Consider the following 66407-nt stretch of genomic DNA (forward strand, 5'->3'; position numbering starts at 1 on the left):
CAAAAATTTTTAAATCTGTCAAAAAATAAATTGACCTGCAGTCATTTTACAGTTATATCTCACGAGTTGAAGTTGTTATCACCTACAGTACAAAAGAACTGATGATATTTTATCTAGACCATCCACTTGTAAGGGAGGATTACATGCTTGGCTAAAATGGAGAACCTTCCAATTTTTCCTGGTTCCTTCTCACCTTGTTCATAGTGTGAAGCATAATCAAGAAACTAGGTTTGAAAATTAATTGAGTTAACAGCTTTAAAATTTAAATGAAAAAAAAATCACAGCACCCAATGTTTACCTACTCAAGTATGAACAGGTCTAAAAATACCTTTCTTTTTACATTTATGGAACAAAGTAATGCTCAGATGACATGGAATCACATAATACACAATTATAGTAGGATTAAATCTGGAAGTCGTTTATTAACATCAAAATTCAACTAAATCTGAATACAATTTCAAGTCACAAAAAAATCTTCAAATATAGATAATTGCAACTCATCAATTAAATACAAGATCAATCCATAGGCAGCCAGACAGCTTTCATCTTAACATTTTGATCCCCCAATCATTGGAACGGGTTTGCAAAAAAAAAATCCACGACCAACACTGGAACAGTCTGTCCAAACAGGCTGCTGGATGGAGTACTACTTGGGTGTTGAGCAGTCTATGTTTAAGGAGGAGTTAAAGACAAGCAAGATTATTAAGACCTCCAAAAGCAAGCTCTATCCATCTCGTCATGTAATGTTATTGAAAGCTGTGAAGAATTGTGAAGTGGAAATGTGACCAAGACTAAGTGGAAAAATTGGAAAATCTTGATCACCCAAATTAAGTGGAAAAAGGTAACCCAATTGGCAAATGGCTTCCATCAGCACAGCAGCAGGATTTACAAAGTAAATGTTCACTGGCTCAACGGCAAAGGTGCTGCCTTTGTAGGAACTTTAACGTGTCACTACAAAGCTATAAAAATAAACAACTGCATGACTATCTTCCCCCTCAAAAAGGCACCAGTAAAATGTAAGTTAACAGGGCATGAGGGTCCCTCTCTTTATCCCCACCCACACCCCCAACCTTCCTTTTGCAATGCAGTGATAGATTTTACTTTACAAGTAGAAAGTGTGCTTTAGACAAAAATGCAAGTGGCCAAAATAATGTGGTTTTATCAGGAGAAAGTTACCTGACCAAATGCAATATTAAAACAAGTGAAAAACATAGAAACACTGAAGCATCTTGCTTTTAAAAAGTAAATAATTCATATGGCTTTCCCTTGCTGACCCTGGTTAGACAGAGAACATGAAGGAATATAACCATATATTTTTGTTAACCAGATTTGACCAAATAAGTCTCATTTAAGTTGCATTTTTATTTGATAGAAAATTGATTTTTCCAATGGACAGGGATATAGAAGGGGGAAAGATATATGCACCCCAACCTCAAAATCCTCATGCCCTAATAATGCAGTACAGATGTATACCGAATGAAAATAATATCCTAATCCTCAATTTCCAATCCTGGCTGTTCAGATATAAGCACCGAGAATTGTTTTAACCTACTCTTCTTTTCAGAAAGAAATCCAATTACATTTTCTGCACGCAACCCCCCCCTCCCCTGCCCCCAGGTCAAACATATAGATAACTAATTGTTTCACAGGCCTATACATTTTACAGTTTAGCAATTTAAAAAGCAATCCAGTCAAGAAAAATGTCTTTGTAAATAATTTTCCTCTGAAAATCCACTAATGCTAAAAAGCACACTGCATACTTCTAAAGACAGTCTTACTTCACCACTCTAACATAAATACATATATAAAGGCTGGGCACATCTTCCTGGTCTTTTAGAACTTAAGCTTTTTAAAAAAAAAATCTTTAAACATCTGCCTCATACATCTGCAAAAGTCAATTCTAACATTTGTATTGAACATTATAAAGTTGAAATAGAAATTTTCTTAAACCATTAAATTCTACATTAAATAAGATTGCCACTTGTAACAGTGACATTAGCAAGTAAAAAGGAACTAGTATCTGGCTTAAGGAACCACTGTAGGACATTTAAATAGTGACTATTTAGAACTGCCAATGTAACAAGGTTTAGAGCATAAAATTTCAACATCTATCTGGTGCATTCAAGCACTCAACCAGCTCAAGCCACGAGTTTGAATTAGTCTCAAATGGTTGCTTAATAGTTCATTACTTAATTTTGAACAAACCATAAAATCTCCCACACTGTTCACTTCCAGTAAGGTTCCTATACTATTTGCAGACTGCCTACAAAGTCATTATTACTAGTTCATCCTATTTTGATTTGAAGCCCTAGTCAATTCTAAAGAAATCTCATTGTGGGCATCAGTACTATATTTTGTCAACCAAAAAAGTGCAATATCAACAAATAGGAGATCTACTCAGTTAACCACTTTCAAGTAGTCGTCTTCACAGTAATTGTTTAACGCTGTGATCTTCATTTTGTTCAAGAATTTTCATAGTTTCTTCATTGCGTCTTGCTAAACATTTAGAAAGATATATACATATAGGGTTAATGTCAACTACAACTAGGACCTACAAAACATAATACTGTTAACAGCTAAACCAAAAAATTAGTTTAAGGTAATCATTTAACTTTGAGGAAGCAATAGATTTTTACATAGTACATAATAACAAAAACATAAAATTAAATCAGAATTCAAAGGATTTAACATATTCATGCACCTTTGAATGTTAAGATTTATCATGCTTTAAATATAGTTCAATCTCCACATAAAAATGAATAGGTCATTATCAAAACAGAGAACCCATCAGGTTATTGCCCCTTTAATGATTTATAGTCTTCTAATAGCTATCAAGCCATACGTTTCATCTTCTGCACCCATACTACACATACTCCTTGTTCCAGAACTGCACATTTCAGTTCTTTTAAAGGAAACAGCAACAGTGATCAAACTGATGCATTGAGGCAACTACACAGATTCCAGAGGGTCTCTAACTTGAAATCTATTCCTTCTCCCGAGGCTTCACTAGTGCATGAAGGATCAAGCAATTCTTTCTTTTTTTTTCCCCCACCAGCATTCACAATTAGCCTTAGAGTTTGGAGGAGGCTGTACATTTTAGAAAGTTGTGGCATTTGGAGAGAACGTCGGCATTAATCATGGATATTGGTAACTGGAAAAAACAAGCAGCAGGACCTGTAAATTTGCACTCAAACCATTGGCATCAACAGGCAACACCATAGGAACATAGAACACCAATATTAGACAAATCAATCACAGAAGGTTCTAAAGGGAAGAGAGGAAAAGCAAGGACACTAGTTGGAGGCCTGGGATGACTGAAGCCAGAGGTTAAAAAAAAAAAATTCAGAAATCAGGAATTTGTCTATTGATAGTGAAAAATCAGTAGAGGAAACAATGCTAAAAGTTAAGTATGCAGTAGCCATGGAATGAACAGTCTACTGGCACCAAGAACTTTCCTAGTGTATAGCAAGAGCACAAAGCCACTAACAAGAAGGGAATGAGGTGCCGTTCCAGAACAAGGCCTATATACAACATTGGCTAAGAGAAAGCAATGGCTCTCATCTACCCCAGTATTTATACCTATACATTGCAAGTGAAGGGAGATTTCATTTTGTGCTCAAAATTTTAAAAAGTTAAATTAGATACCTTTTATGTCATTCACAAGTGCTGCCTCTTTGTCAGCCTCAAACTCTGCAACATTTCCCTCATCTCCATTGTAATCTGCTGGTTGTTTCTGTTTCAAGACATCCAGGAGCTCGAGATTATTTTGGTCTTCGCCACCTACAGTTTTTGAGAAGGAGGAGAAAATATAAGATGAGGTTTCAGCAGCTTATAGTTACCAGGAAGACAAAACATTAAAATAAAATATTCCTGACATAATACATGAACTGCAGTGATTACAGCTCTACAGCACAGTAGAATTGGATTTGGTATGTGCAGAACAGAGGCCCCATTTATACACTGATAAATAATATGCATCCAAGTGTAACTTTAGTCTGAATAGGTTATGAATATACCAGGTCAGAGACTTAAATTAAATCTCAATAGGTCAGTAATTGAAATTATCTCCCATTAGGAGGTTCTCTATTCATTACATAGGAACATGAGCAAAACAGATTCACACTCAGTAAAAGTTTCCATAGCTAAGCATTAAATAGTTCATAAATTTATTTATTTCAGCATGTAATGTTTACTTTAGGAATCCAGTCTTAGCAAGAAAGGAATCCTTAGTTACTCTTTGCAAAAGGAAAACTTCCTTCTCAGAATGGCAGGTGTGAAACAGAAAGAACCTTACACAAAGGAATTTGTCATGTTCCCAAATCAACTACTAGGTGGTCAGCAATTGGACAAATTACTAGTCACTCAGCTCTATCTGGATTTCTTTACAGGATAGACATACCCCACTTACAAATGATAAAACATGCAACAGATAACATACTAATATATTTGGTTAGGAAAACAGATATGACATTTTCACAATTAGTCCAGGAGTTCTCCCAAAAAATGACAAAATTACAGCCTAGTCTCCACAGCAAATGTAGGAAAGGAAGGAACAAAGGACAGATCTTCCATTTACATAGTGTCTTTCACATCTGCAGGATATTCCAAAATGCTTTACAACTAATGGATTACTTTTGCAGTGCAGTTATGGTTATGTAGGTAAACTCAGCAACCAATTTACACACAGCAAGGTTCCACAAATAGTAACTGAATGATCAGATAATGTGTTCTTGGTGGTGATGGCTGAGGGAGGAATGTTGGCCAGGACACCAAGAGAACTCTCTGCTCCTCTTCAAATAGTGTCACAGGATCTTTTATATCCACCTGAGCAAGCAGACAGAACCTCACTTTAGCATCTCACCTGAAGGATGACGCTGACAATTCAGCACTCCCTCAGTTTCGTACTGAAGTGGCAGCCTAGATTATGTGCTCAAATTCACTATGGGACTTGAACCCACAACCTTCTGAATTGGAGGCAACAGTGCTACCAAGTAAGCCAAGCTGATACTAGGAAAGAGTAGTACATCTGATTGAAATTGGACCTGACCATTATGGAAAGCATCATCATGCCCCTTAAGTAGCTCACAGATTTGAGAATATGAGTAACTTAATATAGTTTCAGTAAAAGCTGGTCATTTCCTCTTCATTGTAATTCTACCCTGGGAGTTATGTAAAATACTGCAACATTATATACAATTATACTAAACCTGCATTTCTCCTGGCCTCCTCCTCCTCCTCTTCATCAACCCTTGTTCCATTCCCATCTTCAAGGGCATCTGCAAAACAGCCTCACATCAACTCAATTATTGATGTTTATTGACAAATGTAAATTTAGCATCAGCTGAGGGCTGACCAAGGTGAGGTGAAATCAAGAGATCCATGTGGTAGGTGTCAAATCTTTCAAAACAGTGACAAACATTTAAAGGATATTTTAATACTTGATGCTTTGCTGGCATTGAAGTTCCACCCCTAAGTGGGTCTATTGACACAGACAGACATCAAAACTGTTCACATACCACTGTAATAATAGAAAAGAGCTAAAAGCATCAATGAAAGGCATAAAGGAATTGCATCTGCTGCCATAATATGGCTTCATATTTTTTTTGCATTGTTATAAACTGAGCAGCACAAAATTATTAAATTGATCAAATATTTAGAGACTGAAGGTCAGGATAGATACATTGAATTCATCACTCATTTTCATCTCAAAACCAGAAAAATTGTTGAGCTGGCATTTTAAAAACCCATTTAAAACCAATGAAAATCAGCTTTGAACATCTATTAAAAGAAAACCTATGCATATAGATTTTCAACATTAAAACAGGGCAACAGTATGTTTGAACTGTGTTTTAGAATTCATACCTGTATCTAGCAGCTTGTTATTTTCAAGTTCTTCTGCAAGTTTTGTAGACATTGTACTTTCTTCCAATTCATTTCTTTTCTTAACTTCTAAATGGTCTGTGTGGTCATTGTTTTTCCCTGGAGGCTGCTGCTCTTTAGCTGATGGTTTAGCAGTGTCTTGTTTTTCTGTTGATTTGTGCTCAGTCTGCTTAACAGTAATCAAATTAGAGATTTATTTAGATATTTATGGAATCATTCAGCAGCAGCTTTCACAGCCATCACATTCTACCTGGTTTAAAGTCTTTTTGCGGAGCGGGGAGGGGCAAGAGGAGAAAGTTGAGTTTGTGATGCTTGGATTTAAAAGTTAATTCTACTTTCCTTATGAACCAAAGTTTCGTCATTGCAACCATCTACTCTAACCTGAATATGGGTATCTCCATAGTTTATTTTTAAAACTTAAAGAAAATAGTTCTTAGCAATACTATGTAATGAAGGTAAATCCACTCCACAAATCACAGACCAATACTAACAGTAACAAATGTTTTGGCATGCATATGCACTTATGTAGAAATAATGGAGAAGTGTGAAGTGGTACATTTTGGTAGGAAGAATGAGAGACAATATAAACTAAACTGGTACAATTTTAAAGGGGGTGCAGGAACAGACAGAGCTGGGGTTCACATACACAAATCTTTGAAGATGGCAGGACAAGTTGATACAGTTGTTAAAATGCAAATGAGATCCTTGGCTTTATTAATAGAGGCACTGAGTACAAAAGCCATGCTAAACCATTATAAATCACTGATTAAGCCTCAGCTGGAGCATTGAGTCCAATTCTGAGCACCACACTTTAGGAAGGAGGTCAACGCCTCGAAGAGGGTGCAGAGGAGATTTACTAGAATGGTGCCAGGGATGAGGGACTTCAGTTTATGGAGAGACTGGAGTTGTCCTCCTTAGAGCAGAGAAGGTTATGGGAGATTTAATAAAAGTGTTCAAAATTATGAAGGGTTTTGATAAGAGTAGATTGGGAGAAACTGTTCCCATTGGCTTAAAGGTCGATAACCAGAGAACACAGATTTAAGATAATTAGCAAAAGAACCGGGGGAGATTAGGAGAATTTTTTTTTTTTTTAAACGCAGCAAGCAGTTTTGATCTGGAATGCATTGCCAGAAAGGGTAGTAGAAGCAGATTCAATAGCAACTCAAAAGGGAATTGCACATACACTTGAAAAGGGAGTGGGACTAATTGGATAGCTCGCTCAAAGAGCCGGCACAGGCACAATGGGCTGGATGGCCTCCTTCTGTGCTGTAAGATTCTGTGATTCTATAAATAGTATCTCTAATCCTGGTAGTGTGATTTGACATTTACCAAGCATGGGTAATAGCTACTGCTAATTAGACTGACTCACCGTGGTCAAAAACCAAGTTGGAATAGCATTGGTTGCAAAAATACAAGGTAAATAACTAGAATAGCCAATCCTACTCAGATCATAGCACATAATCTTCCTCATAGCCTGTCTATTCTGTAACGAAAGTCCCTCTTGCACTTATGTCTGACTTTATTACTGCTGCAATTATGTAATAGGTCTCTCAAAGCCTAAAATGGTCATTTTTCAGCTAGTACAACAGTTTTGATGTATTCCCTTCTTTAATGGATTTATTTTTCATCCCATTCCTCAGCTGTTCTTATCCACCATGCTCCTTGACAAAGATGAAACTGCTTCAAGTCTTGGAGATTTCATTGGAATATACCAAGAGTTACAACTATTTGGATTAACATTCTTTAATTCCAAGTAACTAAGCAGAATGGGATGTAACTAACCTTTCAGCAGGGTTATTAACTAACTTTGTCGAGGGCCACAAGCCCATACAAACGCTCCAACTTGCTGCACCCGCGGATGTGCATCATAGTTTACCACATGGTGAGCTGCTTATTTCAAATATGCTAGCCTGGACAATTATCAAGTACTTCAACAAAAGGAAACAAAGAATACTTAAGAGCCAGTAAGTCTACTGAAATTATAAGAAGTTCAAAGCGAGTGATTCACCTCCTGACTCCCCAAAGCCTTTCCACCATCTACAAGGCACAAGTCAGGAGTGTGATGGAATACACTCCACTTGCCTGGATGAGTGCAGCTCCAACAACACTCAAGAATACTTGCAATAAAGTCTAACATACAATTTGCCTTCCTAATTGCTTGCTGTACCTGCATATTAAACTTTTTGTGATTCATGTAAAAGGACACCCAAATCCTTGACTACCAACCTTTTTTAAGTCTCTCACCTTTTAAAAAAAATTCTGCTTTTCTATTCTTCCTACCAACCAAAGTGGATAATTCCCCATATTATACTCCATTTGCCACCTTCTCGCCCACTCACTTAACCTGTCTATAGCCCTTTGCACCCTCCTCACAGCTTACTTTTCCACCTAGCTTTGTATTGTCAGCAAACCTGGATACATTACACTATGTCCCCTCATCTGAGTCATTGATATAGATTGTAAAGAGCTGAGGCCCATGCAATGATCCTTGCAACACCCCACTAGTTACAACCAGCCAACCTGAAAATAACCTGTTTATTCCCACTCTATTAACCAATCTTCGATCCATGCTAATATATTAACCCCAATCTTGTGTAACAACCTCTTATATGGCACCTTATCGAATGCCTTTTGAAAATCCAAATATACTACATCCACTGGTTTCCCCCTTATCTACCCTACAGGTTACACCCTCAAAAAACTTTAATAGGTACTGTACTTTTATTGTTGGCATCTTAGTTTCCTTTCTTCTAAACTCAAATCCTCTTTGCTGTGCACATTCAAGCATTAGAATGCAAGACTTTTCACTTTGCCACATTCTGACACGTCGTTTAACATCAGACATCACATGCCACTGTTGCGTTACACAATCAGCAATACAAGGCAGTACAACTGGAGAGGCAGACAGAGTAAATAAACGGTGCTTTTACCAGTAATTTGTTCTGTTTAGTTGCTTCAGTATTTCTGTTTCCAGGTTGGAACTTTGTGGCCTCAGCAAGCCTCTTGTATAGCTCCTTAATCTGCTCTTCATACAGCTCTTTCTGATCATTTATTTGGTTACTGCACTGAGTACTAAATAGTCAAATAAAAAAAACACATCTGTTCATAAATTTTGCTAGAAGTTATTGCTGAATTTTCTATTTATGTGGCTATTGTGTCTTGGGAATAAACAAGGTCTAACTTTTTGGGCTGTACATCATAATTCCTAGATACTATAAACAACTGATGGCATAAGCTGAATAGTAGTATATTGAAGTGAGAACTAAGGAAAGTCCCTCAGACTGCCCCTGTAAAGTTTTCATCAATTATTAGTGTTCTCCAAGGAGAAGGGAAGGGTCTCAGTCACAGAAAATGGATTATTAAATAATGGATACTGGATATAATTGACTTTCATTTTAGGACCATGACCAGTTCATCAAAAATACTCCAATTCTCAAGATCAAATTCCTTGAAAACACAATTTATTAAAAGTTACTTCATATTTTGCAGCAGAGCATCATAATTAGGCTTTTTGGTTTTTAATTCCCAAACAGAATTTTGAAGTCAGTTAATGTTGAAACACCAACAATTAAGGAAAAGCAAAATATTCTCACCAAAATCTTTCCACAGGTCACTGATTTAAAGAAAAGCTCCACCTGCATGAGTGAGCCAGAAAAGTCACAACCGAAAGGTCGATCATATTTCCTTTTTCTGATGAACTGTATCTATTACACTCAGGTACTGATGCCACAACACCAGTCATTAAAGTTCCAAATTCCTGTACAGAGATGCTGCACAGATTCAAAAACTCCTGAAGATTTTGCCGAGATGATCTTCATTTCATCGTTGAGGGTGAGTTTTTACAATTTTGATGTAAACACTGCTGTAAAACCTAAACACTGCACTCATACAGTGGACACATGCAATCACAGACACATGCTAGATTTAAAAATTCACTACTTGGGATGGTCCCAGACAGACATCATTTGCTGAGACAAAAAGGAAACAAGAGGATGAAAAATGTTGCTCAGAAATTCAAATGTGCTATGGTGCAGTTAGTATAAATTAGATTGATGACCTCATTAATTATCTCGAAGAGTACCTCAAAAAAGATTTCAAAAAGATACTGTGATTTCAAAGAGAGAACAGAGCTCCTGTTATGGGAAAAAATGAAAAGGCTAGAATGTGAATACATACATCTATGAAGATACTTAATGTAGTTGGGATTAATGCCATAATTCTATAGCAGTAAGATGGGGGAAGAGTTTTCTTAGTTTGTGCCTATTACATGTGCACTATTAGCCTGCTTGACGCAACAAACTGCAAACAGTAAGATCATGAAATCTGTAATCGACAAGACCTATTGAAGCTTTGCATGAATTTTCCAAATGCCGTCTGTGAAGCTTCTTGGGAGGTTTTTTTTTCCACATTAAAAGGGGCAATGTAAATGGAAGCTGTTCTTATTGCTGCTGCATCACAATAAACAGTATCACTTTTTTTTTAACATTAGTATTCTTGGAATAAACAAACTGAGTGAAGAACAGGCTGTGGCTTTGTATGTTTTTGTAGTGCTACTGACAATCATTACCTGTTTATGACATGGGTAAAAGCAGGCCCTAACCAAACCTGATCTTGGTTTCCCCACACCATAGTGCTATACTGTATAATTTTTACTTTACTGTTTTTTTAAAAAAAAGTTTGCAAAGTATTTAGTATTTTACAAAAAAATACTGAGGGTTTACATACTTACATGTCATAGGTTAATTTTTTCTGCAGCTCCTGCAGTTTTTGATTTAAAAGGCCATACCCCATTTGCAACTCTCGAAATTGCTCTGGAGTAAAGAAGGAAAACATCCATCAAAAATGCAGCCAACAAGGAAGCCACATCACTAATTCAGTTGATTATTTATCAGTAATATAAATGAAACTACATATTGGCAAGCACAGATTTTAACTAAATAATTTTTCCCCCAACCACTCAATGGTCAATTTTTCCACAGGAGAAGTATTCAATTGACTACAAGCCTGTTAAAATTACTTAAAAGGGGTGCCAGGGCACAAGACAAGCAGAGGTCATGCTTTTACCCTACAACTGTTCTTTCCTTTGCCTGTCCATAGATTTTAAAACTCACATGAACAAGAGATGGCGAGTCCAAATACTAAAGAGCTTGTTCCAATTTTGATAATGATGTAGGATGTCTGGTGGGCTAAGGACTTCAACCAAAGCAAATACAAGTGGCCATAAAGCAATTCAATATTCCTAGATGGGACTGTCCTTATAGGAAAGGGTTAATTATTAAATTCATTTACAAAGCCAGATTCCTCCTCTAGCCTAAAGTGACAAACTTTACCAAAAAATTAAAAAGGGAAAACCATAAATTTTAACTTGCTTTTTGATTCTATTCTGTTTCACAGTATTTAGAGTATTAATTGGAGACCTAATCAACCAATGTGGCTTAGATATGCAATTTATTCTGATGTGTGTCACTATTAAAAAGAAAAAAAATTTAAAAGGGGTTACAATTTGCCCAACAGCTCACAGGAGGTGCAAAATATCACTCTTGGCAAACCAGGAGCCCTAGTTATTTTTAAAAGCCAAAAAAGATACAATTTTACTAAAAACTGTGTTAAGGAACAACTGCCTATTTGTTGATTTTAATTAATTAGGGCATATTGCTCATTTAGAAAGGACCACTGTGAAATACACTACCTGCAGTGTGTTCTGGTGTTTGCCCATTTTCAATACACCCCTTTAATTAGCTAGTGCTGCAATTTAAGGAGTCTTTTTGGCACACCCCACACAAAAATGTCACTGTATATGTTTTTAAATAAAAAAAGATAATCAAAATGTAAGCACATTGCATACATAAACTCCTGACTACCACTACTAATCAAATGGCTGACAGTATTCATTTGTCAACTTCAACCACGCTACTGGACTTTTGCCAAGTAACAATTCCTCTTAGATTATGAAAAAAAATCAGGAATAATCTCATTCAGAACACTACATGCTGTGTACAAAGAAGGTCCTTACCTTGCAGCGTTTGTATAATCCTTGTGCTACTGGTAATGTTCTTATTCTTAGCCTCCTTAAAAAAAAAGGAAACATTCTTATAAAAATTAGGAATTTGAAAACGCTGCTTGTTCCTTAATAAGAGTTAATACATTTACAAAATCTGTTCATTTTGATTTTGGCTTGCAATCAAGTTGACATTCAAACAACAAACTGCAACCCAAATATAAACAGGGACGAAGTTAATTTCCTAGCATTCACTGTGCATCCCCAAAATTGAGTGGATTTTCCAATACTCAGTAACTATACAATATAATTAAAGCAGCAATATTAGTACCTGCTCAATTTTTGTTTGCTAAAAGCAATTTTACCTCAATTTTGGATCTCCAAATCAATCTACATGTTCACTTTCCCATATTTACAGTGAAATGGAGCTGGCCTCCATGTAACTCAAATCTTAAACAAAAACCCACTTCTCTGTACATATGCAGGTGCTGAGCTTTTGAATGTAGTACATCTGCAACAAGTAGGCTTACGCTGAGCCAATCTCATGTCAGTCGGCATGCCAGTGTCAGGATACAAAAAAAAGTGCACGCAACATGTTTACAAGGCTAACTACAGAACACAGAACAGCAGATTAGGAGACCCAAAACTGAGTCTTCATTGCTATAGAATGAACGCAGATTGGACTTTCAGTAATGGTATCAATGATACCACTAATATCAAAGTGCCTAAAGAGTACCATGAAATTGTAGCACATTGCATGTGAAACTCATTTTACACCATATATCTAGATTAGCACTACTTTTAGATTTTAAAAAATTACACTGTCGAAGCAAATCAGTTATCCTCTCTCACTTCCCATCCCACAGTAATTTTTTGGCATTTCCAACAACCTATTCATAAGAACAACCCTAGCTTCTTTACCACACACGCCATTCATGTTCCTTTATACTACACTGTTACCACCAATGCAAGGGAGCAACCCTATAGTCCAAACAACAGTCACTAGAACCCTCCTTGGAAAGGCAGGAAAAAGCTGGGTGCTGCCAATAAATTAAGCCACTCCCACCAGTCGCACTTGTGTCAGGCCCCTCAATAGAATTCAATACATCATTTTGATATAGGTTTGTAGAAAAGGTTACAATAAAGTTGGCCTTACATGGGGTTAATCGCTTCACAAAGTTTGGAGATAAGGCTGATGATAGGTTAAAGTATCATTTAACCAGCCTGTTGACCGGAAAACATCTTCCTCAGCTGGCATCACGAGCCATGAAGCGGCCAAGCGAAAACATAAGAGAAAAAAAAATCCTAGGATTCTTTTTCTAAAATGTGAAACCAGCTAATTTTTTCTTTTTAAAAAGCAAAACCTTGAATCAGATAAGAACCCTTAATCTGCTGCAAACACAATAGGTTAGGCAGTTGACGTTTCAAGTCTAAGATCATGGGTCTCAAACATACGCCCCATGGATCGGAGCCAGCCCATGGGACCAGCTGCCTTCGGTCCGCAGAATTCCCTTGAATCGTCATTTCTTTATTTAGTTTGTTGGGGCGGCATCCCTGGCCAAACCTGCCAGGTGAGTTTTCTGACAAGTTGAAATTACTTACACAATACCCCCCCACCCGCCATCTAATAGCAGTCACTGTCAAGAAATGACAACTGTATCTGCCACTGTTTGCCTGACCTAGTTTTTCAACATCTCGTAACATTGATCCCCAATTTAAGTTCTTTAGTGACAAGCAGCCCGCATGTCTTTATCCAAGACGAGAAAGGGAGATCAAGGGTGTCGTGCGTTTTAAGTGAAAAGGAGAATCTTTATGCGCATGAATGGAAAGCCCAAGTTTGATTTGTAAGCAACATATAGCTATGGTAAAAAAAAAACATTCAAAGGCACTATGAAGCAAACCATGGTGAGAAATATGATAAGTACATAGGAAGGTTAGGTGAAGATAAATTTTCTGAATTAGCAGTCATTGGAAAAGCAGCAATGTTTACCAATACTTGCCATGCAAGTGATGCTGCTGTTAAGGCAAGCTATGTTATTGCCCATTAAACTGCTGTGTCTTTGAAACCATTTCATAAGGGAGAATTTTTGAGGAACTGCAGGCTAAAAGCTGCCCGTCCAGATAAGCGACAAGCTTTTGCAAATATCAGGCGCAAGAAATACAATGATTTGGCTCCGGGGACAAAGCAGTATCTTTTGCTGCTTTTTCCAATCGTAAATAATGTAACTACCATGGCTCAGCTGGCAGTATTCATTCGTGGAATTTATTAGAACATGTGAATTTACAAAAACAAAAACATTTGCATCACATTAGCAAATCATCTGACCTCCATTTCCATTGCAAATTACTGCAGGCAAGATGTGATTCACAAGGTGGATGGACAGACTCACTTTAAGCATAATGTAGACATTATGTAGTTCACAAAAATATTGCTTAGCTGACAGAGCAAATTGGGCAAACTCTTGAAATTTAATAATGGGATAATTTAATATCAACACCCATCCACAAGAACTCATGCTTTTCCAAACTGGGCCTGCGGCAGATGGCAAGAAAACCAACACGTGGGAAAAACCTACTTGACCTCATCCTCACCAATCTACTTGTCACAGATGCATCTGTCCATGACAGTATTGGCAGAAGTGACCACCGCACAGTCCTTGTGGAGACAAAGTCCCATCTTCACACTGAGGACACCATCCATCATGTTGTGTGGCTCTACCACCATGCTAAATGGGTTAGATTCAGAACAGATCTAGCAGCTCAAAACTGGGCATCTATGAGGTGCTGTGGGCCATCAGCAGCAGCAAAATTGTATTCCACCACAATCTGTAACCTCATGGCCCAGCATATCCCTCACTGTACCATTACCATCAAGCCAGGGGATCAATTGTGGTTCATGTGGAGTGTAGAAGAGCATGCCAGGAGCAGCACCAGGCATACCTAAAAATGAGGTGACAACCTGGTGAAGCTACGTGCATGAGAAAGGGCCAAAGCCGCATGCTATAGACAGAGCTAGGTGATCCCAAAACCAACGGATCAGATCAAAGCTCTGCAATCCTGCCACGTCATGAATGGTGGTGGACAATTAAACAACTAAACGGGAGGAGGAGACTCCATGAACATCCCCATCCTCAATGATGGCAGAGTCCAGCACGTGAATGCAAAAGACAAGGCTATCATCTTCAGCCAAAAGAGTTGAGTGGATGATCCATCTCAGCCTCTTCCTGAGATCCCCAACATCACAGAAGCCAGCCTTCAGCCAATTCGATTCAATCCATGTGATATCAAGAAGCGGCTGAGTGCACTGGATACAGCGAAGGCTATGGGCTCCAACAACATACCGGCTGCGGTGCCAAAGACTAGTGCTCCAGATCTAGCTGCGCCTCTAGCCAAGCTCTTCTAGTACAGCTACAACACTGGCATCTACCCAACAAAGTGGAAAATTGCCCAGGTATGTTCTGTCCACAAAAAGGTCAAATCCAATCCAGCCAATTACCGCTATACTCTCAATCATCATCAAAATGATGGAAGGGGTCATCGACAGTGCTATCAAACGGCACTTACTTACTCACCGATGCTCAGTTTGGGTTCCACTTGGCTCCTGACCTCATTACAACCTTGGTCCAAACATGGACAAAAGAGCTGAATTCCAGAGATGAGAGTGACTTTCCTTGGGAATCAGGGGGAAAACTCTCCAGTGGCTGGAGTCATACCTAGCACAAAAGAAAGATGGTAGTGGTTGTTGGAGGCCAATCATCTCAGCCCCAGGACATTTCTTGCAGGAGTTCCTCAGGGCAGTGTTCTAGGCCCAACCATCTTCAGTTACTTCATCAATGACCTTCCCTCCATCATAAGGTCAGAAGTGGGGATATTCGCTGATGATTGCACAGTGTTCAGTTCCATTCGCGACCCTTCAGATAATGCAGCAGTCTGTGCCCATACCCAACAAGATGTGGACAACATACAGGCTTGGGCTCATAAGTGGCAAGTAACATACGCGCCAGACAAATGCCAGGCAATGACCATCTCCAACAAGAGTCTAGCCAACTCCCCTTGACATTCAACGGCATTACCATTGCCGAACCCCCCCCCCCCCCCACCATCAATATCCTGGGGGTCACCATGGACCAGCCACATAAATACTGTGGCTACAAGAGGTCAGAGGCTGGGTATTCTGCAGTGAGTGACTTGCCGCCTGACTCCCAAAGCCTTTCCACCATCTACAAGGCACAAGTCAGGAGTGCGATGGAATTCTCTTCACTTGTCTGGACGAGTGCAGGTCCAACAACACAAGAAGCTCGACACTATCCAGGGCAAAGCAGCCTGCTTGATCAGCACCCCATCTGCCACTTCAAACAAACATTCACTCCCTCCACCACCAGCGCACTGTGGCTGCAGTGTGTACCATCTACAAAATGCAATGTAGAATCTCGCCAAGGCTTTTTCAACAGCACCTCTCAAATCTCTACCACCTTGAAGAACAAGGGTAGCAGGCACATGGGAACACCACCGCCTGCAACTCCCCTTCCAAGTCACACACCATCTTGACTTGGAAATATATCGCTGTTCCTTCATCGTCGCTGGGTCAAAATCCTGGAACTCCCTACCTAACAGCGCTGTGGGAGTACCTTCACCACACAGACTGGAGAGATTAAAAGGCGGAGGCTCATGACCACCTTCTCAGGCAATTAAGGATGTGCAATAAATGCTGGCCTTGCCAACAACGCCCACACCTCAATGAATAAAAAAAAGGAAAGATCCAGTTTCAATTCCTGGTGTATGCTGAGTTAGTTCATCTCAGCCATGGGGCCACCAAGTTTGCTACAACTGGCCTCAACAACACTAGGATAGGTGAAGGAGGAAAACAGTGTCAGATAGGATTCCCATTTCCAATTGCTACCAAGTAATCCCTGCTGCAAATTGCATTTCTAGACACTGAGCAAAGACAAGATCAGGATTAATTGTTAGTGAATAGGAACTGCAATACCACACCAGGCTGGTACGGAGGAAAGGTCATTCATTTATCACAACCCAGTTTCTGCAATCTTGAAGGTTTGTGAGCCTCATTTTTTTAAAAATTCAAAAAACAAGTACACTTATGAGAGCCAATTATAGACCAGATCAGCAGCCCAAAATGTAAAAAAAAAACTTAAGGACCGTACCCTACAGTGGTAAAATATGGTGCTCCAATTTAAGCGGCAAGTACCATTTTGCAGACAACTGGGGGGCGGGCCGAAGGGAAATCAAAATCAGTACTACACGCAAAAGGTCTGATGTTCCGATACAGATATACATACGCAATATGTAATGACTTTAATGGTACATTTCTGATGGGAGAGCAGCAATCAGAGTAGCAATCCTTGGTCTCACCAAGCTACATGTCTCATTGGAACAAGCCATACGCACACAAGATCACCAATTAACAGAGACATATTGTTCTATTTTGTTACTAATCACAGTAGCTAAATACCACAAAATTCCAGCCCCAGCAGGAGCTAGAGAAACCACAGCCAGATTTCAAAGGATCTACAGTGCTAATTAGTAGCAATATTTTATGGTGTACAGCTTTTCATTTTGCTAGCTGAGGCTGTTCTTCTAGCCAACTGAAAACTCAAATTATTTCTAAACATTTTCTATAGCTCCACATTGTCCACATGCCAGATACTAGATTCCCTAAACAACTGCTCTACTCCGAGCTCTGCAACGGCAGGCGATCACTAGGAGGGCAGAGGAAACCCTCTAAGGACACTCTCAAAGCCTCCCTAAAAAAATGCAACTTCCCCACCAACACGTGGGAATCGCTTGTCCTAGAACGCCCAAACTGGAGAAGAAGCATCCGCGAAGGCGCCAATCACCTCGAGCGTCACCACGTGGAGGCCCAGCGTAAGCAGCGGAAAGAGTGCATAGAATCCAGAGCGTCTCACCCACCCATTTTATTAAACACTACCTGCCCCACCTGTGGCAGAATCTACGGCTCCAGGATTGGACTATTCAACCACCACGGAACCCACCCTCCCAGAGTGGAAGCAAGTCATCCTCGACCCTGAGGGACTGCCAAAGAAGAGAACAGCTCCATACCAGCCAGCAACCTCACTTACCGTGAACTCCTCCCTCAGCAATCCCTGTATACTGTGCAACCCCAGCTGCAACCACCGACTGACTTCTTTAATCCAATGCATCGCTGGGAAAAAAAAAACTATGGGGCAGAAATTGCTTCTGAAATAACACTGAGCCATAGCGCTCAGCTTCAAATTAAAGGTACATCGCCCACAGCAATCAGGGATATCACTGAAAAAGTGCAAACTTGCTCATCTGCCCAGCTGGAAAGTAACTAATATCGTCACAAAACAGATACGCTTAAATATACCAGTTCTAAGATTAAGATTTAACACGCTGTTAAATCTTAATGACTGCCAAACAACTAAAAATTAATGTTTAAAAATGTGGCATCTCATTACTCCTTATTTTAATAGTTTTCAGTCACTAAATTTTTTTTTAATTAAAAGATTACATTTTTTTTAAACTTTCCCCTTGTCACTTTAATTCAATTACTTCTTACCCTCTTTTTTTCGTTGTCTATAACTGTTTTTACCATTATTTTAATGTCGTACCTTTCACTTCCTGGTTTTCACATTGGAAGCCAGCAGAGACAGTTAACGCAGCTTGTCAAATATGCTTTAATCTGATTGGTCGAGGGGAGCAATCAATCCTCTCACTTCTCCCACAGGTCCTTCGCTTGAATGAATGCTGGGCTCTTCTCCGCTTCTTATTCAAGGAAGGGCCTGAAGTAAGTTAGTAAGCGGAGAGGCGAGCACTGTTGGTTTGCTGCTCTGAGTAATTTCTGCCCCTATGATACCCACCTGACATCAAGCTGCAAAAGTTCCCAGTATCTTTCTTATTTCCCTGCTCCTTTACCAACTCTGGATATGTCTTCTAGACTGTATGCTTTCACTTTTACCCTTATGTTATAGAGAACCAATAGCTCTTATTTCCAAAAAAAATCTGAAAAAGTTTATAGATATTGAGTGGCCTCAAGAGGAAAAAAAATAAAAGGGCATAAAAGCAGAAATAAAAATCATGCCGCAACGGCAGTGAAATTTATGGCACAGTTGGTAAATGCCCTGCCAGGAAAGTCCCGGTTTCTTTCTTAGTTTGAGATGAGTTACCTGATCTCAATTACGGTGGTGATAGGGCTGCTGTATTTAACTTCAGTAATCCAGGGTTCCCATGTCCAACCACTATTCAGTTATCTTTGCTGGAATATATAGTAACTGGCCCCAGCTGCGACATCTCCCATTATTCAACAACCTACAAACACTCAACTGACTGAGCTCACACATGGCCACTTGGTCAAAGTACCAAAGGACCTGCAAAGCCATATACTATCATGAGTCACTGCCTTGAGGAAAAGAAAAATGAACAGGGTGGGGAAAAAACAAACACTAAAGTTTCATTATAAAAATGCACTCCCCACCAGTGTTCTATACAAGGCGAAAACATAAAAGCCTTTTCAACCCCTCAATGTTTTACTACCTTGTAACACATTGCAGAAAATTTTCTATATACCTTATCTGTTACTTCCTTTTATTCATTGAGCAATACTGTCCAATTACCTTCTGAATTACTCCCATTATTGGCAAACATGTACACCAAAAATGTTACTAAACTCCTATATTCCTACAACTCGGGTAGCCAACTTGTGTTTCTAGGATCACATGCGATTCTCCTCTCCCTTCTCCCACCCTCACTCCACTTGCCCTGGCATAAGGAAAAAAAACCCCAGCTTGTTATGGTGATCTGGAATGCACTGCCTGAAAGGGTGGTGGAAGCAGATTCAATAGTAACTTTCAAAAGAGAATTGGATAAATACTTGAAGGGGAAAATTTTGCAGGGCTATGAGGAAAGACCGGGGATTAGGACTAATTGGATAGCTCTTTCAAAGAGCCAGCATGGGCACAATGGCCTCCTTCTGTGCTGTATTACTTTACGATTCTATGAAATACTACCCCAAGTAAGTAGATAAAAATACCTTCTTCCTACACATTCACACCCTCCATTCAAATCTCCCAGCACCATACATCATTCTATAATAAAAACAGAAAATGCTGGAAATACTCAGCAAGTCAGGCAGCATCTATGGAGAAAGAAACAGTTAACGTTTCAGGTTGAAGACCTTTTATCAGAACTGAAAGAGTTAACAGTTTTTAAGTGCAGAGCTGGGGGGGGGGGGGGGGCGGTGGGAAGGAAAGAACAGAAGGAACAGTCTCTGATAGGGCAAGAGTGATTAAATGACAATGGGGATAGTGGTGCAAGGCAAAGAGGGTGGTAATGGGACAAGTTAAGCAACAAAAGATGGGTCTAGAGGAGCTGTAAATGGCAACAGTAGAACCATTACCAGCAGCTGCTGTGCCACAAAAAAAATGGGATCGGTGGTTATGGTCTGAAGTTATTAAAAATCAATGTTGAGTCCGGAAGGTTGTAGAGTGCCTCTGAAAGATGAGATGCTGTACCTTGAGCTTCCGTTGAGCTTCATTGGAACAGTGTAGAAGACCAAGGATAGAGAGGTCAGAGTGGGAGTGGAATGGAGAATTAAAATGGCAAGCGACTGGAAGCTCAGGGTCACACATGCAGACTGAGCAGAGGTGTTCAAGCAAAACGATCACCCAATCTGCGTTTGGTCTCCCCAATGCAGAGAAGACTGCATCGTGAGCAGCGAATATAGTATACTAAATTGAAAGGAGTACAAGTAAATTGCTGTTGTGCTTGGGAGCGTTTGGGGCCCTGGACGGTGGGAAGGTAAGAGGTGAAAGGCTAGGTGTTGTATCTACTGCACTCACACGGGAAGGTGCCATGGGAAGGAGAGCGGGAGTTGGGGGGTGATGGAAGAGTGGACCAGGGTGTCGCGGAGGGAACAGTCCTTGCGGAATGCTGAAAGGGGAGGGGGGGGATGTGTTTGGTGGTGGCATTGTGTTGAAGGTGGCAGAAATGGCGGAGGATGATACGTTGAATGTGGAGGCTGGTGAGGTGGAAGGTGAGGACAAGGAAGACCCTCTCTTGGTTCTGGGAAGGAGGAGAAGGGGCGTGGGCAGAGGCGCGAGAAATGGGACGGACAGGGTCAAGGTCCCTGTCAACTACATTGAAGGAGAATCCTCGGTTGAGGAAAAAGGAAGACATTTCGGAAGCACTGATATGGAAGATGGCATCGTCAGAACAGAGGCAACAGAGACTTAGAAACTGGGAGAATGCAATGGAGCCCTTGCAGGAAGCGGGGAAGTGTAATCAAGGCAGCTGTGGGAGTCGGTGGGCTTATAGTAGATATTGGTGAACAGCCTATCCCAGAAATAGAGATTGAGAAGTCGAGGAAGGAAAGAGTCAGAGATGGGCCACGTGAAGCCGAGGGATGGGTGGAAATTGGAAACAAAGTCGATGAAATTTTCCAGTTCGGGGACAGAGCAGGAAACAGCACCGATGTTGTCAGGTGATAGGTGTAGAGGAACAAAGGCACCTTGGAGTGCATGTTTTTTTTTAAGTTCGTTCATGGGATGTGGGCATCGCTGGCAAGGTCAGCATTTATTGCCCATCCCTAATTGCCCTTGAGAAGGTGGTGGTGAGCTACCTTCTTGAACCGCTGCAGTCCATGTGGTGAAGGTTCTCTCCCACAGTGCTGTTAGGAAGGGAGTTCCAGGATTTTGACCCAGTGATGGTGAAGGAACGGCGATATATTTCCAAGTCGGGACGGTGTGTGACTTGGAGGGGAACATGCAGGTGGTGTTGTTCCCATGTGCCTGCTGTTCCCATGTGCCTGCTGTTCCCATGTGCCTGCTGCTTGTCCTTCTAGGTGGCAGAGGTCGTGGGTTTGGGAGGTGCTGTCGAAGAAGCCTTGGCAAGTTGCTGCAGTGCATCTTGTGGATGGTACACACTGCAGCCACTGTGCACCGGTGAAGGGAGTAAATGTTTAGGGTGGTGGATGGGGTGCAATCAAGCGGGCTGCTTTGTCCTGGGTGGTGTCGAGCTTCTTGAGTAGTGTTAGAGCTGCACTCATCCAAGCAAGTGGAGAGCATTCCATCACACTCCTGACTTGTGCCTTGCAGATGGTGGAAAGGCTTTGGGGAGTCAGGAGGTGAGTCACTCGCCACAGAATACCCAGCCTCTGACCAGCTCTTGTAGCCACAGTATTTATATGGCTGGTCCAGTTAAGTTTCTGGTTAATGGTGACCCCCAGGATGTTGATGGTGGGGGATTCGGCGATGGTAATGCCGTTGAATGTCATGGGGAAGTGGTTAGACTCTCTCTTGTTGGAGATGCCGGTGATGGACTGGGGTGGACAAATGTAAGGAATCTTACAACACCAGGTTATAATCCAACAGTTTTATTTGAAAATCACAAGCTTTCGGAGATTATCTCCTTCGTCAGGTGAGTGAGTGAGTGAGTGAACGAGAGGTTCTCAAATCGCATATCTTATATTAGGTTGGGACACCATCACACCAATCAAAAGGTGTCGTTGGTGTTCAGACAGGTTAGCCACGGAAAACAGTAGGTGGCCGTATACTGAATACACAATGGGTCAAATTACACAGTCACACAGAATGTCCAGTTGTATTAAAAACAGATTAACTTTTTTTTTCTGCTGGTGGTGTTACGTGTAACGTGACATGAACCCAAGATCCCGTCCTCATAGGTGTGGAACTTGGCTATCAATTTCTGCTCGACAATTTTGCGTTGTCGTGTGTCTCGAAGGCCGCCTTGGAGAACGCTTACCCGAAGATTGGTGGCTGAATGTCCTTGGCTGCTAAAGTGTTCCCCGACTGGGAGGGAACCCTCCTGTCTGTCAATTGTTGTGCGGTGTCCGTTCATCCGTTGTCGCAGTGTCTGCATGGTCTCGCCAATGTACCATGCTCACAGAACAGCCACGGGGACCAAATTCGCACCCCAATACGCCAACATTTTCATGCACAAGTTCGAGCACAACTTCTTCACTGCACAGGACCTCCAACCAACGCTATACACCAGATACATCGATGACATTTTCTTCCTATGGACCCACGGCGAAGAATCACTGACGAGACTACACGATAACATCAAGTTCCATCCCACCATCAAGCTCACCATGGACTACTCCTCAGAATCGGTTTCTTTCTTGGACACACAAATCTCCAACAAAGACGGGCACCTCAGCACCTCACACTACCGCAAGCCCACGGACAACCACACAATGCTCCACTTTTCCAGCTTCCACCCTAACCACGTCAAAGAGGCCATCCCCTGTGGACAGGCCCTGCGAATACACAGGATCTGCTCAGACCAGGAGGAACGCGATGGACACCTACAGACGTTGAAAGGCGCCCTCGTAAGAACGGGATATGACGCTCGACTTGTCGATCGGCAGTTCTGACGGGCCATAGCGAAGAATCGCATAGACCTCCTCAGAAGACTAACACGGGACACAACCAACAGAGTACCCTTCGTCGTCCAGTAGTGCCCCGGAGCGGAGAAACTACGCCATGTTCTCCGCAGCCTTCAACGTGTCATCGATGACGACGAACACCTCGCTAAGGCCATCCCTATGCCTCCACTACTCGCCTTCAAACAGCCACCCAACCTCAAACAGACCATCGCTCGCAGCAAATTACCCAGCTTTCAGGAGAACAGCGTCCACGACACCACACAACCCTGCCACGGCAACCTCTGCAAGACATGCCAGATCATCGACACAGATGCCACCATCACACGAGAGGACACCACCCACCAGGTACGTGGTTCATACTCCTGTGACTCGGCCAACGTTGTCTACCTCATACGTTGCAGGAAAGGATGCCCCGGAGCATGGTACATTGGCGTGACCATGCAGACACTGCGACAACGGATGAACGGACACCGCGCAACAATCGCCAGACAGGAGGGTTCCCTCCCAGTCGGGGAACACTTTAGCAGTCAAGGACATTCAGCCACCGATCTTCGGGTAAGCGTTCTCCAAGGCGGCCTTCGAGACACACGACAACGCAAAATCGTCGAGCAGAAATTGATAGCCAAGTTCCGCACCCATGAGGACGGCCTCAACCGGGATCTTGGGTTCATGTCAAGCTACGCGTAACCCCACCAGCAGAAAAAAAAAGTTATCTGTTTTTAATACAACTAGTGTGTGTGCGCGCGCGCGTACGTGCGTGTAATTTGACCCATTGTGTATTCAGTATACTGGGACCTACTATTTTCCATGGCTAACCTGTCTGAACAGCAACGACACCTTTGATTGGTGTGATGGTGTCCCAGCCTAATATAAGATATGCGATTTGAGAACCTCTCATTCACTCACTCATCTGACGAAGGAGATAATCTCCGAAAGCTTGTGATTTTCAAATAAAACTGCTGGACTATAACCTGGTGTTGTAAGATTCCTTACATTTGTTGGAGATGGTCATTGCCTGGCACTTGTCTGGCGCGAATGTTACTTGCCACTTATAAGCCCAAGCTTGGATGTTGTCCAGGTCTTGTTGCATTCGGGCTCGGACTGCTTCATTTTCTGAGGGTTTGCGAATGGAACTGAACACTCTGCAATCATCAGCAAACATGCCCATTTCTGACCTTACGATGGAGGGGAGGTCATTGATGAAGCAGCTGAAGATGGTTGGGCCAAGGACACTGCCCTGAGGAACTCCTGCAGCAATGCCCTGGGGCTGAGATGATTGGCCTCCAACAACCACTATCATCTTCCTGTGTGCTAGGTATGACTCCAGCCACTGGAGAGTTTTCCCCCGATTCCCATTCACTTCAATTTTACTAGAGCTCCTTAGTGCCACACTCTGTCAAATGCTGCTTTGATGTCAAGGGCAGTCACTCATACCCCTGGAATTCAGCTCTTTTGTCCATGTTAGGACCAAGGCTGCAATGAGATCTGGAGCTGAATGGTCCTGGGTGAGCGTTGGTGAGCAGGTTATTGGTGAGTAAGTGCCGCTTGATAGCACTGTCGACGACACCTTCCATCACTTTGCTGATGATTGAGAGCAGACTGATGGGGCGGTAATTGGCCAGATTGGATTTGTCCTGCTTTTTGTGGACAGGACATACCTGGGCAATTTTCCACATTGTCGGGTAGATGCCAGTGTTGTAGCTGTACTGGAACAGCTTGGCTAGAGGCGCGGCAAGTCCTGGAGCACAGCTCCCTGAAGGTAGCAGGACACGAAGATAAGGTGGTTAAAAAGGCATAAGGGATACTTTCGTTTATTAGCCAAGGCACAGAATATAAGAGCAGGGAGGTTATGCTAGAACTATATAAAACATTGGTTAGGCCACAGCTTGAGTACTGCATACAGTTCTGGTCACCATGTTATAGGAAAGATGTGATTGCTCTAGAGAGGACAGAGTCATAGAGTCATAGAGTTATACAGCACGGATAGAGGCCCTTCGGCCCATCGTGTCCGCGCCGGCCATCAAGCCCGGTCTACTCTAATCCCATATTCCAGCATTTGGTCCGTAGCCTTGTATGCTATGGCATTTCAAGTGCTCATCCAAATGCTTCTTGAATGTTGTGAGGGTTCCTGCCTCCACAACCCTTTCAGGCAGTGAGTTCCAGACTCCAACCACCCTCTGGGTGAAAAAGTTCTTTCTCAAATCCCCTCTAAACCTCCCGCCTTTTACCTTGAATCTATGTCCCCTTGTTATAGAACCCTTAACGAAGGGAAAAAGCTCCTTAGTATCCATCCTATCTGTGCCCCTCATAATTTTGTACACCTCAATCATGTCCCCCCCTCAGCCTCCTCTGCTCCAAGGAAAACAAACCCAATCTTCCCAGTCTCTCTTCATAGCTGAAGCGCTCCAGCCCTGGTAACATCCTGGTGAATCTCCTCTGCACCCTCTCCAAAGTGATCACATCCTTCCTGTAGTGTGGCGACCAGAACTGCACACAGTACTCCAGCTGTGGCCTAACCAGTGTTTTACCTAACCAGAGGAGATTTATGAGGATGTTGCCAGGGCTGGAGAATTTTAGCCATGTGGAAAGACTGGATAGGCTGGGGTTGTTTTCTTTGGAACTAAGGAGGCTGAGGGGAGATTTAATTGAGGTATATAAAATTATCACAGGCCTAGATAGAGTGGATAGTGAAGACCTGTTTCCCTTAGCAGAGAGGTCAGTGACCAGGGAGCATAGATTTAAAGTAATTGGTAGAGGGATTCGAGGGAAATTTTTTCACCCAGAGGATGGTGGGCGTCTGGAACTCACTGCCTGAGAGGGTGGTAGAGGTAGAAACCCTCAACTCATTTAAAAAGTACTTGGATATGCACTTGAAGTGCTGTAACCTACAAGGCTACAGACCAAGCGCTGGAAAGTGGTATAGTTCTTTTTTGGCTGGCACAGACAGTGGGCCGAATGGCCTCCTTCTGTTCCGTAACTGTATATGATTCTATGAATGTATCAGAAGAAAAGGTAAAGTACTTCTTACTGCGCTAATCAGTTACATTAAAACAGGTCCCTAATGACTATACTAACTGCACAACCCTGGTGTAAATTTGAAAGTAGACATGCTCTTTAATATTTGTTTCTATTAGCACTTTTCAAAACTTTCTAGCAATTTACTCCAGTTAGCCACTGCCAAAAGTAGACTAATACACAAGTCCTGTTATGATCCAACATTTTATGAGTGCAAAAGACAAGGCTGAAGCGTTTGCAACCATCTTCAGCCAGAAGTGCTGAGTGGATGATCCATCTCGGCCTCCTCACCATCATCACAGAAGCCAGTCTTCAGCCAATTCGATTCACTCCACGGGATATTAAGAAATGGCTGAGTGCACTGGATACAGCAAAGGCTATGGGCCCAGACAACATCCCGGCTGTAGTGCTGAAGACTTGTGCTCCAGAACTAGCTGCACCTCTAGCCAAGCTGTTCCAGTACAGCTACAACACTGGCATCTACCCGACAATGTGGAAAATTGCCCAGGTTTGTCCTGTCCACAAAAAGCAGGACAAATCCAATCCGGCCAATTACCGCCCCATCAGTCTACTCTCAATCATCAGCAAAGTGATGGAAGGTGTCGTCGTCAGTGCTATCAAGCGGCACTTACTCACCAATAACCTGCTCACCAACGCTCAGTTTGGGTTCCGCCAGGACCACTCTGCTCCAGACCACATTATAGCCTTGGTCCAAACATGGACAAAAGAGCTGAATTCCAGAGGTGAGGCGAGTGTGACTGCCCTTGACATCAAAGCAGCATTTGACAGAGTGTGGCACCAAGAAGCCCTAGTAAAATTGAAGTCAATGAGAATCAGGGGGAAAACTCTCCAGTGGATGGAGTCATAGCCAGCACAAAGGAAGATGGTAGTGGTTGTTGGAGGCCAATCATCTCAGCCCCAGGACATTTCTTGCAGGAGTTCCTCAGGGCAGTGTCCTAGGCCCAACCATCTTCAGCTGCTTCAGCAGTGACCTTCCCTCCATCATAAGGTCAGAAATGGGGATGTTCGCTAATGATTGCACAGTGTTCAGTTCCATTCGCAACCCCTCAAATAATGAAGCAGTCTGAGCCCGCATGTAGCAAGACCTGGACAACATCCAGGCTTGGGCTCATAAGTGGCAAGTAACATTCGCGCCAGACAAGTGCCAGGCAATGACCACCTCCCCTTGACATTCAATGGCATTACCATCGCCAAATCCCCCACCATCAACATTCTGGGGGTCACCACTGACCAGAAACTTAACTGGACCAGCCATATAAATACTGTGGCTACAAGAGCCAGTCAGAGACTGGGTACTCTGCGGCGAGTGACTCACCTCCTGACTCCCCAAAGCCTTTCCACCATCTACAAGGTACAAGTCAGGAATGTGATGGAATACTCTCCACTTGCCTGGATGAGTGCAGCTCCAACAACACTCAAGTAGCTCAACACCATCCAATACAAAGCAGCCCGCTTGATTGGCAACCCATCCACCACCCTAAACATTCACTCCCTTCACCACCGACGCACTGTGACTGCAGTGTACACCATCCACAGGATGCACTGCAGCAACTTGCCAAGGCTTCTTCGACAGCACCTCCCAAACCCGCAACCTCTACCACCTAGAAGGACGAGCAGCAGGTACATGGGAACACCACCTGCACATTCCCCTCCAAGTCACACACCATCCCGACTTGGAAATATAATCGCCGTTCCTTCATCGTTGCTGGGTCAAAATCCTGGAACTCCCTTCCTACCAGCACTGTGGGAGAACCTTCACCACACGTACTGCAGCGGTTTAAGGAGGCGGCTCACCACCACCTTCTCAAGGGCAATTAGGGATGGGCAATAAATGCCAGCTTCGTCAGTGACGCCCACATCCCATGAACGAATAAAAAATACAGTAAAGCACGTGGAAAATGCATTAACACTTAAGTCCATCAACTGGTATTAATGCAATTGCATCACATTCCACTGGAATCCATTAAACTGCTGGGATTTTCATCTGCCCTTCTTTGAGTTACAAGGTTTTGCTTCTACAAAACTATTTTAATACCAGCTATCACTCAGCTACTAACATTTCCAAAGCAACAAAGATAAACAAGATACACAGGAACACCATATGTACTGTTCAGAGCACTTCCTCCAAGCTCAGTGGTTAAACAGCAATAGCATTTCAGTTGAACAGTGTCCAACCTTCCAGTCAAATACCTCCCGGATTACATGCACTTTAAAACATATGTATTTTAAATGCATGCACAATTCATAAAACACAGAGGAACCAGGGCATAACAAATGTGTATCATCTTGGATCAGATATTTATTCTATGGAAGGAAAAGCCTGTAAGGAAACTCATTTTGTCTGTGTAAACCAGTGGTGTCAAATCTACTTTCAGTGGATGCTGACTCAACCAGTGGCAATGACAGCAGTTTTTTTTTTAAATTTGCAGATACGATTATCAGAAAAAGTCAGTTATTGGTAAGACCTAATGGTCTTGCTGAAAATTTCATACATGATCGCGTGTTATCACAGGGTATAAAAGACAATGAGAGCCAACAAAAGAAACAATGGAGTGGAAATTCGTTTAGACCCATTTTCGGGCCTGATCAACATTTGGCCTTTGAGCGGACACCAACTGGGTATCCAGAGGCAACTCACCGCTTCTATGAGGAAGAAGTTGGGCCAGCTACATCCCCGGCAGTAGCCCTCAGGTAGATCCTCTGGCCGTGGGGGGGGGGGGGGGTGGAGAAAAAGAGAGGAAGAGCGATCGGGAGGGGGCTGAAAAGGTCCTCAGAACTGTTGCACTTCTGCTCCTGCCACATTCAGGTAAATATATATATATTTTTTAAAAAGACTGCTGGTTAGGCCACATGTAGACATAGTTATCCTGGAGGCAGCAGGCCCGCACGTTCAGGGCAGCCCAATTTCAGAATGGGAGTCCCAAACAGGCATTAGACCCCCTATATGTATATGCAAAGGGTCTAATGCCTGGCTCTGGACACCTATACAAGAGCCTTTACCAATATGACAGGTGTCGACTTCTGATGTGGAACGTGGATGCGGGCGCCATATTGGACGCTTAGACACCCGTTTTACACTTTTAAATGGGTCTGGAATCATCAACGAATTTCTGGTCCATGACTTACTAGCACATTATTATTAGTATACAGCAACAGAAAATGTTTTCTGCAAAAACAACACTAGTTTCCTTTGGGGAGTTGATCTATCCTTTGGAAGTTAGGATCGAGACCCCAGACGTGGGTCAATAACTGCAGGGAATGCCCCATGCTGATGTCTTCTGACGTCCAGCTCATATTAGGTCGAGAATGCACACTGTGAAAGAATGCAGTTTCAGAAAATAACGTTGGCTGTAGATACTAGTGACTAGCCTACACCAGAAAGGAAGAGACAAACTTCAGCTTCAGTAGATATAGTAATTTGTTTCAAGGTCTTGGGTTGTTTGCCTAGAGAACACTATCAACTGGTTAGACAATGTACAACTAGGAATCAAAACTTGTAGAAATATACTATTTGCACTGAAAGATAAATTCAAAACAGAACTGAAGTGTTTGGAATCATCTGTGTTTACAAAAGTCAGGAGTCCAAGTAGGTTAGTTCCCCAGTAAACTACATACATACCAAACAAACAGACAGATGTAACAAAGATAATGCAGTAATCATGGGGGGACTTTAATCTTCATATAGACTGGGTAAATCAAATTGGCGAAGGTAATTTGGAGGACAAGAATATTTCTTGTATTGTGTAATGAGACAGGGTTAATTAGTAATCTCACAGTAAAGGATCTTCTGGGGAAGAGTGATCATAATATGATGGCCTTTCACATTGAGTTTGAGTGTGACGTACTTAAGTCAGAAACCAGAGTCTTAATTTAAATAAAGCCAATTAAATAGGTATGAGGGGCAAGTTGGCTAAGGTAGATTGGGAAATTAGATTAAAGGATATGACGATTGACAAACAATGGCAAAGAATATTTCAATATTCTCAACAAATACACATTCCATTGAGAAATAAAAACTCCACAGGAAAAAAAGTGACCCATCTGTGGCTAACTAAAGAAGTTAAGGATAGTATAAGATTAAAAGAGACCTACAATGTTGCCAAGAGGAGTAGTAAGCCTGAGGATTGGGAGTGTTTTAGAAACCAGCAAAGGACCACTAAAAATTGATTGATTTAATAAAGGCAAAAATAGAATATGAAAGTAAACTAGCAAGAAATATAAAAACAGATTGTAAAAGCTTCTACAAGTATGTAAAAAGGAAGAGAGTAGCAAAAGTAAATATTGGTCCCTTAGAGGCTGAGACAGGAGAAATTATAATGGGGCACCAGGAAATGGTAGCTGCATTAAACAAATATTTTGTATCTGTCTTCACAGTAGAAGACACAAAAAGCATACCAGAAATAGTAGGGAACCAAGGGGCTAATGAGAGTGAGGAACTTAAAGTAATTAATATCAGTAGAGAATGGGACTAAAAGCCAATAAATCCCCTGGACCTGATGGCCTACATCCGAAGGTTCTAAAAGAGGTGGCTGCAGAGATGGTGGATGCATTGGTTATGATCTTCCAAAATTCCCTAGATTCTCGAACAGACCCAGCACGTTGGAAGGTAGCAAATGTAACCCTGCTATTCAAGAAAGGGGGAAGAGAGAGAACAGGGAACTACAGGCCAATTAGCCTGACGTCAGTTGTCTGGAAAATGATAGAATCTATTATTAAGGAAGTGGTAACAGGGTACTTAGAAAATCATAATATGATTAGGCACAGTCAACATGGTTTTATGAAAGAGAAATCGCAATTGACAAATTTATTAGAGTTTTTTGAGGATATAACTAGCAGGATAGATAAAAGGGAACCAATGGATGTAGTATATTTGAATTTTCAAAAGGCATTCGATAAGGCGGCACATAAAAGGTTGTTACACAAGATAAAGGATCATGGGGTTGGGGGCAACATATTAGCATGTATAGAGGATTAGTTAACGGACAGAAAACAGAGTAGGGATAAACGGGACATTTTCAGGTTGGCAGGCTGTAACTAGTGGGGTGCCGCAAGGATCAGTGCTTGGGCCTCAGCTATTCACAATCTTTATTAATGACTTAGATGAAGGGACCGAGTGTAATGTATCCAAGTTTGCAGACGAGACAAAGCTAGGTGGAAAAGTAAGCTGTGAGGAGGACACAGAGTCTGCAAAGGGATATAGACAGGTTAAGAGAGTGGGTAAGAAGGTGGCAGATGGAGTACAATGTGAAGTTATTCACTTTGGTAGGAAGAATAGAAAAACAGAATATTTGAGAAACTAGTAAATGTTGGGGTTCAGAGACTTGGGTGTCCTTGTACAAGAAACACAAAAAGTTTGCACGCAGGTACAGCAAGCAATTAGGAAAGCAAATGGCATGTTGGCCTTTATTGCAAGGGGGTTGGAGTACAAGAGTAAGGAAATCTTACTATTATTGTACAGGGCTTTGGTGAGACCTCACCTGGAGTACTGCATACAGTTTTGGTCGTTTTATTTAAGGAAGGATATACTTGCCTTAGAGGCGGTGCAACAAAGGTTCACTAGATTAATTCCTGGGATGAGAGGGTTATCCTATGAGGCGAGGTTGAGTAGAATGGGCCTATACTCTCTGGGGTTTAGAAGAATGAAAGGCGATCTCATTGAAACACACAAGATTCTGAGGGGGCTTGACAGCATAGAAGCAGAGAGGTTGTTTCCCCTGGCTGGAGAGTCTAGAACTAGGGGGCATAGTCGCAGGATAAGGGTTCAGCCATTTAAGACTGAGATGAGGAGGAATTTTTTCATGCAATGGGTTGTGAATTTTTGGAATTCTCTATCCCAGAGGGCTATGGATGCTGAGTTGTTGAGTATATTCAAGGCTGAGATAGATTTTTGGACTCTAGGGGCATCAAGGGATTTGGGATCGGGCAGGAAAGTGGAGTTCAGGTCCAAGATCAGCCATGATCTGACTGTGGCGAAGTAACTGGCACGTTATGCTGAAATTTTACGCAAAATTAAAGGCCATTTTGCTGTCAGCAATTTAAGCCAAAATTGCCTGCCAATCTCATTATCATACACCGAACATAAAAATCAGCTCGTATGTCAGTTGACACTATCTTCCTTTCCTGGGAAACCAACATGCAAGTGCCACATCAAACACAGCAGCGGCCCATGGACCTCAGAAGCAGCACAACCAATGATGGGCCCTGGGAACCTCTGGTGGAAGCACTGTAAAAAGCTCAGAACAGACATCATTCTTCAGAATAAAGACCTGGCAGCGGGTGGCAGCATACTTACCCATTTTCAATCAGTTTGATTTAAAATTACTTTAACTTGCTTCAAACAGTTGCTCCCCGTGCATCAGCATCTCCATCTTTACAGATATGTCACAAGAGGACTGCAAGTAGGTCACCGACTTTGTTGGGGGGGGGAAAAAAAAAAAGAGAACCTGCGGGCCTCCTTGACAAAATAGAGCTGCAGCAAGAGCAGCTCCTAAGACCCCCATCTCCCCCCACCCTGCAAGATCAACCATAGCGGCTGAAAGAAAATGGCACAGGGTCTGTTAACAACAGCTGTCTAACAGGCATTAGCCTTTCAGATCAGGCTCTTGCTGGGCTGTACCTGCAGAGACAGGTGGCAGCTATTTGAAATGTGTGATGGGCAGCAGGCTTTCATCAGATTAGAGGCTATAAAGACTGTTTACTCTGGAAGACACCTAGCAGCAAACGTGTTGGCAGACTTCTTTAAACTCTGTTGGTCAGGGAGACAGGTTTTTAAAAAGTGGGATACCATAAAGTCAGTCAGACTGCATGGGAAAATCCTGGCTCAAACATATTTCTATGCCTACAAATCTCCCTCAAAAAGTAGCAACCGAGTAGCACGATCTGGCACCCTTACACCTACACCTCTCGCACGCCAAGTCTCACCTATTATTTTCTTTTGTCTCCCAAGGGAAATTTGGCACATAATGCGCCGGAGTGCAAGTTAACTGTTAACCCTTTAAGGCCTATCATTCTGGGCTATGCCCCTCCTACATTCAATGTATCTTTCCTGACGTTCGGTGCCCAAAACTGAACGCAGTACTTCAGATGGGGTCTGACCAAGGCTCTGTATAAGTGAAGCACCATTTCTTCACTTTTGTATTTCAACCCTCTTGGGGAAAAAGGCCAACATTCAATTAGCCTTTTTAGATTTGTGGACTAGGTTTTAGTGGATTGTATTGTAATCCCTTTTCTCCTTCATCCCCTTACAATCATTTCTTCCTTTCCCCCAGCAGTGCAATCAATCAGGCTTGCACCTTACCTTTTCTTCGTTGCAAAATCTAGCCTCGGACTCGAGCTGTTGGCGGTGCAGCTGTCCGAGCTGACCGACTTCCTCCTTGTGGTCCTCCAGCTGGCTCTGCAGCTGCAGCTGGAGTTGGTGCTTCTGGAGTTCGGTCGCGCTGATGTCGGCCGCCGCGCGCCGAACCTTGGCATCGAGCAAGGCGACTCGCGCCTGCAGCTCGGCGCTGCGCGAGCTCGACACCCAGTAGCTGAGCGCGAGGAAGGCGAGGCACGCGCCCAGCGCCAGCAGCAGCAGCAGGAGCGGCGGAGAGCGCGCGCCGCGCCGCCCGCTCCCCAGACCCACCATCAGCCGAAAGGACACCGCGATTACTCAAACACTCCGTCCCGTAGTGCGGTACCACCAACGGCCCGTTTGGGGCTGCCCGGTCGAAGCCAAGCGTATTATTTTTTTTTAAAAAGAAAAAGTCCACCGAGTCAAATGATACTTGAAAGAAAGTTCTGGATGAGGCGAACCGTCGATCGGCGCTCGTGATCGCCAGAGGAAACCGGCGAGAACCTGCTCATATCGGGAGACGCACGGCAGCGAAAACCAGTCCAAAAACAAAACCCTTCGAAGCAGGAGCCTGCCACCTAATGCGAAGTTTAACCCGGACACGACTCGAGCACCTGCCACCTCAAGGCCGCACCCACCAGCCCGTTACTCCTCCTCCCCCCCCCCGTACGTCACACAGAATGGCACCAGCCGCACGCGCAATACGCATACTCGGTCGTCAAGTGGAAATTTACAAGGTTGAATCCTTTTATTGATTTTGCCCACATGGGTTTTAAAAAAGTCTTCTAAAAACTAAACAACAAAAACTGGAATTGCTACGAAAATTGGAAAAGATGTACAAATTAAATAAAACTAACATAAGAAAGCATGCAACCATGAAATGCCTTTCAGTCTGCTCCTACCACAAACTGTATAATCTACCCCCATTTCATCTCCCAAAGGCAAGTCCTATTCTTTTAATTGAACAATGGGGAGATACTGGGTTGCCCCAGTGTCATCAAACAAAAATCTAACAAAAGTGGCATTTTTAGAGGGGCACAACTAATAAATCCCAAATCATAAGAACACCAAAGGAAACTTAAATAACAATGTTAAATGCAAGTTCTATCTGATGGCAGAAAACCCTATTTTGAAGCTGAAGATCTAAATGTAGGGACAGCTTACAGCAGCACAATCCTTTCCTCAAAGGAGTGGCCCATGAGCAGTTTTTCAGGTTTGGTTGGTCCATCCAAAATTGATCTTAATCCAAAATCATCTAAATGGTATGGCCAGGGAAAAGCAAAACAAAAATTTCATGCAGTGCCCACCAGACATGGTCAGCCTGCGGTAAAGCGGTAGGCACCCCATGTTGATATTCAAGGGTCACCCGTGTGCAAATTATGGTTTGAAAGGAAGGTAAACCTTCGGAGGAAGTATACCTGACAGTCCTACACATCCTGATCATTAAAGGTAACCAAGCAAAACTCTGGTACCTCATCCGAGTCACCATTCTTCATGTGTGAGCTCAGCTGATCGGTATCAACTGTCTATTCTACCATGAGTGGCATCACATCCAATCTTTATTCTGTCCTAACTTGAGGTTCACACATGTTCACTTTCCACGAGGGGTGGCTGGATACTGATCAGGAGTGCAAACCCTAGCTGACTTTTCCCTTGAGGGGCATTGAGGCCATTATAGTGCCTCATAGCCTATTACAGTTTCTTACAATGACCCCATCTGAGATCAGTTAACTCAATCCAGACCAGAGACTTTCCTGCTCTGTATGACTCAGTACTACATCACATAATGCATTTATCCCTCAGCAGAGATCCTTCTGTACATTTTTCTTTTTTTTTCTCCTTAGAATGCTGATGTCATCACTCCCTGACTGGCAGGCAACCTGATTACATTACTGTAATTCAACCAGCTGGTAAGAGTTGCATTGTGGGCATACTTACTTTCTGATTTTCCATTCATCCCTCAGGACAAGTGCCTTGTTCCTTGGGAGTTGGTTGAAATTGCATAAACAAAGCTTATGCCATGGCTCAGTGGTAGCATTATTGCCTCTGAGTCAGAAGGTTGTGGGTTCAAGCCCCACTGCAGAGATTTGAGCACATAATCTAGGCTGACACTTCAGCTGTCTTTTGGATGAGACATTAAACCAAAGCTCTGTCTGCCCTCTCAGGTGGATGTAAAAGATCCCATAACACTATTCAAAGAACAGTGTAGGAGTTCTCCTCAGTGTCCTGGCCAATATTTATCCTTCAATCAACATCACTAAAAACAGATTATCTGGACATTATGACATTGCTGTTTGTGGGGTCTTGCTGTGCATAAAACGTCCTGCCACGTTTCCTGCATTACAACAGTGACTACACTTCAAAAGTACTTCATTGGCTGTAAAGTGATTTGGGATGTCCTGAGGTCGTGAAAGGCGCTATATAAATGCAAGTCCTTTCTTTCTTTACTATCATGGGAATGCAACCTCACTTCAAGAGGTTGAGCTACACAGAGCTAAATTTAATTCCACCGTCCCAGCACTTTTTTCATTTCTATGACAACAGTCATTACGACAGGAAAATAATCCCTTTTATCCCACATCTGGTTACAGATATACAGGAACTAGAGAGGGTACAGAGGAGGGACAAAGATTATACGTAAACTTGTATCTGTTAGCTATGAGGCATTAGACAGAGTGAGGTTTAGGCAGAGCAAAAAATTCTTTTGCAATCACGAGAGTTAGGACTGTGGAGAGTTAGTACTGCTTATGTACACCTGCTTAAATTTATTCTTTTCTGGTTTCTTTTGTTCCCTCTTGTCTTTGTCATTGCAAGTACAGGAGTTGGAGTTGGAAGAACAAAGGATGACTATGGCTGCTAGCAATTCCAAAGAATGGTGTAGGGAGGTTCTTGTGGAATCTATATGTTTCAGATGATTTTAGAAAGCAAGGGATACCAAGGAAGCATTGTCCAGATTACCCCTGACAACTGTGAGTGGCTGACTACACTGGAAGAGACGGTTGCGAGGTTAGTGAAAGAGGTAAGTGACCGTAAGTTTTTCACAGAGATTAAGGTTTATCTGCACAAGGCTGCCTCTGCTGTATTTGTTCCCCCACAGGTTGCTGAATCTTGTGTCTAAACAAGAAACCGCAATCTGCTACTCACTTAAAAGCTTTTCCAAGTTCAGATCATGAGGGCTCCACCCAGGGGACATCTGCTGAAAATAGCACGTCTACACTACCAAGGAGAAAAAGAAAAAATCACAATGGAATGAGGAAGAAGACTCAGAACACCAACACCAACACCAATACACCTGAGTCAGATATGGATAAAATAAGGCAGGATAAGCAGGCCAAGAAGGGTAAGGTACGAGGGACCATCTATTTGTTGTGGATTCCATTTTTAGATTTGCTGACAGGGAGCTTTGCAGAAAGAAGGAATTGAATTTTACTGTGCTCTGTTTTCCTGGGCTCAGATAACTGATATAGATAGTGGTGTTCAGGTTTTAGCAAATGCCTAAAGGAGCTTCTGTTGCTGTTCACATGGGGATAAATAATATAACTGAAAGAAGGTTCAACATACAAACAAAAGTTCATAATTTTAAACAACATGGTGTTCAGCTTTTCTACCAACCATGAAAGATGATGCTAACCAGAATAACAAAATCATGAATTTGAATCTCTGGTTCCAAAGCTGGGCAAGGAAGAAGAAGCTATAATTCACTGACAACTGGAGCCAGTTCATTGGATAAGGTGGGTACAACTGAAGCTCATCAGAAATATCTGGATATTTATAGAACTGTGTTATAGCCCACCAAACCGAGAGGGAGGGGGCGGTCTTCTGCCGTATAATCAAATCACTAAGATAGACAATGAAAAGAACATAAGAACATAAGAAATAGGAGCAGGAGTAGGCCAATCGGCCCCTCGAGCCTGCTCCGCCATTCAATAAGATCATGGCTGATCTGATCCTAACCTCAAATCTAAAGAACACAAGAAGTAGGAGCAGGACCCGGCAACTCAGCCCCTGGGCCAGCTCCACCACCCACAGGGCCTTGACCGATCCGAACTCAGCTTTATGTCCAATTTCCTGCCTGCTCCCCGTAACCCCTAATTCCCGTTACTTCTAGGAAACTGTCTATTTCTGTTTTAAATTTATTTAATGATGTAGCTTCCACAGCTTCCTGGGGCAGCAAATTCCACAGACCTACTACCCTCTGAGTGAAGAAGTTTCTCCTCATCTCAGTTTTGAAAGAGCAGCCCCTTATTCTAAGATTATGCCCCCTAGTTCTAGTTTCACCCATCCTTGGGAACATCCTTACCGCATCCACCCGATCAAGCCCCTTCACAATCTTATATGTTTCAATAAGATCGCCTCTCATTCTTCTGAAATCCAATGAGTAGAGTCCCAATCTACTCAACCTCTCCTCATATGTCCACCCCCTCATCCCCGGGATTAGCCGAATGAACCTTCTTTGTACTGCCTCGAGAGCAAGTATGTCTTTTCTTAAGTATGGACACCAAAACTGTATGCAGTATTCCAGGTGCGGTCCCACCAATACCTTATATAACTGCAGCAATACCTCCCTGTTTTTATATTCTATCCCCCTAGCAATAAAAGCCAACATTTATCCCAACTCTCTGCTTCCTGTTAGATAACCAATCCTCCACCCATGCCAGAATATTACCCCCAATCCAGTGATTCTTTATCTTGAGCAATAATCTTTTATGTGGCACCTTGTCGAATGCCTTCTGGAAGTCTAAATACACTATGTCACTGGTTCTCCTTTATCCACCCTGTACGTTATGTCCTCAAAGAACTCAAGCAAATTTGTCAGACATGACTTCCCCTTCGTAAAGCCATGCTGACTTTGTCCTATTAAATTATGTTTATCCAAATGTTCTGCTACTGTCTCCTTAATAATAGACTCCAAAATTTTACCCACCACAGATGTTAGGCTAACTGGTCTATAATTTCCAGCCTTCTGCCTACTACCCTTTTTAAATAAGGGTGTTACATTAGCAGTTTTCCAATCTGCCGGGACCTTTGCTGAGTCCAGAGAATTTTGGAAAATTATTACCAAAGCACCCACAATCCCTACTGCCACTTCCCTCAAGACCCTCGGATGTAAGCCATCAGGTCCAGGGGATTTATCCGCCTTGAGTCCCATTAATTTACTGAGTACCAATTCCTTAGTGATTTTAATCGTATTTAGCTCCTCCCCCCCCTAGAGCCCCCTGTTTGTCCAGTGTTGGGATATTCTTAGTGTCCTCTACCGTAAAGACTGAAACAAAATATTTGTTCAGCATTTTTACCATCTCCATGTTTCCCACCATTAATTTCCCGGTCTCATCCTCTAAGGGACCTACGTTTGCCTTAGCCACCCTTTTTCTTTTTATATAACTATAGAAACTCTTGCTATCTGTTTTTATATTTTTTGCTAATTTATTTTCATAATCTATCTTCCCTTTCTTAATCAATCCTTTAGTTACTTTTTGCTGTCTTTTGAAGACTTCCCAATCTTCTATCCTCCCACTAAGTTTGGCTACCTTATATGTCCTTGTTTTTAGTCGGATACTATCCTTAATTTCTTTACTTAGCCATGGATGGCTGTCATTTCTTTTACACCCTTTTTTCCTCAGTGGAATATATTTTTTTGAAAGTTGTAAAATAACTCCTTAAATGAACACCACTGCTCATGTACCGTCTTACCCTTTAATCTATTTTCCCAGTCCACTTTAATCAATTCCGCTCTCATACCATCATAGTCTCCTTTATTCAAGCTCAATACGCTTGTTTGAGAACCAACCTTCTTACCATCTACTTGGATATGGAATGTAACCATGTTATGGTCACTCATTCCAAGGGGATCCTTAACTAGGACATTATTAATTAATCCTGGCTCATTACACAGGACCAGGTCCAAGGTTGCTTGCCCCCTTGTAGGATCAGTTACATACTGCTCAAGAAATCCATCCCTAATACACTCAATAAACTCTTCCTCAAGGCTGCCCTGCCCAATTTGATTTGTCCAGTTAATATGATAGTTAAAATCCCCCATAATTATAGCTGTTCCCTTCTTACATGCCCCGACTATTTCCTGATTCATACTTCTTCCAGCAGAGTTGCAACTATTAGGAGGCCTATATACTATGCCCACTAGTGTTTTTTTCCCCTTATTATTCCTTATCTCTACCCAAACTGTTTCATTATCCTGATCCTTTGTCCCAATATCATTTCTCTGTATTACAGTGATTCCTTCCTTTATTAACATAGCCACCCCACCTCCCCTTCCTTCCTTCCTGCCTGTCCTTCCTGATTGTTAAATACCCTGGCATATTTAATTCCCAGTCGTTGTCACCCTGCAGCCATGTTTCTGTAATGGCCACACGATCATACCCATACGTAGTTATTTGTGCCGTTAACTCGTCCATTTTGTTATGAATCCTACATGCATTCAGATAAAGAACTTTCAAATATGTTTTGTGACACTTAGTTCCTGCTTTTTCCTTTTTTAACACTTTACCTTTTACTCCATACCTCCTGTCCCTTCCTGACACGCTTTCCTCTGTCTCCCTGCTCAGGTTCCCAACCCCCTGTCACTTTAGTTTAAACCCCCCCCAACAGCACTAGCAAACACTCTCCCTAGGACAGCGGTCCCGGTCCTGCCCAGGTGCAGACCGTCCGGTTTGTACTGGTCCCACCTCCCCCAGAACCGGTTCCAATGCCCCAGGAATTTGAATCCCTCCTCCTTGCACCACTCCTCTAGCCACGTATTCATTTGAAATATCCTCCTATTTCTACTCTGACTCGCACGTGGCACTGGTAGCAATCCTGAGATTACTACCTTTGAGGTCCTATTTTTTAATTTACCTCCTAACTCCCTATATTCTGCTTTTAGGACCTCATCTCCTTTTTTACCTATATCGTTGGTGCCTATGTGCACCACGACACCTGGAGTCTCGGTTGCGGCCGCAGAAACGCCTATCTATTCCCCTTACAATTGAGTCCCCTATCACGAAAGCTCTTCCACTCTTTTTCCTCCCAGCCTGTGCAGCAGAGCCACCCATGGTGCCAGGAAGTTGGCTGCTGCTGCCTTCCCCTGATAAGTCATCCCTCCCAACAGTATCCAAAGTGGTATATCTGTTTGAGAGGGGGATGGCCACAGGGGACCCCTGCACTACCTGTCTGCACCTCTTACTCTGCCTGGTGGTCACCCATTCACTTCCTGCCTGTACCCCCTTTACCTGCGGTGTGACCAACTCACTAAACGTGCTATCCACATGGTTCTCAGCATCATGAATGAACCAGTATGTATCCATCCGCAGCTCCAGTGCCGCAATGCGGTCTGTCAGTAGCTGCAGCTGGATACACTTCCCGCACACATGGTCGTCAGTTCTATATTACAACATCAACGCGCGTGTGGTAGTGGGGGGGCTGTGTTCACGCTCTCCCCTACATTGAAACTAAAAGTTAGATTTTCAATCCCATAGTCCACCAATCGGATGGGAGACTGTGTGTGTGTGTGTGTGTGTGTGTGTCAGTGTCAGTGTCAGTCAGTCTCTCTCTCACTCTCACTCAGAGCTGCTGTAAAAGGAAACCTTTTTAAAAAGAACTTGCATATTGAAAGAAGGTAGTAATAATTGGAGGTTTCAATTATCCACATATAGTAGACAAACAAGAGGTAGGCAAACAAGAGACGGGAGGCTCTAAAATGGCATCGATTGATGCAATCAATGATTGCTCCTTAATTCAACATGTAAGAACTAGCACTACAGGAAGTAATATCTTGAATTTAGCATTCCATTGTGAGCCTTAACTAATAAGTGACCTAGAAGTGGGAGAGCACCTTGCAGAATTGGACTACTCTATGATAAGATTTAAAATACAGGACTCTGCTAAGTTTATCTATATTAGTATGTTGGTGCTGCATTTTAAAAAGGCTGAGTTTATAAAAATTAAGAAAAACATAGTGATGGTTAGGTGAGACAGGGAGCTGAAAGGTAATGAAGCTTTTTAAATCCCTATGAGAAGGAACAGAGTATATAATGAAAGAAAGCAATAATTGATTGGAGAAAAGAGGTATTTTAAGACTTATTAAATAAGTAATAGTCTTTCAGATAGGAAAAGTATAAAAAAGTTAGTGCTAACAAAAAAAGTATTAGGCAGGCTAACATGAATCTGTAGAAGAAAATAATGGAAAGTAGCCAAAAGAATAGGGCCATTGCAGGATAACTTGAATATAAATGATGACGTGGCACTAGAGTTGAACAGGAACTTTGGGAGTAATTGTAACCTAACCTGCCAGGCGGGAATCTGACGGGATTGAATTTAGCCGCCATTTAACAGCTTACCCAATTTTACTTTCCATTGACTTCAATGTTGGAGCCTTTTTCAAAATTTAAAAATGGCCACAGCTGCTTTTAGCCTTTGCAGAACTGAATAAGATCAAGAGGCCAGACTGCACAAAGGCAGGGGTCCTGCTTTTTTTAACTCTAAGTTCAGTACAAGCATGTGAAATAGCAGCAAATCACTTCAGAATTACACTCAGTATATGGTTACCCGCGGGACCTGGATAGTGTAAGCTGAACAAGACTGGGAGAAGTTCAGCACATCGATCGAACAACAGGAGCCATATGGAGGCAAGTGGACAGCATTGACTTCACAGCACAGTCAGCGCTCTCAGAAGTAGTCTTATGTATCTTGCCTGCTCAAAAGAAGGACAAAGTGAGGGAAACCAAGTGCAACAGCCACCCAGGTTATTTTTGCACAGCAGCATTCCTGCTCCTCCTGGCCCCAGGAAAAATAAACATTAGCCTTTGGGTTCCTTTTCGGCTGGACCGCCAGCTGAAACTGGGTGAAGCGTGCACGGCGCTCGCTCCACCCAATTCTGTTCTAAAATAGCAACCAGGGTCCAAGTAGGTCATAGGACCCCGATTTGCATATTAAAAGGGACCACTGCCTGAAACAGGCAAGTCCTTCGGCCACCCAGCAGTAGGCCCCTATGAAGATGACTGTACTTGGCCATAACTCCTATGTGCAACGCCATAGGCGATCAACTAGTAGCATATCCTGCAAACGCTTCCTATTTATCACGCTTTCTTTCAGTGTCACAATTTTGTCACTTTTGATGTCATGAATGGTATTACTTTATACTATTCGGAATGTACCTTCATAGTCTTCACAACACTAGATGGTGCTGCTGTTCTTCCAAGCTCTGTTGTCCAGGTGGCACTGCAGACAAGTTTAATTTATATTTAATTTTTTTGTATTTATTTTTTCCTTCTCGCTTAGGCTGTCAAGAAAGTTTTATCCATAATTTATTTCAATTTATTTTACTTTAATTTGACACTACCTCCTCCGCTTCCCACCCTAGTTCTCACCTCCTGCTAAAAATGTTTCTATTTACTCTTTTTTTCCCTCCTCCCTCAGGCTGCTTTTATCTATAATTTATTTTGCTTTTGCTTTTATTGGCTATCGTGAGCATCCAACCACCTACCATCCCCGAGCCTGCTTTCCATCACTCCTAGGTTGGGGCCTGCCGCTTACCAATCCTGGCCTGCCTGCCCTCACCGCTGCTGGCTCCCTCGCCAGCCCTGGGTCTGCTGCCTGATGGTTTCTGGTTTCCCAGCACTGAGCTGCCTCTGTTTAGATTTAGTTTTGAAAGACACAGAGATACCAATGTGCTTATAGTGTACTCACCAACACTGTAAGCACGCTGAGTGCTTTCACAACTAAACTGCCGGTTTCCCAGCTTAATGCTGGGATCAGAAGTTGAGAGGGAAAGGCAAGGGGATGAGGAAGGGTGAAGAATGAGGAAGGAAAGGAATTGGGCAAGGTGGATGGGTGGATTGGGGAGAGTGAGAAAAGTTTCAGGGAAGACTGGGAAGAGACGAAGGGGTGAAAAAGGGAAGTGGGGAAATTTTACTAAGTTTAAAAGAAACTAGCAGCAATACAGGATTTCATAGGAGAAAGAGAGAAGTATTTCAATGAAGATAAAAATTAAAAATAACTGAATAAAACCCATGAATAAGTGCATTAGGTACAGCTAATAAATACAGATTGCCCAAAAACATGATTCAAATTATACTATGTAAAGAAAATGTTCTCATGTTTTTCATGCCTCACCTTTTCAGATGATTCTGATAATGTTTATTGTAAATTGCATTATGTTCTTATGCAGAAGTATTTTAATCTTTTACATAATCGGGCAGACAGATGGCAAATGAAATTAAACATTGACAAATGCAAAGTATTGCATATTGAAAGAAAAAGCAACATGGGTATACAATGAATGGATATACCTAGCACAAATAGACTTTTCTGAGCTCCAGATAATTTAGTCCCCTGATTACTTCCTTCTATGATGAATCCAACTGAAGAGCTGAGTTGAAATTTACATTGTCTTAAATTACACTAGCTGTAGTTGACACCATCTGTAGTTGGACTCACACTGTTATTTTGTTGAATGTATATTTTGTCCCATGGCCTGATACAATTTAAAGAAACTACTCCACATTGGCAGCAAAAAGTTTCACACCTACCTTTCTTAGGTGAATGCCACCCTCTAGAATTCTCTCCCTAAACCCCTCTGCCTCTCCACCTCCCTCTCCTCCTTTGAGACTCTCCTTAAAACCCACCTCTTTGACCAAGCTTTTGGTCACCCCTCCTGATATCTCCTTCCTTGGCTCAATGTCCATTTTTTGGTTACGCCTCTGTGAAGTGCTTTGGGATGTTTTTCCACATTAAAGGTGCTATATAAATACACATTGCTGTTGTTTGAAAGGGTCCTGGGAGTTGTTGCAGACCATCACTTTCAATGTTGTTAACTACTTAGTTATATTTATGTGAGTTTAATCAATAACGGCAAGACAATACACAAGCAAAGTTCATTTATTCAAAGCATTAATACGTCAAATAAAGTAAAGTACTTACAAGCAAGCGAACTTGGATGGGAAATGATATCTTTCGAGTTATATTGATATAACAGATATTGAGCTCTATCTTCCTGGATCAATTCCAAATTCTCGTTGGAATTCTCTATTTTTTTATATCTTTCTCTTACCCCTACTACATGACAATCAGCATGCCTCTACATTACATGGTTATACCAAAAGTTAAATACAACTGCATATAAGGAGAAATGAATAAGGAACCTAGACCTTATCAATAGCGGACTGCAGCGGTTCAAGAAGGCGGCTCACCACCACCTTCTCGAGGGCAATTAGGGATGGGCAATAAATGCTGACCTCGCCAGCGACGCCCACATCCCGTGAACGAATAAAAAAAAAAGCTCAGTCAACAAGCTGAATCCCCAACTCACAAGCTCCTTTTCCATTGAACTAATAAATCACTCCTTATTTTTGTTATCTTATCGCACATTTCATTCCTGTTATATTTAATTGCTGCTGGACCATGTGAATCTATTGCTTTGATTCTGCATCTCCTCAGCACCAACCTGGTCATCCCATCCTACAATGACTTTAATTAAAAAGATAATATTTTATACAGATGTGTCCTTGTTCTCTACCAGGTGATTACTTCACACAAGCATATTAAAACTGCCTGCACTGTAAGGGTCAGTCTTAGTTTAAAAGTTCAGTGGTCACCATCTTATAATTGCAGTGTAGCTGTACAACTGCAGAATCAATTAGTTATTTTAAGACATTACAATTTAAGAATCATACTACCCTACTTAACAAACAAAGGTTAAAAGTTAACATTACTACATTACCAAATCAGCCCAAGTCAGTAGCAGAATTCTGCTGCCACTCTGATTAACCTTTCCTTGACAAATGTCAAGACACCATGAAGAAACATTAAGAACAAATAGAATGTTGGGATACAGAGCCAGAACATTGGAGTATAAGTCTGCAGAGGTTATGCTGAGGCTTTGTAATGCACTGGTTGGATTTCATTTGGAATATTATATGCAGTTCCAGTCATCACACTTTAAAAGGATCATGCATGCATTGTGAAAAAGGGTGCAGGAAAGAGCAATATGAATGATCCTGAGTGTAAAGGAGATGAACTATGAGAAAAGTTTAGAGAAGCTCAAGCATTACAGTCTAGTGAGAAGGTTAAGGGCAACCTGAACAACAACAACAACTTGCATTTATATAGTGCCTTTAACGTAATGAAACTTCCCAAGGTGCTTCACAGGAGTGATTATCAAACAAAATTTGACAAAAGGAACTATTAGGACAGGTGACCAAAAGCTTGGTCAAAGAGGTAGGTTTTAAGGAGCGTCTCAAAGGAAGAAAGAGAGGTAGAGAGACAGAGAGGTTTAGGGAGGGAATTCCAGAGCTTAGCGTCTAGGCAGCTGAAGGCACGGCCGCCAATGGTGGAGTGATTAAAATCGGGGATGCACAAGAGGCAAGAATTGGAGGAGCGCAGAGATCTCAGACGGTTGTAGGGCTGGAGGAGGTTACAGAGATAGGGAGGGGCGGGGCAAGGTATATCAATTATTCAATGGCATAGATAAAGTGAACCCAGAATATTACTTTTTCAGTCAGGCCAGTGGGACAAAAGGACATAAATTTTAATCTGCAAAAAGAAAATTTAAAATGGATCATAGAAAAAAAAACTTTACTCAAAAGATGATACTTGTTTGGAATGATTTACCAGGTAAGGTAGTGCAATTAAGACGGTAGGTGAATTCAAGATGCTAGGCTGGGAGAATTGAGGAATGAACTCGATAGGCCAAATGGGCTTTTCTTATCCTTGACTTTTTCTTATGCCCTTATGCTATTTTTCCTCAGTTATATCTTTTTTTCATCCTGCCAATTTTCTCCCCTCCCCACCTGAAGGTCATGACCTTGCTGGATAGGTTCCACAGGCAGCAGTCATTCTACAGTTCCTTGCCCAAGTGGCCATTACTGAGGATTTTCATTTCCAATGAAATTAATCGAAATGAAAATTGTGCGGTTTCTATAACAGACAGCCAATCTGCAACACGTTTCATGCCTGGGCGGCAAGTTGAAAATCGACCCCAGTTAGCCATCAGTAGAGCCAAGTTATAAGTTTCAAATTAAATGTTGATTTACTTTCTATAATTGGAGTACAGTGATTACATTGAGATAAAATTTAACTAAGCAGATTTGAGCATTTTGCGGGCTTAGTAGGCCGATTAGCGTCCACTTGGCTGAATTTATAGGCCAATGTGTTTTGGCAGGCTATTTAATCATGGAGGGCATCACAGTCAAACCGAATCCTGTCTTCCTCCAACATTCACAAACATATTTTCCAGCAGGGATCACTTGACAACAATCACAAGTAGGAATCATGGCTGATTCTTTTTCGCTACCCTAACCCAAAAATTTTGAATCCAGTTGTACTTCCCAAACTGCTGCCTTGGCTCAGGTCAGCTAACTCAGCACACTCCGGGGACCTAACCTGCAATTTTCCTGATCTGTATGGCTTAGTACCATATCAGGTGGTAGCATCAGGGAGCTCCAACTTATGGGGCATGATTTTAGCCTGGAAAAACAGGTGGGTTGGGGGGTGGAGCATTCAAAACTGCAAAAATCTAAGACCTGCCCCCAACCTGCCCATTTCTGGTTTACACTGGGGCGGGACGAGAGGCTGCGATTCCCGCGCTCTCGGGAGGCGGGTTGGGCATTAAAAGCTTTTAAGGAGGCGGTGGGCCTCCATTTTCAAAGCTTTTTTGATTTTAGCCCCAGGGAGTCGGGATTCCCGTGCCCATGACTGATCCCCCCGATGACGACTCCTCTGATGACTGACACCCCCACTCCAGAAACTGACGGCCCCCCGATGAGTGAACCCCCCCGATGACTGAACCGCCCCCACCGATGACTGACAGTCCCCCTACCGATGACTGACCCCCATCCTCGATGACTGAACTCCCCCCAATGACTGACAGCTCCCTCCACCGATGACTGACAGCCGCCCTGTGACCCCCGACGTTCCACCCCCCCGATGGACACCCCTGTAAGGATGTCTAGGAAACCCATACTTCCAGGTTTCCCAGGAATTCCACCGCCCCTGGGCTAAAATCATGCCCCTGATATTTACCTCATACATGAGAATTATCATCCTCAATTTTTGAGTGAATTAATCATATCTGAAGAATTTTATTTTTTATAAGAGCACCCCAGATTGGTGGGAGAAGGTCAGAGAATTCTTGTAATCTCACTTCTTTTTTGGGCAAATAAAAATAATTTATGAAGGAGCATCAGTAAATAACGCATTTTTTTTCGCTATGGTTTCCATTTTCCTTTTTTGTTACAAAGAGATCAGGTTCCAAATGACAGAAACTGCATCTCTGCATTCTGGGCTGGTGCACCAGTGTTTGCAACTCTCTTCTTGAACAAGAAGGGGAAAACAATTTTAAAAGATTTTCTGACGTTGGCCCCCATGAAGGCATAGACAATGGGATTAATTGAGGAATTGGAATACGACATGCAGTGCGCTCATATTTTGATCTTGTGTCATAATTTCGCCTGAAGCTGGAGTCATATGCCTGAAAAAGGATGAACAGCTGAATTGGACCTCAGCAGATTGTGAAGAGAAGGACAATCATAATCACCATCTTTGAAACCTTGGTGCGCATAGCCTTTGATCTTTCTGCCAGAAGTTGTATCTGTGAAAAGAGAGTAAGGAATCATTTGAAGATGATCTCTGATTAGACAAAGCATAAGAGAAGCATGGAGAACATGCTCTTTAATAGGAGAGAGATTGCAAACAAGTTTTTTTTTGCTGCTTTGAAAACTGGTTTTTCATAAGAGTGTTTCAGCTTGGAGTGATACTTAGAACAGCTGTGGGAAAGAGGCTGACTGTTTTAATGAAAATGTTTAATTTTCTACCTCTTATTTCTTATACTCCTCAGTTAAGATAAATCTCTTATTTAAGATAATTTTATCTTGATATATTTTTCTCATGAGATATAGAGGATAACATACAAACTGCAGTGTGGTACAAGGTTTAATGTATTGAGGACAACATGAACCATAAGAGGGAAACTTGAGCAATTTATCAACAACTACCTCAATCTAGAGATATGTATCTGCCTCAAAGTACAATATACTGCTCTTTCTAATGTATATAAGATGTCTAGGGTTCAAACTGCATCCCCAGGACCTGAACACATAATCTGGCACCTTGTGGTCAATTTTAACTGTTCCTGCCAAGCGAGAAACAGGCAGCAGCGGATCAGCCGCCCATTTTACACCCTGCCCAATTTGCCTTTCCAGTTAAAATCGATCCTTTTAGTTCACTACTGAGGGAGTACTGTATTGTATGAGGTGCCATCTTTCAGGTGATACTTTTAACCAAGGCCTTACGTATACTCAAACAAGAAATTCATTGGATGAGAACCTCTTTGAGACGTGATAAGGTGATATATAAATGCAATTTCAAACAACTTATTTTAATTTATGTATAATTATATAGTTGCTCCTAATGAGCTTAATGCATTCTTATGCTTTCCATGTGTTTTAATCTTCTATTTATTGTACCTTTCGTGTGAAATTGTTATGCAATATCCACAAAGTCCCTACTTTGGGGTCAGCAAAGTTTTGAACACTTTTTTGGAACCCACACCTTGGGCATAATTTTAACTTGGAGCCGGGAACCCAGCCCTACTTACTCGCGTGGGGATCCCGGAAGCCAAATGAGTGCGTTGCAATCTGCAGGGTTATCCAGCGTTGGGATGGAGAGGGGGTCACCCAGCATCGGGATCGGGGAATCCAGCATCAGGGATCGGGGGGGGTCCAGCATCGGGGTGGGGGGAGTAGGCCGATCACGGGGTCATGTCGCGCCAGGTGAGCTTGTTGGGCCTAGAAGAAACACTCATGTTCCTCCGTGCCCACAAGCAATGCAGTAAAGTCACTCACCTCATGGATCCGGCCCTTCTTTCACCTGACGTAAATTGAAGCGATGGAAATTCCGAACAGGTAAGGGGTTAAATTCATTTTACTTTTGCAATGCACAAAAAATTAAGTACCTCAACTATTTCAATGAGGCATATTGCCCCTTTAAGTACCGGCCCGCCAGCTTTAATTGGGGGGCAGGACTTCCGAGTGTCTATTGTGTGCAGATATCCAAATGCGCCTGGGTCAAACCCGGAAGTGGGCACGTTGGAGCCGGGATGCGGTCCCACTCCAAAAAGTTGTTATTTTAACCTTCCACCTGCCCCCAACTGACCAGTTAAAATTACCCCCCTTAATTCATTTCCTGCTGAATGTACTCCCTTGAAATTAACACGTTACCTGACAACCTCAATCCTGAATTAATGGCTACTCTCAAACCTGAGACAGTTCATATGTTGGTTCATCTTAAGTTTTGTGAATAAATTTTATGCCCATACCTTAATTTAGGACCACAAAGTTCATTCAAAACTCCAATTTCACAAGTTAATAAAACATATTCATACTGACCTGACGTTGTTGATCAACCATTAATAGAAATAAATAGCTAAGCCATTTACTTTCAAATAAATAACAATGTAACTAAAAGCACAAAAATAAATATCAGTTTCTGATTTCAACAAACAAATAAATAACTACTTGTACAAGAATACAATGTTAAACAATCAGGAGATCTGCAAGAATAAATGTCACTGGTAAATTTGTTCACAACTGCTGTCCACCAGGAATGAGAAAAGAATCAACTTCATTGAAGTGACTGATTTTCTTTTCAAGGAGCCGGTTGTCTTTTCCAAATCACTCTTACTGTTGTGTGGATGTGAGTGTGTGAGTAGTCCCAGTATGAGAAACTGTACCCTTGTTCTGCACCTTCACGCTCATCACACTCAGTGGGCAGAATTTTTACTCTGAGCCAGGAACTCAGCGGGTAGGTAGATGTTCGCGTGGTGAACCCAGAAGTCAAGTGAGTGCGTCGCAATCTGCGATCACAACTCATTTGAAGGTATTATTTTTGCTTCTGGAATTCCCGCGCGACAGCTGGCTGTCTGTTGGGAGGGAAAGGAGCTTCAGAGAGGAGGGAGGGAGAGATCATGGGCCATGGATGACATGGTGGGGGGTGGGGGGTGTGTGGAGGGTATCGGGGGTGGGAGGGGAGGCTATGAGAAGATCGGGGAGGGAGACTTGGAAAAGATTGGGGGGAGGGAGACTTGGAAAAGATTGGGAGGAGGAACGTGGAGAAGATCAGGCGGTGGGGGGGGGCCTTGGAGAAGATGCGGGGGTCCTTGGAGAGGATCAGTGGGGGGCCTTGGAGAAGATCGGGGTGGGGGGGGGGGCCTTGGAGAAGATCAGAGGGAGCCTTGGGGAAGATCCGGGGGGGCCTTGGAGAAGATCGGGGGGGCGCGATCATGCCAGGTGAGCTTGTTGGGCCTGGATGAAGCACTCCTGCTCCTCCTGGCCCACATGGATCCAGCCCCTCTCACCTACTTTCACCTGGCAAGAATCAGAAGCCATGGGAAACCCATACAGGTGAGCTTAAATTCCTTTCAGCTTAGAATCCACAAAATATTAAGTACTTCAACTATTTCAATGAGTTACATTGCCCTTTTAACAATCCGCTCGATGGCATTAAATGGGGACGGGACTTCCAGGTTTTGGATGCCCGTGGGTTAAACCCAGAATTGGACACATTGGAGATGGGGTGCAGTCCCATTTCAAAAAACTGTTTTTTTTAACCTCCTACCCGCCCCCAACCCATCCGTTCTTTGGGGTTAAAATGACCCCCAGTATCTCCTACATATTGCAGTTGTTAATTTCCAGCAGGATCATAGCAGTTCCTGGTACCATGACTTGGGGCAGAACCATACTTTCACACTGCTTGTTTGAAAATTCTTCCTGCAATAAACATTTCTCTCTTTCTCCCATTATCTGGTATTAGTTGGACCCTGACTATCCTGCAGTGCTCTAGATTTACCTTTTCTATTCTATTTAGTAACTATATAACTATAAGGTCCCTCTCATTCAAATCTTTTCAAGGCTGAAGAGTCCAAATTGTACCACCCTATCCTCATAACTCATAATATTCTGGCATTTAGCATCTGTCTTGTGGCCCTTCTCTGCACCACTTCCAAGGCATGAATATTTCCCTTGTGACTTGATGACCAGAATTAAACATCGTCCTCAAGGTATGGTCTTAGCAGATCACTATACAGTTTTAGCATGATGGCCTCTGATGTGCAAACCTCCAAATTCAGGGCTGTATCTGTTGATGGTGCAGGCAAACATGTTGGCAATGGAGAGAACTGACCTCACCAGAAATTGTGAGGCTAGCCCTCCCCCTGATTGTAATAAGCTTCCAGAGTCTGGAAAATGAGCTCTGGGAGCAGGGCTACAAGCACGATTGGCTTGGAGGTAGGAATTTCAGCAAGACAGCAGCTCTGAAAGAGCTGCTGGTCATCTTTAAAGGGGAGTGCTTCTGGATACATTTAGTAAAGAAATTTTGGCCAAGGCTACAAATGTGAGAGAACTGCCACCTTTCAACAAAGAAGGGTGGCAGTCTTTGGACCCTCCGGTGAGAGCAGAAATGCAAGCTAAATGGATAGAAGTAGCAGAGATAGTTTCCTAGCACGTAATCTAGACAGCCATTCCAGTGTAGAACTAAGCAAATGCTATATTGTTGGAGTTGTCATCTTTTAGATGCAACATTAAACCAAGGTGAACATAAAAGGCACTAGGTGAAGAAGATCAGGAAGTTCTCCTAGTGTCTTGGTCAACATCCCTCCTTAATCAACACAACCAAAAACAAAACATTAACTGACCATTGACCTCATTTGCTATTTGTGGAACATTATTGTGTACACATTTGCTGCCACATTTTCCTATATAACAACAGTGACTATACTTCAAAAAGTAATTAATTGGATGTGAAGCGCTTTGAGATGTTCTGAGGATCTAATTAGGTGCTATATAAATACAGGCTCTTTCATTCTTCGCACTTTGACTTTGGTGTTAGCCTGCACTATGGTCTCTCAACTGGAAAAAAAGTCAACTTCCACTAAATTGATGACTCAAAGGTACTGAATTATGAATGCATCTGAGTAAACAGAAATCAAATTATCAAATGACACTCGAGAGACGAAAACATTTCCCAGTTCCCCCAGAAGGCTGCGGGATAAAAACCCCAGCTGGTGTAGCGCTAAGCCATACAGGCCTAGAGGTTCCAGATTCCATTCCCAGGTGCAATCTCAGCTGCAACAGCGGCCCTGGTGCTGCAGTCTCAGCACTCCTGAGGTAGAGAGGGGAAAATAATTCAGTTCGGGCTTCCACTTTTGATTGAAAGTGTGCATGAAAATCAGGTGAGGACAGGCTTGATGATGGCCCCCTTTACAGTTAAATATCCAACTAATATCAACTGCCTTGGCTTACACAAGAGTGGGCACTTGGGTAAGATGATAAAGAGCTGCTTTCAAGAGTGGGGAGAGAAAAAGGGGAGGCAATTAGTGGAATTTTAAATATATATATATATATTATATATTCTTACCTGGTAGTTATTGTCCATTTGTTCTACCACAGGTCTGCTCATTCTTTTCAACATGAAGGCATAGCAGACACAAATTGTGATGAGGGGTAACAGATACACAGCCAAAAATGTGTAGAGAATATAGGCCTGTTGGTCATGGACTGATGGAAATGACTCTGTACAGTAGATCTGTAGTCCATACCAATAGCCTGTATCCAGTTTTTGGAACATTGCAACAGGAATGGATAGAACAAGTGATCCTTCAAGTGCATGCAAAAGAATTGTTGAATTACTTTTCAGACTGCACAGAATACTATAGACTTTGAACATTACATTTGTTGACCATGAAAACAAACTGAATTATACATATTTTCCACTGTTCTTTAATGACAACAGCAAAGATGGATGTTAAAACTGGCAGAACATTGGGAATAAGCTGAAACCACCATTCCATTACTACTACTAGACTTGTATTTATATAGCCTCTTTAACAAACAAAATGTCCCAATAGACTTTACACGGAATAATATGTTGAATCTATGTAACTTAAGAAATTGCATTCTAGCTATCAATTCAAGGAGAAGTTGGGGTAAATTTCGTCTTCAGGGCATGGGTGGTAATCTGGCGGAGTGGATCGGTCACCCGTTATAGAACCCGTCTGATTAGAATTAAAATCGGGCGGATTCTCTAATGGGTGGGCAATCCGCTCCACCAGAATACCCCCTATAATGTGGTTAAGATGAAAAATGTAACCCATTGTATCAAACCTCATTAACTGAAGTATTTCTTAAAAATGGACATCATCTAATTGTTGGAAAGGATACCACTTATTTATGTCTCAAATAATCATTTCCTCCATTATTCACTAAGAATGTACGTAATTTCTGACTAATTGGATGATTCAGTTCTTGCTTGGTAATAACAGTGAGCAAAGTAATTACAGTATTCAATAAAAATTAAAAGTTTCTCATAGGGAACAATTAAGAATGCTGGATCTTCAACATAACCTATAAAACTACACAAAGCAGGTAAGAAAAATACATTTGAAAGAAATGGAATTGCATACAATATAATAATCAGGCAGACAATGAAAAGGGTGACCGTGATTGGTAAGGGGAATGGAGAGAGTCATGAGAGGGAGGAGAAAAATGAGCTGCAGACAAATATATTATGTACATTGAGAGAGTCTTACCTATCCAAATGCCCACACTGATTGCCATAGCAACTCTGGGTGTACGGTGACGGAGTGACTGCAGTGGGTATACGGTGGCATAGCAGCGATCGACACTCATGGCAATGAGAGTGATGCACGTGGCCTGAACAGTAACCTGGAAAGATGTGAAAGGAAGAGAAAGAGATTGGAATTAACAACTAACTAGGAGATCTCAAGTAATATGTATGATATAGTGTAAACGGTGAGTGGACTGAAGATTCAAAAGGTACTTTAGCTGAAGGTGGCGCTGTAAACATGCTATTAAGCGACCAATTGATTGCAATGGGGCTGGTCATAACTTTACGTGACACAAAGAAATCCCAACACTCAGCCTATTAGGTAAAAATATTCTCCCCACCACTAAGCAAAATCTCAGCCCTAAACCTCCCACCCCCCCACCCTGTATACTCCCCCCATTAAGCAACATTTCGCCCTCGAGAATCCCCTTCCTCACAGTGAACAAGTTTATGACCCTTAATGTCCCCCACCCGCCCGCCCCAGCAAAAACAATTTACATTTTATATAGCAGGGTCTTATAGGAGGAGAGGAAGGTGGGAGGTGGAGGGGTTTAGGCAGGGAATTCCAGAGCATGAATTCTCGGCGGCTGAAGGCATAGCCACCAATATTCGGATGATGGGAGGGGTGATGCTCAAGAGGTCAGAGTTCGGGAGGGGGTTGTAGTGCTGCAGGAGGAGTCAGAGATAGGGAGGGGCGAGGCCATGAAGAGACTTAAACGCAATGATGGGCATTTTAATTTTGAGGCATTGGTGGACTCGGAGCCAATGTAGATCAGTGAGGACAGAAGTGATGGGTTACCGGAACTTCGTGCGGGATAGGGTATTGGCAATAGAGTTTTGGATGAGCTGAAGATACAGAGGGTGCAGGATGGTAGGCCGGCCAGGAAAGCATTGGCAGAGTCAAGCCTGGAGGTGACAAAGGCATAGATGAGGGTTTCTGCATGAAATGGATTGAGATAGGCACAGAGGAATGCGATGTTATGAAGGTGGAAGTAGGCGGTCTTTCTGGTGGAGAGGATATGGGGTCAGAAGCTCAGCTTGGGGTCAAATAGAATCCCAAGGTTGCAAACAATCTGTTTCAGCTTAACACAGTGGCCAGGGAGGAGGAATGGAATCGGAGGCAAGAGTATGGAGTTTGTGGCGAAGACTGAAGACAATGGCTTTGATCTTCCCAGTGTTTAGTTGGAGAAAATTGTGGCTCATTAAAGACTAGGGGCATGATTTTAACTTGGAGCCGGGAGCCCAGCCCATCTCTAAATATTTACGTGGGGAGCCCGGAAGCCAAAGTACGTCACAATCTACGATCGCAACTCAATTGAAGGTTAGTATTTGTGCTTCCGGGTTTCCCATGCGCCAGGCAGCCAAATTGACGCGCTGGCTGCTTGTCGGGAGGGAAATGATCTGCGAATCTGAGAGTGGAAGCGGGAGGGAGAGAGAGATTGTGAGCCCTGGAACAAATCGGGGGAGGGGAAGGGAGATGGGTGCACATAGATGACAATGGGGGATCCAGCCAGCAACTGGATCAGGGGGTCCAGCATTGGGATTGGGGGAGTCCAGCATCAGAGAGGGGGTGGGTCCAGCATCAGGGGGGGGGGTTCAGTTCTAACATTGGGGGGGCAGGTCCAGTATCGGGGGGAGGCCAGCATCGAGGGACGGGTCCAACATTGGGGAGGCGGGAGCCAGCACGGAGGGGGGGAGCCAGCATCGAGGGGGGGTGGGTCCAGCATTGGGGGGGTGGGTGGGGTCCAGCATTGGAGTGGGGAAATTGGACAATCGTGGGGTCATGTAGCGACAAGTGAGCTTGTTGGGCCTGGATGAAGCACTCCTGCTGAACCTGGCCCACAAGCAGTGCAATAAAAGCACTCACCTCATGGATCTGGCCCTTCCCACCCGCTGTTACCCAATGTGAATCAGAAGCGATGAGAAACCCAAACAGGTAAGATTAAATTCATTTTACTTTTGTAATACACAAAAAATTAAGTACCTCAACTATCTCACTGAGGTACATTGCCCCTTTAAGTATTGGCCCGCTGGCTTTAAGTGGGGGTGGGACATTCCAGGTGTCTGTTGTGCGCGCGCATCCAAACGCGCCTGTGTCAAACCCAAAAGTGTGCGCATTGGAGCCGGGATGCGGTCCCACTCCAAAAAGCTATTATTATAACCTCCCAACCTGCCCGTTCTTGGGGGTTAAGATTACCACCTAGATGTCTGACAAGCAGTCTGACAGCACAGAGACAGTAGAGCAGTTGAGTGGTGGCGAAGTGGTAGAGCTGGGTGTCATTAATGTATATGTGGAAGCTGCCCCCTTGTCAGCGGACGATGTTGCTGAGGGTCAGCATGGAGATGAGGAAGAGGAGGAGCTAAGGACGGATCCTTGAGATACTCCGGAGGTAACAGATAGGGGCCAGGAAGAAAAGCCATTGCTGGAGATGCATTTGCCGCAATCTGATACTAAGGTTGGAACCAAACAAGGTTGACAATGGAAGAGAGGTATTGGAGAAGGATGGTGTGATTGACCATGTCAAAGGTTGCAGAGTTGAGGAGGACGAGAAGGGATAATGCAGTATGGTCACAGTCATGGAGGATGTAATTTGTGACTTTGGTCAGGGCCCTTTCAATGATGTGGATGAGGTACAAAACCTGATTAAGCAAGATTTTGCCTCCCCGCCCTCCCAACTCTCAGCAAGATTTTGACCCTCAATCCCCCCAAGTAAGATTTCAGCTCGCTGCCCCCATCAAACTGAGGGGCTACTGAGGAACAGGAATTTAACCCATTGTGCCCCTTCCCATACTGCCCGTATTTCTCCTCCCTTGATGGCTTGCTGTTCTTGCCTCATTCCCCCTGCCCCTACTGATCTGAATTCCCCTTCTTCAGCAGTCCCTTCCTCCCCCTCCCCCTCCTCCTCCCCATTGCCTTCCTCTGTCCCTTCTTCTCCCTTCTCTTCCATTGTCTTCTCCCTCTCTGCTCCCTGCTCTTTTTTTATTCATTCATGGGATGTGTGCATCGCTGGCAAGACCAGCATTTATTGCCCATCCCTAATTGTCCTTGAGAAGGTGGTGGTGAGCCGCATTCTTGAACTACTGCGGTTCCGTGTGGTGAAGGTTCTCCCATAGTGCTGTTAGGTAGGAAGTTCCAGGATTTTGACCCAGCGACAATGAAGGAGCGGTGATATATTTCCAAGTCAGGATGGTGTGTGACTTTGAGGGGAACGTGCAGGTGCTGTTGTTCCCTTGCGCCTGCTGCCCTTGTCCTTCTAGGTGGTAGAGGTCGTGGGTTTGGAAGGTGCTGTTGGAGAAGCCTTGGTGAGTTGCTGCAGTGCATCTTGTAGATGGTACACACTGCAGCCACAGTGCACTGGTGGTGGAGGGAGTGAATGTTTAAGGTGGTGGATGTGGTGCCAATCAAGCAGGCTGCTTTGTCCTGGATGGTGTGGAGCTTCTTGAGTGTTGTTGGAGCTGCACTCATCCAGGCAAGTGGAGAGTATTCCATCACACTCCTGATTTGTGCCTTCTTCTTTCCTCTCTTTCTTTCTTCCTCTCTCTTTGCCCACCCTTCTTTCCCCGACTCTCCTGTCTCCCATCCTGTCCCGCATTTCTCTTCCCCGCCTACCCCTCCTCTTCCCTCTCCCTGCTCCGCTACATTGGTTCAATTATCCCCCATCCTCTAACCCTACTTGACCTGAAAAATTCTAATTGGTCTTGACTACACCCGTGCAATGCCATGGAAGATAGATTGGAATTTGTAAAAGATTTAAATAGTCACATATGCATCAAGAGTCGCCATGCACCTAGGATAAAACACTTCAGTGACGTGGACAGACTAGAGAATCTGGGGTTGTTCTCCTTAGAGCAGAGAAAGATAAGGGGAGATTTGATAGAGGTGTTCAAATCATGAAGGGTTTTGATAGTGTAAATAAGAAGAAACTGTTTGCAATTGCAGAAGGGTCGGTAATCAGGGGAAACAGATTTAAGGTAATTGGCAAAAGAGCCAGAGGCAACATGAGGAAAAACATTTTTATGTAGTGAGTTGTTATGATCTGGAATGCACTGCCTGAAAGGGTGGTGGAAGCAGATTCAATGTTAACTTTCAAAAGGGAATTGGATAAATACTTGAAGTGGAAAAATTTACAGGCCTATGGGGAAAGAGCAGGGGAGTGGGACTAAATTGAATACAGGAGTTGGGATGTCTTGTTGAAGTTATACAAGACATTAGTAAGGCCACACTTGGAATACTGTGTACAGTTCTGGTCACCCTATTATAGAAAGGATATTATTAAACTAGAAAGAGTGCAGAAAAGATTTACTAGGATGCTACCGGGACTTGATGGTTTGACTTATAGGGAGAGGTTAGATAGACTGAGACTTTTTTCCCTGGAGAGTAGGAGGTTCAGGGGTGATCTTATAGAAGTCTATAAAATAATGAGGGGCATAGATAAGGTAGATAGTCAAAATCTTTTCCCAAAGGTAGGAGAGTCTATAACGAGGGGACATAGATTTAAGGTGAGAGGGGAGAGATACAAAAGGGTCCAGAGGGGCAATTTTTTCACTCAAAGGGTGGTGAGTATCTGGAACGAGCTGCCAGAGGCAGTAGTAGAGGCGGGTACAATTTTGTCTTTTAAAAAGCATTTGGACAGTTACATGGGTAAGATGGGTATAGAGGGATATGGGCCAAGTGCAGGCAATTGGGACTAGCTTAGTGGTATAAACTGGGCAACATGGACATGTTGGGCCGAAGGGCCTGTTTCCATGTTGTAAACTTCTATGATTCTATAAATGGATAGCTCTTTCAAAGAGCCGGCACAGGCACGATGGGCCAAATGGCCTCCTTCGGTGCTGTATCATTCTATGATCCTAGTGTTAGGTAAGTTCTGATCACTGGTCCTTATTTTCCTTTTAGCGTACTATATTGAATCAAACATGAAATTACCCAAATTAAGCTATTTTGGCATTTATTTTGTAGCTTTCCCTTTAATGAGGTGCTCTATCGAGTTCAGGAATTCAGGTAAGTGGCTTATATCTGTGCAATATTTAATTAGAACAATTATATATAAATGTGTGCAAGTCCCAATCCAGGAATTGAGCACATAAACTAGGGTGATATGGCAGTGCAGTACTAACAGAGTGCACCTCTGTTGGGGGTGCCATTCTTCAGATATGCATTAAGCCATGGCCCTGTCTGTTTGTTCCTGTGGTCCAGATGAATATTAAAGATCCCTGGCCGTATTCAAAGAATGAGTTGCAAGGGAAAGCCCAGCAGTTTAGGATTTTAATGTTGACTCAACCTTTGTGACTTTAATCAGTGGAGTCAATAAAAGGGAACCTCAGGGGATCATTTCTCCTACCTCAGTCAATTGAATTTCAGGTGAGGATTCTTTTTATTTGCCCCATGTTAAAATGGGTCAGCAATTGAGAATGATGCTCGGAGAAATTACAACATCCAAATCCCATTGAAAAGCTATCATCATTCACATGTCTGTAAAGATACTGGCTGATAAATGTGGATTAGACAGAAGCAACCAGTGATGATGTCATTAAAATTGTAAAATAGTAACATTTGAAGTTAACATTTTTAAACCTATGTCAAATTTATCTGCCCATTTGTCCCAACTCTATGTAGAATTTACATTTCATATTACAAATAGCTAAAAAGTTTGACCTGAAAAATATTGGCAAGATTTTTTTTCTTTTTTCTATTTCCTCCTACTGTGCTCCTTCTGCAGACTCTGGACTGAGCAGGCAATTCACAACCTTCCAAGCAATCTTCCAATGTGGCTCTCTAACTTGACCCTGAGAGGTGAGCAAGAGCAGCCTGGGGACTCAACTGACACTTTTTCTTTCCATAGTCTGTTCCAGATGCGTATTTGCTTTAATTAAAGATATGATTAGAAATTTGCATTTCTCATAAACTTCATGTTAATAATCTAACATAAGTCAGATCCTAGACAATGACCTGTTGAAGATAGTTGATAAATTTGCACACAAAGTCTCCAAAGATCCAGCTGGGCAGTGGGCGGTGAAAGGAACGCAGCAGATCAAAAAAATTACATCAGTGGTGGCCAGATTCGCTGAAAAATTCAAAATAAATTGTGTTGTGGTATCTTTATATATTAATTACACAAGATTTATCTTTCATCCCTCGCAAAAACATAGTAAATATCTTTTCAATCAGCCTTTGTTCATTTCATACCATCCCAGATGAACTCATTAGTCCCTGAAGATTTAGTCCCGAGAATGTTGCCAATTTAAAAGCCAGCAGAAGTCTGGAAAGAGCATTTCTGGTTTATGTTTGAATCGGTGAAATTGGCAAGAAATATCATTCACAAAGGGAGGGGTGAAGGAATGAAGGGAGAATCCTCCAGTTCCTTGGGCTTCAAACTCACCTGCACAAATATTGGGCCGGGGGCAGGCAGGGATGGAAAGAGAATAGAAACAAACTTTCACTTTAAAAATCTTCTCAGGAAAAGCCAGATGTGAAGTCATCTGCATTTATGAATCAGTACACCAAGTATCCTTTTCCACAACTCACCTGTAAAACAGTATTTTCTACAAATGATTTCTAAAACATTTCTTTTGAATGCAGCGGTGGGCAAATGTAAGGAAGTTAATAGAAATTACAATACAGAAGGAGGCCTTTCGCCCACTGCTTGTGCCAATGCTAGCTCTTCAGCTGGAGCCATCTACTTTAATCCCTTTTCCTTGCAGTTTCCTCATATCCTTTTATATTCATCCTTTCAAATACCTAATCCAGCTCCCTTTTAAGTGATGTAATAGTCTCTGCCTCAATAGCCACATGTGGTAAAGTATTCGATGTTATGATAACCCTCTGTGAAAAAATGTTTTCTAAATCCCCCTTTCATTCTTCTAGCAATAATACTCAGTTTATGGGCCCCTTACTATCAATTCACCAACCAGTGGCAACAAGTTTTCACTATTTCTCAAAGCCTTTCATTATTCTGAACACCTCCATTAGATCATTCCCTTAATCTTCCCTGTTCCAGTGAAAAAGGCCCCAATTATTCAGGTCTTTCTTCATAACTGTAATCATTCATTCCTAATATCATTCCACTGTATATTCCATGTTCCCTTTCTATAGCTGTAATATTCTTCTTAGAATGCTGTGTCCCTAATGCAGGTAATACTCCAACTGTGGCCTAACCAATGTCTTGCAACAAGTGCAACAATACTGCCTTGCTCTTATACATTGCCCCTATATATAAAATACAGAAATTTATATGCAATTTTACAGCCTTTTTTAAATCTATCTTTAAAGATCAGGCCAAAAAACCTTGGCTCTTACTGTGCACTACTACCATACTTTGATGGGAGTTTAGCAGCAGAGTCATAAACTAGGCGAGGACCTAGATACATCAAGTCTCAATTTAGCATGGGAGTTTCCAATAACCTTCCTTGGGGGCACTTGTTCCTCACTAGGCCACTGATGTTGAGAGATTGGGGCTAGGCGTGGGGACTCCTTACACTGAGAGTTCCTGTATTCTAGGCCTCTCAGAGCCAGTGCTCCAAGAAAAAGGAAGTATACTGACCTCTTCAATGGTAGTTGTGGGGCCCAGTCCTGGGCTGTGGCTTGAACACCTAAAGATTTGGCAGGTAAAGGCTTGTTTTCTATTTTTATCAGTCCTCTTACAAAAGGGGGATGGGGGGCATAAAACCTGAGTGCCCGTCGTGTGTATAACAATAATGGGGCATCCCCTTGACCCAGTATATTCTGGCAGTGTTGGCAGCAGAAATTCACAACCGACATGATTCAGTCAATAGCCATGACCACACCCCAAGGATTTTCAGGGCTACTTATATTTATCCTTAGACCACTCTGTTTCTCTATTCTGTGAAAAGTCTTATTGTTTAGCATATGCTTTCTTGCACTGTTCTTTCTCCAAAATGTAATACTTCACATTTCTCTGCATTGAAGTTGGAGTTTGTTTAAGAAATGTACCATTTTTTGTTGATATCAATCATTATGTAGCAGTGAAAGGAGATTAACCGATCAAGTCCATTGCAAATCAGAACTAAACAAGTTAGATTGAAAGCTCTGGTTACTTTTTATTTAGAAAAAAAGGAAGTTCTGGTCATTTTATGTTGTATCCTGTCCATGCACCTCCTCAGTGGAAGTGTTTGATTTGAGGCAAGCCCCTTTGATGTGGAGTTTTTCCCTGCTAAATACTCCCAAGCCCTTCCAGATTGTGAAAAACCAGTTGCATTCTTCACATAACCATATTTAATTTGTGGATCCTTAGATTTCTTTTGCCCGGTGCTACAGTGTAAATTACTCTTCTGTACAAACTAAACATTAAAACATCTGCTAGAAACGCACACCAATCTATATAATGAGAAAAAAACAATCTGAAAGGCAATTATGGAGAAAGAAAGGAACCTGTCATATAGATAATTAATCACACAAATAGAATATTCTTGTTTTCCTGCATTATTTTGCATTATACTGACCAAGTTAGACACACTGGTTATGTGTTAATCGGCTTTAACTTCTTGTCATTGTACTGGCACCAAAAGGGTCATTATAAACTCAAAAACAACATTTACTTCGGATCGTGAGATTATCTACTCCCTTTTTTGCTACCTAAGCTCTAAAATTCACAAAGCCATTGAGGGCCAGAATTTGCTGTAGCGGGGCATCTAACGCCGTCTGCCATTAGTTCGACTTGCGCCTGCGCCCTTCAGCTCAAAACATTTTTGCCCACAAAGTTGCTGAAAGTGCGAGCTGATAACGGCGCAGGGAGGGGAACAGGGCATCTGGGACCTGAGTGAACAGGGCAACCAACAGGGTGTCTCCTTAACCAAATCAGGATAAGGATTGGGAAATACATAGGATGGACTGAGAAGGAGGGTGAATTAAAGCGGGGGAATTCAATGTCAAATCGGTACAGAAAGAGAAATAAGGAGAGGGAAAGATTGGATTAAGAGAGAGAAAAAAAGACAGAAAGGAAAAGTAAGAGAAAAAGTAAAACTTGACATTTTTAAAATCTCCCTGAAAAATTCAAAACCTGACCTGAAAGAATGAAACTCCAAACTTGTAGGTTAATTTTAAGTGCCAGAGAGGTTGATTGGCAGTCAAAGACTTAACTTTGAGTTTAATGGGCAAATACAGCAACTTCCTAAAAAAAAAGGGGAGGCTAAGGGCGAGATGCCATTTTCGCAAAGCAAAGGCCCAGGAGTACAACCAGGACAGTAACTTTTAAATGTTCACAATTAACCCTGCATCTGTTACTCTCCTGAAGTTGCTGTACCATTTAAGCATAAATAACTGCGAGTGCCATTAGCCTCACGGTTATTTTGGCAGCAAATTCTGGTCCATCATTTTTTTTCTTTCTACGTCCGTAGTAAACCGGCGAGAGCAAGAGATCGATCAGCTGCTAGGCTGATGTTCTGCAACGAATCTGCATTGCCATCTCTCCCCACCATGCACACCTCGCATCACTTACTCCTAAAGGAGCGTAACCACAAGGTTACCTCCCAATAAAAAAAAAGAACAAGTTTTATTTCAGCTGTCCTAATAATAGGATATATTCCTCCGGTAGTTTATTAATTAATAGTCAATGACCATAAACTATACCTAGGCTCTCAAAATATCCTTTATATCTGTCTGTGCCTTCCAATCTACCCGTCTCTATCGGTCTTCTTTCTATCTATCTATCTCCCTCTCTTTTTTTTCTAACATCCCTTTTAGAATCCAGAGAATATACAGAGGGAAGTTACCTATATAAAAGTTTCTGACTGTCCACATCTGCCTGTGTTTTGTGATCACGTAGATGACCAGAATGTTTCCCATCAGTCCCACCAACATGATGAGAGCGAAAAGAGGTACCAGCCAGGCGTCCACCAGCAGCGGTGGGCTCTGATAATCCGTCCCGTCCCCGGGCAGGATACCGATCGAGAGCCATTCAGAGCCGGTGTGATGCTGGCAATGTCAGAGCGCGAATCCGACAGAAACCGGCCGCTTCATCGGGTAAGATCCGCGTGTATCTTCGGAATCAAGTGAGGGAGATGTGATGTCCAGTTAACAAGGAGATGGGGTTGAATTGCGAATATGTGGATGTTCACGGAGCAGAGCCTTCTTGTACCACGGTTGGCAGCAATTTCAGATCGGTTTATTTGAAATCATCTGTCGATCACGCAACCGAACAACTTTCATTTCACATACCTTTGGTGTGAATTTCAAAGTTAGCTCTTTACACTTTCCACCATCTCGCTTCAGGAAGAGTTACAGTTCCAACACTCAGAAACCACCTTTTCTTTCTTGGCACTTTCACACTGTCACTTTCCGATACGATTATTTCTCCAGTTAAAACTATCAGGTCGATATTTTAAAACATACCTGCTGGGTTGACATCCTGTGGCGTGACCTTCAGCACAGACATATAGATAAAACCCCTGAAATAATCTGATAGCACAGAATCTTGGGCTTTTCACTGCCAGAGGCTGAGCAGTATAAAGAGCACCAGAGACAGCGATAGATCGCCAGTTTGACCACCTCAATTACACCATTCATGTAGAAGCGTTAGGAGACCGAACCCTGAAGAGCTCGACCCAGACTGACAACTACACGAGGGAAAAATATTCTCAGCACAGCAGTACGCACACTAAATGCGCGTTAATGTTTAGTTACCATTGCGTTAATGATCTTTTTTCAAGTCAGCAGTTAATGAAAACATTGTCATTAACTTGCACCTGCTTTTTCTAGTTGATTGGAGACATGTTAGAAAGAATTTGTATTTATAGTGGCGGAACAGTATCTCAGTATGGGCTCAAATTAATAATGTGGCTAGAAACCACAGCTTCCTAATTAAGAGTTATCATCCAAGCATAAAAGTTTACAGCACAGAAGGAGGCCGTTCAGCTGCTAGCTCTTTTATAGAGCAATTCAAAATAAATCCCTCAGCCCTGCTCTCTCTTCCCATATCCTGTATCTTCCTCTGCTTCAAATGTTTATCTACTCTTTCCTTAAATAATGCAACGTTCTTTGCCTCAATTCCTCCCTTTTTTATTCATTCTTGGGATATGGATGTTGCTGGTGAGGCCAGCATTTATTGCCCATCCCTAATTGCCCTTGAGAAGGTGGTGGTGATCCGCCTTCTTGAACCGCTGCAGTCCGTGTGGTGACGGTTCTCCCACAGTGCTGTTAGGAAGGGAGTTCCAGGATTTTGACCCAGCGACAATGAAGGAACGGCGGTATATTTCCAAGTCGGGATGGTGTGTGACTTGGAGGGGAACGTGCAGGTGGTGTTGTTCCCATGTGCCTGCTGCTCTTGTCCTTCTAGGTGGTAGAGGTCGCGGGTTTGGGAGGTGCTGTCGAAGAAGCCTTGGCGAGTTGCTGCAGTGCATCCTGTGGATGGTACACACTGCAGCCACTGTGCGCCGGTGGTGAAGGAAGTGGTGGATGAGGTGCCAATCAAGCGGGCTGCTTTGTCCTGGATGGTGTCGAGCTTCTTGAGTGTTATTGGAACTACTCTCATCCAGGCAAGTGGAGAGTATTCCATCACACTCCTCAGTTGTGCCTTGTAGATGGTGGAAAGGCTTTGGGGAGTCAGGAGGTGAATCACTCACCGCAGAATACCCAGCCTCTGACCTGTTCTTGTAGCCACAGTATTTATGTGGCTGTTCCAGTTACGTTTCTGGTCAATGGTGACCCCCAGAATGTTGATAGTGGGGGATTTAGTGATGGTAATGCCGTTGAATGTCAAGGGGAGGTGGTTAGACTCTCTCTTGTTGGAAAAATTTAGGACAAAAGATACCAATAAAATTGATAGAATGAGCATTGAATTTTAAATCTGAATACCAATATTATTCTATAAAGGTGAACATTTTGGTTTCATCCATCCTTAATATGGAAAAAAACATAAAAAGGTGTATTTTGCACTATGATATGTCTACTGAAAGAAACAAATAGCTTTAATCAAACTGTGTTTCCATGGTCACCTCAGAACAAAATGTTGTACTGTGGGTGCTTGAACAAGACTAATATTAACTATTTTTGTGAAAGACTAATACAACTACCTTCAATTAGAATAATTAAGTCTTCAGTAGTCATCTCCTGTATCTAAATACACAAAATATGTCTCTATGTACCATTCTTTTCTCAAACTGATGCTTAATTTTAGAAAATAAGACTTAAAGCA

General features: G+C 42.6%; 1 protein-coding gene and 1 pseudogene across 2 annotated transcripts; both read right to left on the reverse strand.

The window, feature by feature from the left end:
* Positions 1–397: 397 nt before the first annotated feature.
* On the reverse strand, positions 398–34296 carry LOC137321034 (Golgi membrane protein 1-like). 2 transcript variants are annotated; one of them, XM_067983173.1, is made up of 8 exons: positions 33616–34296; positions 11894–11948; positions 10610–10691; positions 8811–8952; positions 5863–6049; positions 5208–5276; positions 3646–3780; positions 398–2496 (listed from the first exon to the last, which is right to left on the reverse strand). In XM_067983173.1, exons 1-8 carry the CDS (start codon positions 33940–33942, stop codon positions 2426–2428), a joined length of 1068 nt encoding a protein of 355 aa, XP_067839274.1. In that variant the 5' UTR covers positions 33943–34296; the 3' UTR covers positions 398–2425. The 2 variants fall into 2 exon arrangements, with proteins under 2 accessions (XP_067839274.1, XP_067839275.1); XM_067983174.1 differs by having other exon boundaries at positions 5863–6046; positions 33616–34294.
* Positions 34297–47635: 13339 nt separating this feature from the next.
* Positions 47636–64183, reverse strand: LOC137320524 (G-protein coupled receptor 54-like; annotated as a pseudogene).
* Between the last annotated feature and the right edge of the window lie 2224 nt (positions 64184–66407).

Source organism: Heptranchias perlo, chromosome 4 (assembly GCF_035084215.1).
Source record: "Heptranchias perlo isolate sHepPer1 chromosome 4, sHepPer1.hap1, whole genome shotgun sequence".
In the NCBI taxonomy this organism is placed as follows: Eukaryota; Metazoa; Chordata; class Chondrichthyes; order Hexanchiformes; family Hexanchidae; genus Heptranchias; species Heptranchias perlo.

Bases quoted from the DNA above. Each gene is read 5' to 3' on its own strand.
- LOC137321034 (XM_067983173.1), bottom strand. From the start codon at position 33,942: ATGGTGGGTCTGGGGAGCGGGCGGCGCGGCGCGCGCTCTCCGCCGCTC. The intron at 10,692-11,893 runs GTAAGGACCTTC...TCTTTACTCCAG, and splicing joins GATTATACAAACGCTGCAAG to AGCAATTTCGAGAGTTGCAA. The intron at 3,781-5,207 runs GTTTAGTATAAT...CAAAAACTGTAG, and splicing joins GGAGGCCAGGAGAAATGCAG to GTGGCGAAGACCAAAATAAT.